Source organism: Rattus rattus, chromosome 6 (assembly GCF_011064425.1).
Source record: "Rattus rattus isolate New Zealand chromosome 6, Rrattus_CSIRO_v1, whole genome shotgun sequence".
NCBI lineage: Eukaryota > Metazoa > Chordata > Mammalia > Rodentia > Muridae > Rattus > Rattus rattus.
The window spans coordinates 102153451-102225539 of NC_046159.1; positions in this window are offsets into that span (position 1 = coordinate 102153451).

Genomic DNA, 72089 nt, shown 5'->3' on the forward strand with positions numbered 1-72089 from the left:
CACATAAAACCAGGTACACTGAAACTAATAAAAGAAAAAGTGGGGAAGAGCCTCGAATACATGTGCACGGGGAAAAATTTCCTGAACAGAACATCAATGGCTAATGCTCTAAGATCAAGAATTGACAAACAGGACTTCATAAAATTGCAAAGCTTCTGTAAGGCAAAGGACACTGTCATTAAGACAAAATGGCAACCAACAAAATGGGGAAAGATCCTTACCAATCTTAAATCAGGTAGAGGATTAATATCCAATATATAAAAAGAACTCGAGAAGTTAGACTCCATAGAATCAAATAACCCTATTAAAAAATGGGCTACAGAGCAAAACAAAGAATTCTCAACTGAGGAATATCGAATGGCTGAGAAACACTTAAAGAAATGTTCAACATCCTTAGTCATCAGGGAAATGCAAATCAAAACAACCTGAGATTCCACTTCACATAGTCAGAATGGCTAAGATCAAAAACTCAGGTGACAGCAAATACTGGTGAGGATATGGAGAAAGAGGAATGCTCTTCCATTATTGGTGTGATTATATGCTGGTACTACCACAGTGGAAATTTCTGAAGGTTCCTCATAAAATTCAACATAGTACTACTTAAGGACCACACCTTGGCCTACACCCAAAAGATGGTCCAACTTATAACAAAGACACATGCTCTACTATGTTCATCGCAGCCTTATTTATAATAGCCAGAAGCTGAAATTAACTCAGACGTCCTTCAACAGAGGAATGATTACAGAAAATTTGGTACATCTACACAATGCAATACTACTCAGCTATTAAAAACAATGACTTCATGAAATTCTTAGGCAAATGAATGGAACTAGAAAATATCATCCTGATTGAGGTAACCCAATCACAAAAGAAGACACATGGTATGCATTCACTGATAAGTCGGTATTAGCCCAAAAGCTGGGAATACCCAAGAAAAATTTCAGAGATCACATGAAGCCCAAGAAGCAGGAAGACCAAAGTGTGGATGCTTCAGTCCTTCTTAGAAGGGGGAACAAAAAAATATTCACAGGAGGAAATATGGAGACAATGTGTGGAGCAGGGACTGAATGAAAGGTCATCCAGAGACTGCCCCACCTGGGGATCCATTCCATATACAATCCCCAAAACCAGACCAGACAGTATTGCAGATGCCAAGAACTGCATGCTGACAGGAGCCTGATATAACTGTCTCCTGAGAGGCTCAGCCAGAGCCTGACACATACAGAGGTGGATGCTTGCAGCCAACCATTGAACTGAGAATGGGATCCCCAACGTAGGAGTTAGAGAAAGGACTGAAGGAGCTGAAAGAGTTTGCAACCCCATAAGAAGAACAACAATATCAATCAATTAGACCCTGAAGAGCTCCGAGGGATAAAACCACCATCCCAGTAGTACACAGGTATGGACTTATGGCTCCAGATGCATATGTAACATAGGATGGCCTTGTTGGGCATCAGTGGGAGGAAAGGCCCTTGATTCAGTCAAGGCTTGATGCCCCAGTGTAGGGGAATATCAGGGAAGGGAGGTAGGATGGAGGGAGTGGGTGGGTGGGTAGGCGGAGGAGCACCCTTATAGCACAGGCAGAGGGGAGATGGGGTACTGGGTTTCTGGAGGAGAAACTGGGAAAGGCAGGAACATTTGAAATGTAAATAAAAATCCAATTTAAAAAAAGTATTACAAAACAAAAAAAGTTACATTTACACCTGAGACATAGGGAAAAGTCTATTTACCAAAACCCAGATGTTCTGGTAATCATATGAGATACTAGAGGGCACCCCATCAAAGCCCATGAGAAAGTGATTCCTAGCCCTGAGTGTGGAAAGGTTTAAGAGTTTCGTGAAACTAATTTTAGACCAGGCTTATTGGACCCTTCAGTCAGTTAGTTTATGCCATAACTTTCCTGGTGTGGAAGGAAGTTAGACTAAAGAAATTACTGGGTGGTTTAAGTGCAACAAAATGCACTATATAGGTAAGTAGGAGTCCTACTTTCAAGAGAGTCTTAGCTTGAGAGAATGTGGATAGTAGTATATGGTCCATCCAAGCAAAAGTCAGTTAGTTCTTCTTTATGGAACTTCGTGATGTTCACTTTGTTCCTCAGTTGGAACAAATGATAGGGCACCAACGATGTAAGCACAGGAGCATCTAAAACCTTAGTATGGACTACAATCTGGACCTGCTGAAGAGATCGAAAAAGAAACCAACTAGTAATCTCAATAATGGGTCTCTTCAAAAGGGTAGCAAGGGGGGGGGATAGCCTATAAACATAAGTTTATAGGAGGTTAATTCTACTTTCTAAGGGTGCATCTTGCCCAAAGGAGAGCCATGGACAAATGGCCCATTTTTGCCACTTTCTAAAATTAAATTAGAGAGAAATGTATACTTCCTCTGGTTTATGCATTCAACCTCCCAGAACACTGAGATTAGTAAGGAGGATGGAGCTTCCAGGCCAGGTTTAATATCTAACTGACCATCTGAGCTATGGATGAGGTAAAGGCAAGTCCATTTTCTGACTAAATTGATAGAGCAGCCTGAACCTACGAATAATCTCATATAAAAGAGTCTTCACCATTGTCAGAGCTCTCTCTCTCCCTCTCTCTCTCTCTCTCTCTCTCTCTCTCTCTCTCTCCCCCCCCCCCCATGTAACAAATGCTCCCATCTGGGGAAGGTGTCCACCCATGAATACCAACAGATATTTATACCTGGTGTGAGAAAGCTTCATCATGGGGAAGTCAACTCCCCATCTCTCACCAGGGGTAGTCCCTTCAGGTGAATGGAGGAGACTCCTTTTGTTCTTTGTTTTGGGTTGACCCAGGTACAGGAAAAACATTGAGATGCAGCCAGGGCAGCCCATCTTTCAGAGCTGCAGAATCTGGTTACCTGGAACCTGGATTCAAACAGTCTGGTGGTGCTCAGTTAAGTGCTGTAATTCATGCAGAATGACAAGGTTCACTATATGTCTGGATCCTGTTTTGCGCCTTGGAAGCAGGCCTTTTTCTCTTCTTCTTAGAGATAGATTGGCTGAGGAGGGAGCTGTGGGTCAAGAAATGTGACGGGCAAGATGGAAGCTCTACAGGAATCTCAGCTGCTTGCCAGACGCATGATATCCCCTCCAAGACTTTGGCTTCAGGTGTGTTGGCCCTTTGATGCCCCTTACAATGGCTAAGAGCTATCTCTTCAGGGAGGTAGACAACTTCAAGGAGAGCTGAAATTTCTTCTTTGTTTTTAATAAGTCTTCCCTTCATCAGCTAAAAGGCCTTTCTCTTTGTAAATCATGGCAATGTGCAATAAAGGTGATCTTAAAAATATAGCAAAGGCACATTCCTTCACCAGTATTCTTTTCTAGTACTGGGTTCCACACCCTAATCCCCAAGATTGCCAATTTGGGTCAAGCATCCAGGACCCCATCTGTCTGTCTACAAAAACATCTTCACTTAACCTGTTTGGAGAATTCCTAGGGGATTGCCACCATTGTTCTTGAACCCAAGGAACCCATTGGTGACTTTCTGGGAAATATCTGTATATTATTCCATCCTCAGTTTTGTAATAAAAATGTCCTGTTTTTATCCAGAACTGAGGCTAAGACTGGGGAGAACAGCTGCAGATTTGCTCGTCTCTGCCCACGGCTCTAGGTTACTTTCATTTCCACCTCGAGTGAGGGACTGCAACGTATCAAATTTTCCCAAGACGTTGTAACTAACCCCATATCCAATTTTACATTGGGTGCAATTTCCACAAATTTGTAGAGCTTCCTCTCCAGTTACATTTCTCTGGGATTCACGAACAGCTTTTACTTTAATATTATCGGTAACATCTAGTTCCTGGGTATCAAACAGGCCCCTGCTAGGTTTTAAAGTCACCAAATACCAGTTTAATCAAAGAAGGAGGAAAGAGAAGGAAATAGTAAAAGAGTAAATCGATGAGGAGAATAGTTGCAGAAATGACATCACGTGCTTTTACCAAAGAAACAGGCTTTGGGGCCTCTCAGTACTCATACTGGAGCCTACAAGAGGCCATAGCCTCATGCTCTGAAACATGATACCTCTGGCAGGATTTTCTTCCATGTCATCAGGAGTCCTGGGCATCTCAAGCTCAATGTGGGGTATCTCCGACATCTGCTCCCAATAGACTTTTGATATGAGGGGCATTTTCTAGTCTTGTATTTTGGTTCATGGGATATTGCCAGACCTTCATAGGTATGGGTATAGCCAAGAGATTTATCATAATAACTGGGTGATGTGCCCCCAAACCTACAGCCCATACCTTAGGAAACTCATTATAGGTCTCAGAGCAAATTCCTGGGATCGGTATTTGCCTCTGCTGTGGAGTCTGTAAGGACTAGGAGATATTCATTAGACAGTAGAACTGTTAAGCTCGTACAGGCACAGAAGTAATTTTAGTCTCCTGAGGAGTAAAGGTGATGGTGGTACCTAAGTTTTAAAGGAGAACTCTGCCTAGAAGGGGAAAGAGCAATCTGGGACCACCACAGAGGGGTGAGTCAACTGATTATGGCTCATTTTTTTGTTCAGGTGTGACATTTCAGTTAGGGTTTCATTGCTGTGACCATGACCAAAGCAACTCTTATAAAGGACAACATTTAATTGGGGCTGGCTTACTGGTTCTGAGTTCCAGTCCGTTATCATCATGGCAGGAAGCATGGAAAGTGTCCAGGCAGGCATAATGCTGGAGAAGGAGCTAAGAGTTTTGCATCTTGATCAGAAAGCAGCCAGGAGAAGACTGTTCTCTGGCAGGTAGGAGGAGGGTCTCAAAGTCACCCCCCTCCCACAGTGACACACTTCCTCCAACGAGGCCACATACCTCCTAACAGTGCCACTCCCTGGGCCAACCACATTCAAACCAACACAGATGTGGAAGTCCTTAAGTTTGCCAGTGGCTCCCAGAACGTGGGTTTGGGGTGGCTTGGACATTCACTCCTCCAGTATTCTTCTTTCTTACAATAGGCACATTGAAACCTTTCCAGTGCAGGTTTCTACCTTTTGCTTCTGATAATCTCTTTTCTGGGCATAAGCACTTGGAGGCTCAGGATAAGTGAACTGAAATGCAGCCATCATGATTTTTGCCTGTTTGCGATTGGCCACGACAACTTGTTTCTGTTTCTCAGCATCTTGATTGTTGAAAACTCTAGGCTACCTTTATTAGCTGGGAGGTATTCATTCCACAAAATATCTTTTGCTTTAGGAGTTTTCTGCCGGCATTAGGAGCAGATTAAGAGAAAGAGGTAACGCTCAATGCCCTGTCAGTAAAAAAAGGAGTGTTTTGGGTTTTCCAATGATACATATCTGAGGCAGAGAAGAGAAAACAAACTAGGAATCATAGACTCCCCTCGAGTCCTTGACTCTCCTTCAGTAACTCTGTGCCCTGCCTAGAGCAGGGCTTATTGAAACAAAAAAACACAGGTGGGGTCTAGCTTGAGACTGAAGCATGGCAGGCCTTCAAGTGAGAGGCCAACAGAGATAAAGGACATTCAGGGAGTGAATGGTATTTTCCTTAGTCAGAAAGGGATTATGATGATTATTGGGGAAGTGATGAAAGAGAGAGGCAGTATAGTATCTAAGGAGAAGTGGGGAAAGAGATAGAAGGCATAGGGGCAGGGAGAGGAGGTGATGAGATGGAGGTGACAGAGATTGTGTGGGAGGGAATATAATACAGAAGACAGGAAGGATAAGGATGAAAAAGATAAGCCTAGAATCCAAAGAGGGGAGAAGTAAACCAGAGTCCTCGGCCTCATAGGGCGGAAGGGCAGGAGGTGAAGAAATGAAATTAAAAAAAAATTAAACCAGTGGGATAATTTTTAAAAGCACAGATCTTGAGCCAGCCAAAGTGGGAGGCATTGTTAAGACCAATTGTTAGTCAGTGACCAATTTAAGGAGATTGATCAGGGTGTTCTGAGGTCTCCATGACCTTAAGCTAGATTTATCAGGCAATAGCTGGATCTAGGGAACTGATCAATAGCCATTCCTCTTAATAGTCCTATGAAGTCAATTTACATTGCTTTGAGAGCAAAACACCATAGTCCTCCCCAACCCCTTAGAAGAAGTTTTCAGCAAACAGAAAGGGTGAACGCTTAGATTTGGGTGTCTCCATGTTAAGAGAAAGGGTACATGGTTCAGAGAATGAAGAGAAGATGTTCCCATGTAAGACCTGACACAGGTCCCACATAGGAAAGAAGAGTAGGGTTTCAACTCAGGCTGACTCTGTGAGCAATTCGGCCTGATGGAAAATTTTCTGCCCTCAGGAGGAAGGGGAATAACTGGGGAGATCAGAGGCTGTCAAGAAAGGCAGAGAGTGCTTAGTCATGGCACTGGGGGTGAGGGTATGGAATGCAACCAATGCCAGAGAAGCCTGTGGGACTCCAGGTAGAGTTGCTTTTGTCTCTCTGAAGGGAAAGGTGCCCTGGAGTTGTCAACACAATCCCAAATGGAACTGGAATTGCTTACATAGCATGAGCAATGAGGACGGTGGGTCTCTCCCTAGAGAGTGAGAGGCTTCAAGCCACCACTAAGTCAAAGTGAGCATAGAGAACAGTCTAGCTTTCCTCCTCTCTAGACCAATAACAGGGAGGGGATGCAACAAGAAGGAGACACCAATAACAAGGTCAACAAAGTAACTCTAGACAGAGTGTGCCCAGCATGCATCCAACCACTCCCATAAATGGTCAGCCATTCATCCAGTAAAACCCAAACCAAATATCTCATGAGAGACAGAGTCAGGAAACCAGGTTCTCCTTTATTGATGCCCTAACTCAATGTGAGCAAACAGGGGAAGACTCTGCTTCAGGTGTTTCCTTCCCAAGACTTAGAAAGGCTCGTCAGAGGGCACTGTGTTGCATAACTCTAACTTGGATTCCCAAGAGGTCTGTCTTTCTCAATCAGAACTAGATTCAGTATATAGACTTACCTCCTGGGAATATCAGACTCACTCTGTTTCAGTATCTCAGAACATGGAAGTCATTCCAGACCTCTCTGGAGAAATGTCTCCTGTGCAACCTGTCCTTGGCCAGGAAAGACCAAAGCAATGGTGAGTCCTGTGAGGTATAGGAGAATCTCCCTGGGGCCTCCAAAAATAAAATGATCCATATGAGAAAGATATAGACCACCACAATAATGAGCCAATCAAGAGCATAAGAGTCCTTTAATTTTTGGTGACCAAAAGTAGGCTAATGCCTCAGAAAGTTTCTTGGTGCCAAAACTAAGGGGTACAACAATTTTAAAAGCAAAACTACAATTATATCAATGTTACATAAGGGTCAGAGTAACCTTGCAACATCTGTTTTGGCAGAACCTAGTAGTTATTTCAAACAAAACAAGACAGTTTGATTTATACCTTTTTTCCCAGATATTTTAGTTTATGTTTAGTTTGTATAAACATTAATTTTTTGGTTAATACATTTAGCCTATGGTCAGGATCATCAAGGTAGATATAGCTGTTGAGGGGGCAGAGGGCTAAAAAAGTGTCTAAGCAGACACAAAATGGATTCAGGAAAAGACAGTATTACTTGAGTCACTTCAAGATCAGCATCACTGGGGAAAAAAAATCTCCTGGGATTGCTTCCTCTGGGTTAGTAAACAGAAGCTGTTGGGAGATGGGGGGATACCTTGTGCTGGTAGCCAAACTTGCTAATACATTTAGGTGGTGCTAGAGTTGAAGGCATGAAGGTGTCACAGAAAGCAGCTGTGGCTTGGTGCTATGAGAGGCCAGGGGAGAGGCCATTAGTGAAGGTACAGCCTTAACTGAAGTAGTAACTCCAGGATTAGGGGTTGATGGAAGATGACCATTGCAACTCTTATAAAGAAAACCATTTAATAGGAGCCGGTTTGCAGTTTTGGAGGTTTAGTTCATTTTCATCATAGTGGGAAACAAGGCGCTATGCAGGCAGACTTGCTGCTGGTGAAAGAACAGAGTTCTTCCTCTTGATCCTCAGGCAGCAGAAGGAGACTGTATGCCACACAGGGCATAGTTTGAGCATAAGAAACCTCAAAGCCTGCCCACACAGTACTCCACTTCCTCCAACAAAGTTACATCTCCTAATAGTGCCAGTCCCTATGATCTAAGTATTCAAACACATAAGTCTATGGAGGTCATTCCTATCCATATCAGCATACATACCTTTGTGGCAGATGAGGAAAATGGTGGTGTGGTGGTTTGTAGGAGAATGGTCTGCAAAGGCTCATAGATTTGAATCCTTGGTTACTAGGGAGTGACACTATTTGAAAGGATTAGGAAGTGTGGCTTTATTTGATTAGACAGATTAGAAGGATAAGGAAATGTGTCACTCTGGATGGGATTTGAGGTTTCAAAAAGCCTGTTCCAAGCCAAGTGTCCCTCTTCCTGCTGCCTCTTGATCTGGATGTAGAAATCTGAGACACTTTTCCAGCGCTACATGAGCCACCATGCTTCCCACAACAATGATGAGCTAAACCTCTGAAACTATAAGCTAGCCCTAGTTAAGTGATTTCTTTTATAAGAGTTGCCATGGTCATGGTGTCTCTTCCTAGTGATAGAACACCATCCAAGACTGGCTGTTGGGTCATTAAGAAGAAAAAACTTGTTCCAGTCTTTCATTTTGTTATCTTATCGAGGGCTTTTGCACGGCTGAGTGTTTTGTTTATTTTTGTGGTGCCAGGTAACATCAGGCAGTGTTTGCTGGTTGGAGACATGACATGCAGCTTGTGGCAGTGTGTGCAGTCCAGAGTCCATGTGTGTCCGAAGCAGTGCTATGGTGACAGGGAAGCTCTACCAGCTCCTTGGCTTCATCATGGGTTTAGTTTTGAGTTATATTCTGGTTATTGTTTATTAAGAGGCCTTTTACTCTTGCCAAGTTTTTCATGATCCTACATTCAGTTATATGTTCCTGACAGACAGTTTAAGAAGCTTGGGGTGGCAGGATGGTTCAGTGAGTAAAAACTTGCTCTAAAAGTCTGCTGATCTGAGTTCAAACCCCAGAACCTATGGTGAAAGGAGAGAACTGACATCTGACATTTGTCTGTCCTTTGACCTCCACCTGGTGCGCGTACATACACGCATGCGCGTGCGTGTGCGCACGCGCACACACACACACACACACTGGGCTGAGCTGAGCTGCACATAGTAATCATCCTAATAATCCCAATACTTAGGAGATTGAAGAAGAAGGTTCAGGTCATCCTCTGTCTGCTACACAGTGAGTTCAAAGTTATCTTAGGATACATGAGATCCCATCCCCCAATAATACTGAATATAAAACTGTAAATGTAATTTTTATGGCCTCAGTATCAGGAAAACACTTTTAAATAGGAAGCAGTGAGCATGAACCATTAAATTGACAATCTAAGTTGCATTACATAAAAATACTGCCAGGCATGGTAGTGGCAACACACACTTTTGATCCCAGCATTTGGGAGGCAGGGGCAGGTGAGTTTTTGAGGCCGACCTCATCTACATAGTGAATTCTAAGACAATCAGGGCTCTATTAAGAGACACTGTCTCAAAAAATAAATAAAGTAAAATAAATAAAAATTAAAAAGCTTCTATTAATTAAATATATAAAATAGTTGTTTTGTTTTGACTTTTTAAAATTACTTCTTAATAAGGAGCACCAAAGACTCAGAGTAGCTGAAGCAGAATTTATCCTACCATCCTGCAAGGTGACCAAACATTTGTTTTCACAGTCCTAATTGCAAATCCCTGCTCCCTCTTCCCATAGGCTGAGTAGGTTGGTCTTCCCTGGTATGCTGTCCACCCTAAGTACCTCAATCTTATTTCTTTAGTTTACATTTTGTTTCCTTCCACATTTCAAGGACACTGAGCTCTACATAATGTATATTATGGGGTATTTCATGATACTGACCCCAGTCTAGAACTGACTGTAATTTTCCACTCTAAGATAAACTAAAGGCTCTAGGGAAAGAGACAACAACAGGGCCAGGACCTAGTGCCTGGTAAACTTCTGCCTATTTGAGGCATGTTGGTATTGAAAACAAACCATTTTTTAGTTTATTTCCTATCTCTGTTATTTTTTTTAAAGCCACACAGAAGTCTCATTTTAAAGAAAGAATTTTCACAATGAATTAGTGCCTCGGGCCTATTGAGCCCTGACGTTGTCTCCTTTGTCACACTCATTCGCTGATGTCTGAATCTGTGTCCGCTAAACTATATAATCCCTAAGACATTCCAGTCTCAGAACTTGAATCAATTCACAGTTTACTAGCTGCTAGTTTAGCTAATGATTTATATCAGTAATCTGAATCCATTTAATCAGTCTTCTCTTTAGTATCCCTTCAGTTCCCACAGGAACCAAAACAAGAGATGATAGCCTAAATCTTAAAGGAGCTCTTGGGTCCTAAGGAGAGATGCTAATTGTAGACAAATGACCTCATGTTATAGAATGTGGTCCTTTGAGCCAAATAGCAGCCACTTAGACCCTTAACTGAATTTTCAGCCATTCCTCTTAGCCATTGGTATACAATTCTTGCCTAATTGCTCAGGGTTTTTGCTCTCTAGAAAGTGCTGGGGTTATACAGGCTGGATAAAGCTGAGTGAGATTCTATTTAGGTAGCCATTGGGAAGCCTCTTCATGCTGGGTATAGATTTTTCCATGTAGCTTCTTTGGGGTCACCCATGTTTTTTCAGTAACCCCTTACCCATGCTCTCTATATAAGTTTAATACACTCACTTGTTCCCCAGTGGGAGGTTTGATGGAATTATAATTTGGTTTGTCATCAGGTCCTTATGAAGAAAGGATAGACTTTAAGTCTACTCAGTGAAGGAATTCTTGAAATATCAGGTAAGGAATTCCCCTATGAGTAGAAGGCTAGGTATCCCAAGCCATCTGGAAGGTAACCCAAGACCTCCTTTAGAAGAGGACTTCTTAAATTTTTCCACTCAGGACTTCATTTTGCCTGAGAAATTTTTATGTGACCTCAGGTATGTAAATATCAGTGCATGTTGATTTACTGATAATAAATTATAAAGAAGTTTACTGTAAAATAATTGTTTGAGGGCTAGAGAGATGGCTCAGTGCTTAAGAGCACTGGCTGCTCTTCCAGAGAACCTGGGTTTAATTCCCAGCACCTACATGACAGTTCATACCTGTCTGTAATTCCAGTTCCTGGGACTCTGAAGCTCTCACACAGACATACATGCAGGCAAAGCACCAATGAACATAAAAGAACAATAAAAATTTTAAAAAGGATAATCCTTCAATACATATATAATTTGACCATTTATTAAGGAAAGGATAATTTGCATACTAATGAGCTGAATATGGTTTCAGGGATTTCACTTTATTTTATTCTTTATATTATTTTGAGACATGTTCATTGTGTAGCTCTGTCTGGAAAAGAATTCCCAATGTAGACCAGGCTGGTAATTGTAGGCCAGGGATAAGGAGATCTGCCAACCTCTACCTCTAAGTACTAGAATTAAAGGAGTATGCTACCATGCCTTGCTATTTTTACATAAAGTTTTAAATCTTGGCTGAATATTTGATACTGCAGGATAAAGGGTATCTTCAGTATATGTCAGAATTGATTAGTATTTTTTAGTTGTCAATACTGAGAATGCTATTTCTCATACACAGTGGAATACAAAGTGTCAGACATTTGTTTAGAGCCATTTTAGAGTTGTTGGAAATTCTATTCTAGTTCCAAGTCAAAATCCTTTCTTTTTTAATCTTACATTAGCAGCTCAAATATCAACCTTTTTTAAATAATCAAACAGTGAAAGACTCCCGGAGCAGGGAGATCCTCACTCAAGTCTCGGGATGATGGGACCCCCCAAGAACTCACGTAAGACCATCCTTGCTGTAATTTACACGATGTTTATTGGTAGGAACCAGTGCACTGGGGTTGAGACTCATATCCCATGCAGGGGCAGAGGAATTCGACCACCAGTAGAAGAGGAATTTAAAGGAAGAAACCACAACCCAAGGGGGTAGGGAGGGTGTCATCGGAAAATGTCAAGAATACTAGTGAAAAATCACAAGGAGAAGCTTCCTGTTTCTCAAGATTGTTTAACTTTATGGTCCGCCAGTTCCTGGGAGAAGCTTCCTGCTCCTGAAGATTGTTCTCTAAGATTTTAATCTAACTTTATGGTCAGCTAGTTCCTGGGAGAGAGTTGCGGAACCAGCCAATGTAATTACCCATTCTATTGTCCTAGGAGAAGCTTCCTGGAACATAAAATTCCAGGGCCTAACCGGTTTTTTTCCTTCTACTCTGTACCTTTGTCTAGGTGGGGAGGCAACCTTAAAACTTCTATCTTTCAACAGCTTAACCTAATCCAATCCAATGATATGCTAATTTAATATATGCTAAGGAACGGCAGTAGAAACTTGTTTAAATTTTTGGTTTTTCCTCTTAAAGAAACAATGTCAGGGGGGAAAAAATTAAGTCATTGTTTACTATAGTTAAGCCATCATGCTTCTGTTAGAGCTAAAACTCTGTTTTTACTGCTAAGACCCTGGAGTTCTTAATACAGAGTAGTGTCAATCATGAGCTGCGATATTCCAGGCAGTATCTGTAGGACTTTTGAAGTGTGACCATGGGGCTAGAGGGATGGCTCAGCAGTTAAGAGCACTGGCTGCTCTTCTAGAGATCCTGAATTCAATTCCAACAACTACATGGTGGCTCACAACCATCTGTAATGGATCCAATGCCCTCTTCTGGTGTGTCTGAAGACAACAGTATATCCTCATACATAAAATAAAATCTTAAAAAAAAAAAAAAAAAAAAGTGTGACCACATATACAGTGCAAAGCTAGTACTCTGTTCCAAACCAAGGCTACAGTGAGGTCATGTGATATAACCTGGCCAAAGTCTAGCAGAAACTCAAGTTGTCACACCTGTGATATTTCCCTTCCTTCCTTCCCTTTCTTTTCTTTTCTTTCCCTTTTTTCTTTTTATCTCCTTTTCTTCCTCTTCATCCTCCTCTTTCTTCACCTCCTTGTTACTTTTAATTAATTAAAACTCAGAGATCTACCTGCCTCTGCTTCCTGAGTGCTGGGATTAAAGGTATTCACCACCATCACCCAAGCTACCTTTGATGTTTCATTCACTTGGGTTTGTTGCACATTCAGAAACCTTCTTGTATTGCAAGATTTTCCTTAATGTCCACATCCAATGATCTAATGCCATGCAGGGTCATGACCCCCAGTTTAAGAAGTTGGGCTGTGGTACACAAATGCAATAAAAGAACATTGTACTTTATCCAAAAGGACTAAGTAGAAAGTATTTCAGGAAGAATAAGAACTCCAATGAGTCAGTTGTGGCAGGGACAGAGGCATGGCAACCCACTACCCCCCACAGCAGCATGAAGCACTTTCTTTTCCCTTTGGTGATCCCCAGTCAGGCAAACCCAGGATCCTTGGCTTCAAAATGAAATTTTAAAATGAGCCAATAGGAAGTTGAGCTGGTGTTTGCCAAAAGAAATTATAATATAAGTTTAAGCGAGAAGGTAAAGGGGAGAAGGTATCAGGGTTATGGGTTTCTCAAAGGAGAGTCCCATAGATCCCCTCCTCTTTTAAACAACAGTTTGAGGTATAATCCTGAGAATTTCTAAGTTCGTTGCTTAGCGCAGGGTTTAAAGGTTGAAGAGTTTCCTTTTGTAGATAAAGTTGAAATGTGTATTTATGAGGGGTATTGTGCGTATTTAGAAATGAAAGGGGAATGTTAAAAAGTCTAGGTCATAGGTCATTTTGTCCCTAAGTAAGTAGAGTTTGTTTATTGCCTTTGATATCTTTAGTTTAATATGTCTTCAGAAATACACTAACTCCAGAAGTTGACCTACACACATACAACATGGCAGGTCTCCAATGAGACAATTATCTTGGTAGGCAATCTTGACTTTAACAGTAATGTCTAAAGTTTCTTGACTGTTATAGGGAAAGTCAAGCCAGATTCCTAGGTGAAGGATTTCTTTTCTCCTTTTTATTCCTTTATAATTTGCCCTTCGTTCTCTCTGTAGGGGTCAGAGGGCAATTTTTGGGAATCAGTTTTCTCCTTCTACCTTTGAGTCCCAGACCAAACTCAGGTCATCAGGCTTGTATGTATCTTTATCTATCTTCCTGGCCCTGTTATGGGGATCAAAGTTGGCTTTACTTGGACTCAAGGCTTGTGGGCTGAACCAACCTGGAGTGGTTGAGAGTAGGCTGACATTGAACCACATGGCTACTGGGGATCACTGCTTTATTGTCGAGGCGGCAGGTTCTTCAGGGTCCTGGGTCCTTGTTTCTCTTGTTTTCCATGACTTAAGCCCTATAGCATCTTGCTTGGTAAGTTCATTGGCTCAAATGGTTTAAATGTCATCAGGCTGATGCTCAAATGGTTTTTAAACCACCCTGTAGACATGGGGCTGGAGATCAGGGTTAAGAGCTGATGCTCTTTCAAAAGGTCATGAGTTTTCCTTAAAACCACATGGTGGCTCCACAACCATATGCCCCTCTTCTGGTGTATCTGAAGACAGCTGGTACTTACATATAATAAATGAATAAATTTAAAAAAAAAAACAAAAAAAAACCTGTAGACATGGCTGTGAGCGTGTTTTCAGAGATTTAATTGAGGAGAAAAGACCTACTCTGAGTGTAAGTCTATGCACATGGACTAGAGACCTGACCTGAAAAAAATTAAAAAAAGGAGAAAGCAAGCGGAGTTTCAGCATCCTACCAGCCTGTCACTTGACTGTGACTAGCTGCCTCCTGCCACTATGTCTTCCCCACACTGATGCACTGTGCTCTTAAATGGTAAGATGTAATAAACCTGCCCTCCTCAAGTTGCTTTCTGTCAGCTATCGGAACAAGAGAAGTTACTACAACATCTGATAATTGCCAGATTAATAACTAGGGCCTAGATTTCTCTTCCCACCTCTAGTCTAGATCCAGGCCCTGTTTGATCCCTCGCTGGTTTGTAAGATATCTACTCAATATTTATAACCTTCACCCACCATCTCCCTGACAATTGCAAAACAAACCCCTACTTCATTTTAGAATCCCTTCTCTTTTCTATTTCCAAAGCTATTCTTTCAGATGCTCGAGCTAAACCTTGAGATATTTTTGTCATTTCAGTTTTCCTTCAATCCCCCAACCCCACCCCGGTCTCACTCTTAGCAAATCCTGCCTGGATTTCCAACACAGTTTCTTATGTCTCTGTCTTCTAGCCTATCCCACTAGCTAGAGTAATGTTTAGCCATTCAGTCAAAACTTACTATTCCTCTATTAAACCTTCTATCAAAGGGACCTGTGCAATGTAGAATTTTCTTACTCTTTGCTTTTCTTCTTCTTCTGAAACTTCTCTTCTAACTCTCGTCTTTCTATTTGTTGTGTGAAAGAGGTTCTCACTATGGAGCATTAACTGTCCAGGAGACTGATCTGCCTGCTTCTGCTTTCTGAGTGCCAGGCCATGTATCACCAGGCCCAGACCAGTACTTACCTTTATTTTAATTTTAAGATTTGTTCTACTTTATATGTGTTCTATTTTATTTGGGTATGTATGTGCACCACATGTGTGGCTGTGAAGGTCAGAAGAGAGTGTCCTATCCTCTGGAAGTGGTTGTGAACCATGTGGGTGCTGGGAACAGAATCTGGGCCCTCTGCAAGTGCTCCCAATGGCTAAGCCATCTCTCTTCACCCACTTTTAGACACTTGCAACTTTTTGGCAGGAATAAACTCTCAATGAACTTCTGTAGCATATAGCACCAAACTAAACCTAGAAGCCTGGAATCCCTTTGTGCTCTGCTTCTGGCTTATGTCTCTGATACTTTCTTCCCTTCCTCCCTGTATGTCACTTTTCTCTACCTACACAGAGAGAATTTATAGATCCCTTTTAGAACCCGCACGAGGAAGAGGCTATGCTTACATATTTTCATGCTTACACATGCCCCTCTTGAAGAAACCTGATCCTCAGTAGTGAAATCTGATACTTCCAATCGCACCAGCAGGCCATCTGTTCCCAAACCCAGGCAGAACCTATCAGAACACTAGGTACTTTCTGTCCTTGTGTCTATTCCCAGTAAGTGTCCTACAGAGCAGAGAACACAGGGCTGACAGAGATGTCTCCTGGGAGCAACAAATAATTTAACAGTGTCCTGGATTCTCCTAGCGACTGCTTATAAAGAGCCATAAAAGCGTTTATGCCCTTTGACCACTTTGGTAATTCTAAAGCTAGCAATTTATCTCAGAAAAGTTATTTAAAATAAGTGGGAGGAGCTGTGTGTATGAATGAAAATGTTTATAATATTTTGATATGAATTATAAGGCAATTAAAATTACAGGTGTCAAATGTTTATGGGCTAGAGAAAAAGTTATACATGATTAAGTATACAAGTTTTAGAATAGTCAAGTCACTGAAACACAAGGTATAATTACTGTGTCGCACACGGAAAAAATCTTTTGATAAAATCTTTGTAAGCAAGGGTGCAGTAAAACTACCTAGCTAGACCCCACTATGAGTAGAAAGAGAGATCACTGGGGATCAAACTGCCAAAGCTATCTCTTGGGGGACAGAGAAAAGCAAAATATAGAAAAAGCAAGCATATTTTGTAGGGCAGTCAGCAAGGTGATGATGGTCTTTCAGCTGATGCAGGCTGTTTGAATTGATGGAGAACTAGATTCTCTTACCCAGAGTACTTGACCTTTGGGGCAGATTAAGGAACCTCATCCTCAACAGAAACTGCCTTAAGAGATCTGATTTTCAGGTAAACAGAATCAATCCCACCTTTAGACTTCTGTTTACCCAATACCAATCTTTCTATTTTCAGGAGCACAGTCATTTTCAATCTTTAGAAGAATTCAAGGTGGACTTGACAGTGTGGGCCTGTAACTGGAGTACTTTAGAGGCTGAGTCTGAAAAACAAGCTAAGTCCAAAACAGGTTACACAGCAAGTTGAAAGGCAGTGTAAGGCCATGTACCAAAACCAAAAACAGCTGGTACAGAGACAGGTGGTGTAGGGCATGGTTCTGAGGTTTTGATCAGGAATCCGCATGTGAATGCAGAAGGTCCTGTTCCCCAATTGGTTCTTGATTGATCAATAAAGATACCCGCAGTCAATAGCTGGGTGGAAGAGGCGGTACTTCCAGGTTTCTGCAGGTAGACTAGGAGACCAGGAGGATGAAAGGGATTCGCCATGCTTTGGAGGAAGATAGAGCTACCAGCTATGTGAGATCTAGGGTAGAGTGGCCATTGGCTGCTTCCCTAATTAGGCCTGAGGTAGCAGGCAGGAGATTAGAAGTATAACTAAGCTAGAGCAGATTTAGAAATGTTGACCAAGGAGAAGGTAACCAGGCAACTAAGTTGAGGGCAGATTCAGAGATGTTTAGCAAGGAGTGAAGAGAAAGGCACACTAGCTTAGGGAGGCTCAGAAGAGCTCAGCTACTGAGTCATAAGGCAGGTTAAAAATGAACTTGTGTGTGCGTGAGTGTGTGTGTGTGTGTGTGTGTGTGTGTGTGTGTGTGTTTCATCCACTGGTCCAAGGGAACCTGGGTAGAGGCTGGTAGCACAGTGTGCCCAGAGCTTAAAGTGGTGTAGTAGAAACTACATACTACAAGGTGGCTCTCTAAGTTCAAGGCCAATCTGGTCTATATAGCCAGTTCCAGGCCAGGGATACAGAGTGTGAAGGTCTCAAAACCAACCAACCAAACGACAGTAGAAACCTAAAGAAACAGAGATTTTATGTGATCTGCCCATATTTATGCACGGAATAAGCCGCAGAGCATACACTGTGAGTGAGATTCACAACTGCCATCCAGGCCGGTCTCAGCTAGACAAGGTGAATGCTCAAACTGAGCGTCAAACAATGAACATGTGTGCTTGCCTTTGTTCTTTTCTTATAAACCATTTGTGAAGGCTACAGTTGTTTCGGTATTAATTACTGTGCTTAAGAGATCCAAAAAGAAAAAAAAAAGCCTCTAACCTGTAAGTAAGCCCCACTTGCCCAAAGACAGGTAACTCGCTGGAATGCTAGGCACTGCTCATGTGAGATAACGAGTCACATGTTTTCACTTCGGTAAACAAGGCTGTTTGTCCGAAGCTGTGCTTGATCACACATAGTTGGGAAGTATGTAGACAGGAAGTGTATCAGGATGTGTGCTTGTTCCTGATTGGATGAAGGTGGGAAGTAAGAAGCCTTGCAGTTTTGCTTTTATAAACCCCTGTACAGTGTAATTCGGGGCCATTCTGTGGGAATCCAGGGTACAGACCTGGCCAGTGTCCATTGTTCTGGTCTGCATTTAATAACGCTTGCTTCAAATTTGGCTCAAAAATTGTGGTAATGGTCTTACTCTTGCCCTGTGGCATTAACACATCGCCTTGGCAATCTCTGCAACTTTCCCCAGACTGAGCAGAACCTTCCCACAGCCCATTGATTTCCAGGGACATCAGTAACACCACTTGCACAGACTTTTCTATTGTGATAAGTAAGTCATGGATGGAATCTAGAAGGTACACAGTGAAAGTTTCAGATTCCTGTATCTTACTTAGAGCAAGGAATTGGACAGGGAGCCATGGACAGCCATAGAAAAAGAGGTCATTTATTAAGAAAGGAAAAAGCCCTCCTGAAAATGGAAAGGGCTAGAGAGCTTTGGACCACCAGACTCCTGAACCTTACGGAAGCACACTTTCTCTACAGAGATCATGTTGCTTTTCTCTCAGATGTTCTGCCTTGTGACAGTGGGAGGGGTTTCCAGTCTTTTTTTTCTTTTTTTTAGTTTTGTTTTTCTGAGAGGTTTCTCCCTGTAACAGCCCTGGCTGTCCTGGAACTCAAGTTTTAGACCAGACTGGTTTCATACTCATAGAGATCCACCTCCTCTGCCTTCTGAGTACAAGGATTAAAAGTTTGCATTTCTGCCAAGCAACCCAGAGCTTCCAGGGACTAAGCCACTACCTAAAGACTATCCATGGACTGACCCTGGACTCTGACCTCATAGGTAGCAATGAATATCCTAGTAAGAGCACCAGTGGAAGGGGAAGCCCTGGGTCCTGCTAAGACTGAACCCCCAGTGAACTAGACTGTTGGGGGGAGGGCGGCAAAGGGGGGAGGGTGGGGAGGGGAACACCCATAAGGAAGGGGGGGAGGGAAGGGATGTTTGCCCGGAAACAGGAAAGGGAATAACACTTTCGAAATGTACATAAAAATACTCAAGTTAATAAAAAAAAAAAAAAAAAAAAAAAAAAAAAAAAAAAGGCAGGAAAATAAAACCTACAAAAAAACAAAAAAAAAACCTTTCCTCTCTAAGCTTCAACTTAGACTATATGGGGATCCTTAAGTGTATCTTCTTAAAGATTGCAGAACTTTTTATTATAATGTTAATTTTACATAATGAAATATGATTGTAAATTATATAAGACAATATCATACTTACTATATAAAACTAACAAAAAAAAGTTTGCATTTCTACACTCAGTTTCATATGCTAATGGTTTTTAAAATTGAATTACTACTACTACTACTACTACTACTACTACTACTACTACTACTAATAATAATAATAATAATGGTGTGTATGTATGTGTGTGTGCAGGTACATGTATACCACAGCATGTGTGTGAAGGGCAGAGGACAACTCTCAGGAGTAGGTTTTTTCCTTCTGTGGTAGCTTCCTGGTATTGAACTCAGACCACCGAGCTTGACAGCAAGTACCTTTACCTGCCACCTCCTCCACGTCTCTGCTCCTCATGTGTTATTCTCTTTTTTCCTACACAAATCCTCCACAGTACCCTATGGATTGCTCAGTTTTCCCAAGTGCAGAAGACTATGAGTTTAATGTCTCCAAACACCAAACTAGCAAAATAACACATAAGGAGGGGACTAGTCACTCATAAAACACATTCAGGAGACATTTATCAAACCTACTATGATGGAAGGAAAGAGGTGAATGGAAATTGAGTTTGGTTCTAAAACTGAAAAAAAAAAGTGACAAACAGAAGAAAAGCGAGCCTTTCATGGATATGAGATGATATTGAGCTATGAAGGCAGAATATTATTACCTCTTTACACTTCAGGTTTCAAACTAGAACATTCTGAAACAGTGGACACAGAGTTCCATTTCTTTCAGATTCTCTCTACCAGGCAGGAAACTGGCTTAGGATTCCCAAATTGGACAGATGTTTGCAATATTTGTTGTTCTGTCTTTCTCTCCAGTGGATTCCTGTTAGGGAAGTTATAAGTAAAACATGAAAACAGTTGGCCATATAAAACCCTGTTTCAAGCCTAACTGAAGTTTGCACCTTTCTCTTTGTTTAGTTTTGATTTTAAACAGGGTTTCTGTGTAGCCCTTGGTATCCTTAAACACCTTATTTAGCCAACGATGACCTTGAAGTTCTGATCTCCTTGCCAGCACCTCTTGAAGTGCAGAGCTAACAGGTGCACACCAGCACGTGGGTTATGAAGTGCTGTGTGGCTGGGATCTGCCCTTTGTGTATGATCCATACATCGTCTCCCACCTGAGTACATCCCCAGCTCAATAGACAGTTTTCCAACTTCACTTTGATTTTATTTCATAAGCAGTATTGTTTTGGAGAGGGATGATCTGACAGTTGTTTGCAGATTACTCTACCAGCTGGGGAGCTGCTCTCAATGGTATCGAGTTTCAGGGACTTCTTTGTCATGCAAACCAAGGCAGTCAGACTGATAGAGCTGGGTCCTCCCAAGGGCCAACAGATGGTCATTACTCATACTGAATGGTAGGAAGATTGCTGGGCTCTGGCTCTCTCTACCAGGTAGTAAACTGGTTTAAGATTTGGAATTACACAAACATGTACAGTGGCTAATACTTTGCTTTCCACTCTCACTGGACTCCTGTTTTGAAAGCTTTGTGTCCCAATCACTGAAAGAATAAAAAATGTAACCAAGAAGTCAGAAGTTTAAAAATGCTATCTCACCCCTAAAGAGCCCTAAATACCTCAAATTCCAGACCCTGCTCTCTGCATGTAAGTAGGTAAAAGGTCACATTTCTTGAGCGTGCTCTCCCAAGAACTAGATAAAAGGGCTTAAGATGAGCCCTTAAATATGGGATCCCGACCTAGAAAAGATAACAGGAAGCTTCTCCCATGAACTAGCTGACCATAAATTTAGATTACAATCTTAAAAGCAATCTTGAGAAACAGGAAGCATCTCCTTGTGATTTTTCACTGGTATTCTCAACATTTTCCAATGACACCATCCCTACCTCCTTGGGTTGTGGCTTCTTCCTTTAAATAACCACTCTCTCAGCTACTCGGGGTCAAACCTCTCTACCCCTGCATGGGATATGAATCATCCTGAGACTTGAGTGAGGGTCTCCCTGCTCCGGGGGTCTTTCATCACAAGACTGGTCTAAAATATCAACTGGAAGTTGACAGAAATTCTTACATTATTTACATGGAACAGAAACAAGCAAGTGAAATGCTGAAGCCACAGGCTGAGTTGCGAATAACTCTTGTTTCTGCCTCTCTTCTTCTCACTTTATGAGTTGTTTTCTTCCTACACCTTACTCCATATCTAAGTGGCTAACAACAGAATTAGTTAAAATACATCGTCCCTCTCTCTGTGCTCTGACCATCTCTAAAGGAATATTGAAAAGGAAATCGTAAGGCTGAGGATGTAGCTCAGTTGGCAGAGTGCTTGCCTCTGGCATAATGAAGCCCTGAGCAGGAGCAGACACTGGACTTGGTGGCTCGTGCCTTTAATCCTAGCACCTGAGAGGTAGAGGCTTGGAAGGTCAGGAGGAGCTCAAATCCATCCCCATGCATGTAGTGAGTTCAAGGCTGGTTTGGGTAACCAGAGACCCTGTTTCAAAAACAAACAAGCAAATAAACAAACAAATGTTAAAAGCTAATTGTTAAGAAGTAAGATGCAGATGCTTCAATAAGAGGACCCTAAGCAGGGTCCTCAACCAGAGGACACTGGTTGTGATTTCCAGGTTCTTGTGTCCCTGGTACAAAAGATTCAGACAGTGACATATGGGTAATAACAGAAAAACAGAGTTTATTAAGAGAATAAGGCATATTTGAGGGGGGAAGTGGGCCAGAGATGGAGAAGGTTCAAGGACTCAATGGCATACACTGTAAAAAGGTCTTGGATTTTTATGTTCTTACCTCCTATCTGGGGCTTTTGGATCATCTGTGTAACATGCACTTGGACAGTGGATGGTATTCTCAGCCTTGGCATGGAGGAATTTCCAGTGTTTTCACCAACTGGCTTTTTAAAATATACTAATCACAATGCCCCACTCTCCTGCCACAGTAGAAACCAGATGAACAGACCTGCAGATCTCTAAATGATCATATTGTTCTTAGATTCACAAGTCGAAGATATTTGATGATCTCTAGACCAAGATAAGATGTGTACACTATCCATGTTCTCAGAGTAATGAGCTACCCTGGCTTCCAGTTGTCTGAGACTATCACAACACTGCTACAAGAAACTGTATAAAGCTCTCAAGGGCTTCAGGAGGAATGGTCACAGGTGTCGGTCTCCAATCTCCTGAATGTTGGCTTGTTGCTAAGGTAACAGGGCCCTCTCCTTCGGGAGTTGTTCTTGGCAGACTTAATCTTCCTTCCCTTTCTAATTCTAAAGGAAAGCTGTACCGAAATGACTAAGATGGCAGCTACTAAATAATCTTTATTTAGATTGTGAAATGGAACATTTGGTGAGTGCGAGATGTGTGACACCCTTGCTTAAGCCCTTTTGTATTTTCGAGAGCTTGTTCTATACAGATATACAGACTGTGAAGACGAGGCTGGCTCTGAACTCCTAATCCACTGGTCTCTACTGTGCACAGGCTGGCAATGCTAGCACACACCATCAGGTCCAGTCCTCTCCTTAGTCTTTAATCTCGTACACCTAACATAAAACAAGTAAACTGATGTGAGGCTAATTTGTCAAAAGGAGTTTGTCTAAAGAAGATGGAGGAATGAATCACAGGAGGTTACAGTGATACAGACATGCACTGTGGATGTTGCAAAGCCCTGCCTGTCCATTCTCTCCTTGCACCTCCTTCCACCCCTGAAAAAGCCCTTAACTGTAGCTCAGTTTCTTAAGACATTCTTTGGCGAGGGCGATAACTTTCCTCATCTCTCAGGGTGCTGGCCCTTAAATAAACCCAATCTCCACTATAGTTTTCTAAGCAGTGAGTAGATGGAGTGGGGTCTAATAGCTTTGAGTAAACCTTTTTTTGAGACAAGGTCTCACTGTCTAGACCTGGCTGACTTAGAACCTGCTCTGTAGACCAGGCTGGGCTTCAACTCACAGAGATTCGCCTGCCTCTGCCTCTATTCTCAGCTAAGAAAATCTTCTCTTAAGTCCCTCTGTCTCTGAGTTAGGCTCTCTGGTGGCTACAGAACCAGATCTTTCATTTACTTTATGTTTATGAAAAGTAATTTATGTTTATGTTAATGAAGAGTAAAAGAAAAATAGAAACGAAACAAAAAGCCCAGACAACTCGTTTTCTGGTTTTGTTTTTGCTTTAATTTTGAGACACGGTATTACTTACTCTGCAGTGGCTGGCCTTGAACTCACAGCCATCCTCTAGCCACAGTTTCCCAAGTACCAAGAATTTTGGGATAAGCCACCAGACACAAGAAACAGAACAAACATTTGTATAGTCTATCTTTGTTTTTAATACCCACCCCTGTGTTTTGATGTTGGGAGTGAACCCTGAGCCTTGTGATAGTTTATTGAGTGCTTTATTACCGAGCTCTACTCCTGACCCTCAAACAAAACGTTTTTAACTTAAAGATAACTTGTTTCCTGATTTTAATATGTCCTTTACAAAGTATAAATTTAGAAAATCTGGAAAATAGAAAGTACAGAGGCATATCTAGACTGGAGAATCATATAACAAAGAGATAAGAAAAATTACTTTCCATGGACTCTTCTTTCTGTTCTTAATACTTGCAGCTCTTATATAAGTGAGGATGCAATAAATGTTTAGTCTTATTTCATTGAGCTCTGTTGATGTATTTTTTTCATGTTACTGGCAAGCTCACCAAAGCATTTCTGAGTACTATAGTTTAATCATACGAATATGCCATTGAAAATAGTAAATTGCAAAGGAAATTTATGGGCTTTCAGGAGCCATGGCTTAGTGGATTAAGGGGCTTGCTGCCAAGCCTGAGAGCCTGAGTTTGATTCCCTGGACATACATGAGGGAAGGAGAGAACTGGTTTTTTAAAAGTTGTCCAAGCATGACCCTGACCTCCTGATTCTTCTGCTTCTACCTCCCAAGTTCTCCATGACAGGTATGTGCCATTGGGCCCTATTTGAAAGTTAAAATCTTGATATGATTCAGCTTATAAACTCTTTATAATTCCTGGTTTAAATTTTTATTGTTAAATTTATCATTATTCTAAAGTTAAGTTATCTTACTTTTTTGCAAGTTTTGAATAATTTTTTACAACTAAGTCCATATTTACTCTGAGGTTTGATTCTTATGTGAAATAGAATGGTATTGTCTTTCTGTTTTCCAATATGGTAGTTCAGTCGAACTGAACACTGTGTATTGATTTGCCCATTATTTTTTTAGTGGTTCATTGACTTGTCTGAAACATGAAGGCTTCAAATGCAATTGGATGTAACCCTAGGGTTTCTCATATACAAACTGAATCTTCTATAGATTTTGAATTTGAGTATCTACTCTTTTATTTTTCAGTAACATACTTCTTATGAATTCTCCAAATCATTATTGAGCTTAAAAAATTGAGAAATGATTCCAAAATTCACAAAATTCTTTAGCATGGGGAGACATAAGGCTTGAAATGTGGATTATCTAGGCTGTTTTCACTTACTAAAGCAAACTTCCATAGAGCCCCCTGCACCATAAGGGTAATTAATAACCCCAGTAAAAGCCTATTCTGACTTCTTATAAATCTTATCTGAAATGTGTAAGTGATTGATGCCTAATCAATGTCCCACACAATTTTTGTCCATCAGAGACATTTTGACAACTGCTTTGCTATAACTTCCTCCCACTTCCCTCCCCTCTCATTCCCCTTCCCTCCTCTTCTCTCTTTTCCTTCTCCCCTCCTCTTCCTTCCCTTCCTTTCTTCTCTCTTTTCCCTCTCCTCTCCCCTCCCTTCCTGTATTCTCTTTTTTTCCCTGCCCCTCTTCTTCTTCTTCTCCTCACAATCTTACTTATTATTTATTTGTTGATTTTTATGAGGTAGGGTCTCATGTAGTCCAGACTGGCCTGGAAATCACTCTGTAGCAGAAAATGACCTTTAGCCTCTATTTCTCCTTCTGCCTTTAACTTCTATATTTACCACCTTGAGCCACCATGACCAGTTATATGTAGCATCAAGGATGGAACAAGCTTCATTGCATAGTAGGCAAGCATTCTACCAACTGAGCTTGATCCTCTTACCATCCTTTTTGTTTTTAAAACAACAAACAGACAAACAAGTAACCATGACAATTAGACCCCTTGGATCATGCGGGCAGAAAGATCTTAACAAGGGTAGGCAATATAGAAGTAATAGAGTACATGAGATAAGAAAGAAGATGGGTGGATTTTTGGAGGAGGGAAGGGAATCAGCCAAGGTGTGGAAGAGAAAACAGGGAAGGGCAATATATAAAGACACACATGAACACAAACATCACTCTGAAACTCATTGCTTTGAATGCTAGCACTGAAATGTAATTAAAGAACCCAATCAAAACCCAGATCAGATCATTTTTTTTTTTTTTTTATTGAGACAGGGTTTCTCTGTGTAGCTTTAGTTGTTCTGGAATTTGCTCTGTACCAGGCTGTCCTTGAACCCACAGAGACATGCTTACCTTTGCCTTTCAAGTGCTGGAATTAAAAGTGTTTGCTACCACTGCCAGGCTGGGGAGCACTTTTCATGTACCATTAGTATTTATGTTTGGCTCTGGAGTTATATCCTAATTTTAGCTTGATGAAAACTTTCTTCCCATACAGTGTGCCTCGGGTGCTTTTAAAGTTAAGATGTTCACTTCTTTTTAACAATTAATTATTAATTTGTGGGGAGCAGGTGCTCATGTGCCATGATGTGTGTGCGGAAGTTGGAGGGCAATTTGTAGGACTCAGTTCTCTCCTTCCATCATGTGGGTCCCAGAGATTGAACTCCAGTGAGTAGGTCCCTGTACCTGCTGAGCTGTCTGAGCAGCCTGAGATGTTGGTTTCTCTTTCTGCACTGTACACAGTATGATTATCTTAATGAAGAGTGAGGTCTGTTCAGTGCTTGGGCCATGACATAGACAGATTATATTGATTTTCCTTTTCTTAAAATTTGTAAGTCTGATCAATTACATAGAAAAGTCCTGTTTGGACCACCCTTTCATTTATGAGACTTCACTTGATTTCAATATACTACTTTGTATGCATTGCCCCACATTTACACTGTGTGTATAATTTCTGTTATTTACAGTAGTCATATTCTGTACAAAGATGGTAAACATTGATTAGTGATTTCTAGACCATTGCTCCCAGAGAATATACACAGGCTCCTGGAACAGCCTTGTCCTAGCTTCCATTCTGTTGCTTTGTGGCTGTGGTAAAACACGAAGACCAAAGCAACTTAGAGAAGAAAAGATTTGTTTTGGCTTATGGTTTTGAGGGATAGAGTCCAACAAGTCAGGGACTGGATGACATGGCCTAGCAGCAGGATCAGGAAGCTGGCTGATAATGTTTTATCTACTCTCAGAAAGCATAGAGGTAGGAAGCATGGGCAGGAATCAGAGTGAGGCTATCGACTCTCAAAGCCCATCCTGATGATATACTTCCTTTAGCAAGACTCCACCTCCTAAAACTTCCATAACCTCCCTAAATAGCACCACTGACTAGGGATCAAGTGGTCAGATGCATGAACCCACGGGGCTCATTTTTCATTTAAACCATGACAATTATGGTTAGAATGACTAGTCAACCAATTACCATACCCAAACCTTGTTGAATGTGTATTTCCAGCTAAGTAAACCTTGTTTTTTTATTGTTCAGTCTGTGACAGGAAAAACAATGCAAAGCTTCCTCCATCTTGTATTTTTGCTGAGCCCATTTCAGGTTTAATCAGAATTTGATCTGCTTGATGGAGAATCCTAAGAAAAGTTACCAAGCTCTGTTCTAAGAATCCAAGGTCAATATGTCCTAGCTAACTTATCTTAGCCTGTTTGCGCAGAGCTCCTAGAGCTAACTGCCTATCTTGGTTTATATTAAACAGCCTGCTTCTGTGAATCACTACTGCAGCTGTAGAGTAAGATGCCAGGACATTGTTTTTGCCTTCAAAACCTTGTGCCCTAGAGTGAGTCACACCTAGGCTCAAACCTAGGTCCCTGAATACCTGGGTGTGGCCCCAGCCAACTGGAATAAAGTCTTTAAATTGGTTGGTTATAAACTGTATCTAAGTGGTCATCTCTGTTGGGCTACCTGTAACAACTCCTCATTAAAATGGAGCCCAAAGTCAAAACAGCTATGTAACTCCTGCCTGATCAAAGGTCATTTAATGCATATCTTTTGTTAGTTACACTATGGTCTTGAGCACTCTATACAACGCATGTGGGCCCTATTTTAAATAATGAGATTACCAATAATAAACATGAGTATTCAAGTATTCAATTTGTAATTTCGTTCCCATCCAGAGCATTCCTTACATTAGGCAAGCACTCTACCGCTGAACTATATACTCCATATGTTCTTACTTTCAATCATTCTAAGAGATAGATTATTCTGGAGCCATTGTGAATGACCATGGCCCAGGAACAAAGATTTAGGCTCCCCCAAGCCCCATGTTCTAACATGGAAGGAGTTTTATAGTTTTATAGAACAAAGAAAATCATAAATCCAGAAATGTTAAAATACATTGGTTGGAGCCAGGCGGTGTTGCTGCATGCCTTCAATTCCAGCTTGGGAGGCAGAGGCAAGGGGATCTATGTGAGTTCCAGGCCAGTCTGGGCTAAACAGAGAAGCCCTGTCTCAAAAAAACAAAAGCAACAACAAAATACATGGTTGGGTACATGAGACAGGTGGCCTACAGCATGTCTGTAGACCTCACTTGCTATCTGATGGCATTCTTAGCACTTGGGTTGGTGGAAGCTAAGTGGATCTAAATTAATAGATTCCAAATTTTTTTTAATCTATTAGTCACAAGATGTTGGTTTGGACACAGAGATGGGCAAGGAATGGCTGTTCCGGAGGGCTCTACCTAGTTCAGATAAGGTAATTAGCCTCTGGCCTGGAGCATTCCACTCTCCATATTGAAATTCTCATTGGTCAGCCAGTCTCTGCAGACACAGCTTCCTTCCAGAGTTTTTGTTCACAGTTCCCTGGTGGTCAAAAATCATGTTTTATGTATTCTTGTATACTTATGATCCATAATATTCGTTTATTATTATAAGGTCTCTTGCAGCTAGGATCATATCAAAACTATTAGCCACTCTGAGCCTGATGCAAACTTTTTCTTTGTCCTTACCTTTTCTGTATCTGGCATAACATTTACACGTCACATGTAATAGGATTAATATCTTAATTAATAAAATTAAGGAATCAAGAACACTATTTGACCTAATGGGTTGAAGGCAACAGATGAAGGAAACATATATGTAAAACAACCAAATTTATGTATTTTAAAACTAAATTGATTCTATATTTTCCCTGTATTTACAATTATTTGTACTTTATAGACTATCTCACTTACATTTAAGTGGTTAGAATGGGACTTCAGAAATGTTGTGATGCTCCCCCGTTTATTAGTTAAATACATATATTGTTTAATTACGATTATTAGTTAAATACAAATGTTAACTTTTAACCCTGGCTAATTGTATTGTTGTACAAATGAGGAAGACTGTATCTGTGTCTCTGCTGCTTCTCTAGAGTTAAAGCAGAAGCATTCAGCAAAGATCTGTCTTTGCTAAGCAGCCTGAAATATTAAGTTCCTAGCCTCAGCCTATCTCATGGTCATCATATAGGGTTTCTACTCTATGTATGTATGTGTGTGCCTGTGTGTGCTTGTGTACATATACATATGCAATATTGTATATTTATACATATAATTATATATAAGGTAAGAATGCTATGTGCCTTTAATCTCAGCACTCAGGAGACAGAGGCAGACAGATCTCTGAGAGTTCAAAGCCAACTTGATCTACATAGGGTAAGTTCCATGCTGTGGGGGTGAAACAGTGAGACTGTATTTAAAAAATATATCCTGGGGCTGGAGAGATGGCTCGGCCGTTAAAGGCTAGAGCTCACAACCAAAAATATAAAAATATATCCTGGGGGTTGGGGTTTAGCTCAGTGGTAGAGCGCTTGCCTAGCAAGTGCAAGGCCCCTGGATTGGTCCCCAGCTCAAAAAAAAAAAAAAAAAAAAGAAAAGAAAAATATATCCTGGTCAGGACTCCTCTCTGGTTTTCTGTTCTGTTTTGTTTTGTTTTTCCCTGAGACCACTTTTCTTTGTGTAGTCCTGTCTGTATTGGTACTCACAGAGATCTGCCTGCCTCTGCCTTCCAAGTGCTGGGATTAAGGGAATACACCACTATCATCTGGCCTGGGCAGGTCTTTTTAAAGATTGTTTTCCTTTGTAAATATTTATTTAATTATAGTGTTATACATGAGGGGAATGCCCACATGAGGATTAGATGTCTCTTGAAATACTGCTTGCATTATTGTTTTGAATGTTGCTTTGGTCCTATTCTGCACACAGGTGTATTGTAACTGATTAGAGGACATGGCTCTCAAAATGTGCTTCTAAAAAACCAAGGCTTGGTGTAGAGAGTTCAATAGCAGAGCAACAGAGGGTAGAGAGAAGAGCCAGCTTTGCTGGAGAGAGTTTGAATCTCCCGTTTAGTTCACCTAGAAATTGACGTAAATATTTATTCCTGAAAAATAACATTGAGAAGAACTTGAGATTTCTGGTGCTGCTTTGCTTGTGCTTTCTTCTGTAGAAGAATTTTTCCTTCTGGCTCCAAATGATAGAGAACCTAGAAAGCAACGGAAGGGGCGAGGGCTGTGTGCACATTTTCACTCCTGCGCAAATCGTCAATCTTTGACAAAGTTCTTTTCCTTAAAGAAAATCTAAATCGATGTGTGGTAATTGGAAAATAACAGTCTATTCTTTAATAACTGTGAACAGGAGACTCCAAAAGCAGTGCCCAGTGAAAACACTTGCAGAATGTTTGGGAAATGGCGTTTCTGTAGGCACACAAAGAGTCCTCTCCATGCATGGAGGAACCGGCTGCACACGGCTGCGGAAGGCCATCCATCACGTTTATTGCACTGCAGACAGCAGCGATTTTAAATGAGTCTGGGCTTCGCGAATGAATTCTAATAATTCATGTTATGATCCCTAAACTGTGTGTCAGACATTCGATATTACTTTTAGAAAGAGAGATAAAAAAAAAATAGCTGAGATTGTCAGTCCCCTACTATGGATAAAATAAGCTTGTTTTATTACTTTAATCATCAACCAAGGCATTAAAACACGCAAATACGACTCGCTGTACTATAGCTACAAGTTTGCAGAGTTTTTAATTTTTTAAATAGAAGAAATAGGTGAACTTTGATGTAAACGTTGGACTTTGGAGACCAGCTTTTTTTTCTTTGTTTGTAAAATCAAGGTGTATTTTATTGTTTTTTTTTTCCTAATTGTAAAAGTAATCACAGTCATGAAAAAGAAAAGCAGGGTTGGGGGATTTAGCTCTCAGTGGTAGAGCGCTTGCCTAGCAAGTGCAAGGCCTAGTTTGGTCCCAGCTCTGGAAAAAAAAAAAAAAAAAAAAAAAAAAAAAAAAAAAAAAAAAAAAAGAAAAAAAGCATGTAAAATTTCATAAGTTGTACAGAGAACTGTCCTCCCTTCCAGTAATTCCTCTGGGAACATGTAGGCATTTTTTTCAAAGAATACAACTGGGGGTGTTGTTTTTTGTTTTTTTTGTTTTGTTTTGTTTTGGGTTGCTTGGTTGTTGTTCTGCTGGGAATTGAATTAGGTATGCCAAGCATCCTTTATACCATGGAACTATGCTCACTGCTTTCAAAAAAAAGTTATCGATCCATCGTCCATCCTCCTTCCTTCCTTCTTCCTTCTTCCTTCCTTTTTTCCCTCCCTCCCTCCTTCCCTTCCTTCCTTCCTACTTTCCTTCCTTCCTTCCTTCCTCCCTTCCTTCTTTTCTTCCATCAATCCTTCCCTCCTTCCTTCCTTCCTCCATCCATCCATCCATCCATCCATCCATGCTATGTCTTCATATGAGAGAGTAAAGGGTTGGGGTGGGGGATGGGAAGTACTATGCTTCTGTTTTGAGAGAGGCAAAGACTCACACACAGTCCATTCTCACAGCATTTTCAGGCTGATGTGGATGCCAAGAACACAGGCTTCGTGGTGACACCCCTTCCACCCATATGTGCTGAGAGCGTGGCTCTTCTCTGCCTTATTTAGCTTCATTCGTTTCTGTGGTTCTGAGGCATCAAACCCAGGGCCTTAAGCATGCTAGGAAGGTTCTCTGCAGCTGAGCTCGCCCCAACGCTCTGTTCCACTTCTAACTCATGTGAGACCCTTGGGCAAGCTATGCGTCCTCATTCATCATGTGTGGGTTTTGATTTTAGTAAACCTTGTATTAGATTCTGCTTTATATCTGCCTCTTGAAAATGAGATAATTAATTTCTGATGGATAGTTATTTTTTATTTATAAGAACATTCAATAAGACTTTGGTAGACTTGTGCTCTAAGATATTCTAACCAACACTTGGAAGTGCATATTTTTATGATAAACCAATAAACAAGAAACATACAGGACTATAGAGCTAGCCTCCTTTAGGGTAAGCTCAAAATAATTTCTTTTAGGAGTAGAGGCAAAACAGATGTCTGTGTTGGCAGTGAGAAAATGCTTGGAAAATCGATCACGTCTTGTCATTGATAAAGTGATACCAGCATTGGCATCAGTAACACAGACGGGGCCTGGGAGCCGTTGGCTATGCATGCTGAATTTCAAAGATGTAGCTCTCAGGAATACAGGGGGGTTTGTATGAAGCTCAACCAACCTACTACAGCCCGAAAGCCCATCCTTGGAAAACAAATATCCAGTTGCCATGGAGACACTCAAGGTGGATGAAAGATGGATTAATCAAAATACAGTAAATCCCTTTTACGAGCTTCCTAAGGAATCCAGTGTGAAGTGAACCCTCTGGTCTGTCTTCTCTTATTCTCTCCCCATCACGGAGGAAATCCACCATGGATGCACAATGATGCACATTTATTATTCTGAGTCCTGTGTGTACACCAGTGAATGGCAATCTCTCTTTGCCTCAAAGGCATCATCATAGAAGCATGAGGGTTTCATGCCCATGTGAGAAAAATAGATTTTGAAGTTGAAGAGGAAAAAATTACCTTTCTTTCTTTCTTTCTTTTTTTTTTTGTAAATAAACCTTTCAGGTTAGCATATAAAGAAATAGGTTTCATCATGGTATCTTCATACATATGTATAAAAATTATATTCACTGTGAGAAAAAGAAAACTACTCAAAAATAGAATTTGAAATTGAAAGAAAGCTTTAATCTCGTGCTCTCTGCAGAAAAAAGGGAGCAGTTTCTAAAACATGTGGTTATTTATTAAATGAGCTACATCCTCAGGAGAATAAAGGAGAGGAAGTGATTTGTGCTGAAACGGGAGCTGCATTCAATCGGAGTCTTAACGTACAACTAATCTGATGGATTTCACTGTTGGATTTCACCTGAGAACGAGCCATCTTAGTCCCGGCATGAGTTAAATAAATAAATGAATGAATCTAAATAAATTATTCAGCCAAATAAATTAAGTGAATAAATAGATTAAGTGGCTATTTCTTTCTCCCCCAACACACTGACAGGCCAAATTAATCAAAATAGTTAATCCAGTTGTGGGAGACAATTCTAGAAGCCTCCAGTAAATCATTGTTGGGCAGACCAATTCAGTTTTCGCTCCCATTCTTGAATAGCTCCTGAGTCCAGCAGACCGGATGAACGAGCATACAGAATCAGCTGACGTGAGGGGCTTGGAGAGCTGCCAAGAACAGATAAAGGAAGGCTCACAGTGATGATGTCAGTTTCTATAGGAAAGGGGCTGGAAGAAATCCACGGGGACCAAATAGAGGCCACAGGCAGGTTCTTAGAGCTCTGTCTCCAGGAGCTTCTACAGACTGAAGGGGACACAGAGTGCACCTTTCAAAGGAATTCAGCCTAACATGGAGCCTGGTTTTGTTGTGCGGAGAAGGGAGTGTGTCAGGTTTTCCCTTAGCATCAGATGGGAAGAGGCAAAGGCTGCTGCTCTACCCCCTACAAGGCAGTGCACCTGCCACCTCTTGGAAGAAAAGGAGACTGACAGTCAGCAGCAGTGCAGCTCTGGCAATGGAAGCTCTAGCTCGGGGATTTTGCATGGTGTCTCAGACTGAAAGAGACTGGCTGTAAATTCTCGGAAGGATTAGGAGAAATCAGCTCCAGATTGGAATACGGGACACAAGTCTCGATCCAAGACTTGCTGATAATTAAAAATAACCATAAAAATGGTACAGCTTTGAGCCTCAGGTACTTGATCTGTTACATGGCAATAGCACACGGACCTAAGTACCTCACAATAAAGATGGAATGAAAGCCAGGTGTGGCATCAAGGCAGGATGGAGATAGAGAAGGCCTTGGGGACTTGAAAAGAAGAAAGGAGTCCCTCCACCAGGAATCTGGAAGAAACATTTGCTTGGGGTCTTTCTGCCTTGTTAGATTAAAAACCTGCTGTTTTCTAGTCTCACCAGAAACACACCATAGGGAGAGGCCTGTGCTAAACTCCTCATGCGATCTTCCTCATGCAACCCTAGTGGCTTCTGGCTTTATCAGACTACATCTCCTTCAGAGTCATCCCCAGGGCCACCCTTTAATCTTACAAATCAAAAGAGAGAACAAACTTGAAAATTTCTTTGCCATCTTTGTCATTTAAAAGTAACCTAAAGGGAATATATGGTTAATCCTTGGACCATTCATTGGGAAACTTCCTAAAGGAGCCCATATCTAGCATGTCTTATTCTCAGAGGGAGGACTACACCTATGTGTTCAGGTGTGCCTTACTTTCTTCTGATCTGTAGCCTCCTTATGTAACACTACCATTCCCCATGTAAAAAAAAATTAACTAAAATAAAAAGGAATCTATTCTGTGGGCAGAAATTCAGTAGGTGAATTCTCAGAGAAAGAGAGTAGGGATGAGTGCTGCATTTCTGAGAGGGAGTGAGGTCCTTTGGTGGCAGTTGAGGAAAGTCACCTGGCCTTGTCTCCTGCCATTAGCATAGATAAGAGGTAGAACTAACCTGTTACATACTAGATTTTATAGCAACCTTCCCGAGACCATCTGTGGTGGTTTGTATATGCTTGACCCATGGGAAGTGGCACTATTAGGAGGTGTGGCCTTACTGAAGTAGGTGTGGCCTTGTTGGAGGAAGTGTGTCACTTTGGGGGTGGGCTTTGAAGTCCTATGCTTAAACTTTGCCCAGTGCAGAAGAGACCCTCCTCCTGGTTGCCTATAGAAGAGAATCTCTTTCTGACTGCCTGTGGATCAAGATGTAGAAGTTTTAGCCCCTCCAGCACCATGCCTGCCTGGATGCTGCTATGCTCCTGCCATGATGATAATGGACTGAACCTCTGAAACTGTAAGCCAGCCCCAATTAAATATTGTCCTTTATAAGAGTTGCTTAGTCCTGGTGTCTCTTCAAAGTAATGGAAACCCAAACTAAGACACCATCCATTTGATGTGAGGTGCCAGAGGTCATTATAATTTTGGCACTAATTGCTGGTCTAAAGTCTCTCTGGTCTCTGAGTCAGCCTCCAAGTAGCCAGACTATAGGGAGATTTCTAACTTCACATTTGTGCATTTTTGTCTCCACACTTGCCTCAATATACAAGTTTTAGAAGCTAATATAATATTTATTGTTAATAAATATTATAGGGCTGAGGATATAGTTGAGTGGTACAACTAAATATGTATGTAAGTAAGTATGCTAAGCTACCATGCACAAGGCTCTAAGCTCCATCTTCAGTACACACACACACACACACACACACACACACACACACACACACACACACGCACGCACACATATGCACACGTGCACACATGCACACAAAATAAATAATATGTAGGTAAATGCACAAATAAATAAGTCCTTCACCTTGAGGTTTTGGTTGAAAATTTTCACCAGCCTTGAGTTTAGGATTTCAGCATGATTAGATATTTTTTTGTGAATATTGCCCACATCAGTGGTAGCAAGACTTTGGGCTTCTCTAGGCTACATTGGGTAAATAATTATTTTGATCCATACATTTCATACACAGATGCTAGCAAAAATTGTAAAAATTAAATTGTTTATTCCATTTTCAGTATGAGATGTACCTAAACTTTATTAGAATTACAGATTAGCAGGAAGTGGTGGGCCCAGTCTCCTAGTAGACAATTGGGGTTGGTTTATTCCAGAACTCAGAGTTGGTAAGTTCTAGGTATGACAGTAGGCCTGTAGATCAGAGGAGAGAGCAGTCTTTATCCCAAATTATTCATCAGATAAAGTTCTGTGTCCTAAGACAGTAGGGTGAGGAGTTTGGAATAGGATCGATTCTGGCCTCTGGGAAGATGGGACAGAAATTTCCTATGAGCAGAGGACTTTAAAAACCACTGTCTTGTTATAAACCGGCACACCAGGTATTTTGTCTTTTCTACATGTTACGTCACTTTCTACAGAATCATATATTAAAAACAGATTTATTTTTAGTCATCTTTTAAATTTGTTACTGTAGGATTAGTAGGGTCCCTGAATCCACTCCGCCACAGGGCACAGCTGCTTGGGGAAGCAGGATAAAGGAAGTCAACTGCACTTACCCCATACGGTGCCCGGTGGGTTGTTGGGCTGCAGGGAAGCCACTGGACACTGCTCTGGGGGGTGGGGAAGCACAATCTGAGACAATCTGAGACATGGGACAGCCGGAGCTTGCTTGGGGGTCCCTGGGCCTGCTAAAAGGCCAGGGGCTATCTGGTTCTCAGGCTTTCAGTCACCCAGGCGCAGCTGGATGCCTTGGAAGAGCCGAGAACAGAGTGGGGGTCTGGATCTAGTCTGGGGTCAGGGGGAGGGGTTGGGGTGAGGGGGAGCTCCTGGTGGTCCCTCGGGGAAAGTTCTTGAACTGACTGTGGTTGGGTTGAATTTGCCTTGGCTGAGAGTGCAGAGAGGTCTTCTGTGGAAGAGATTAAACAGTGACTCTGTAGGCAAAGGCCTTCTCCACAGCTCCCCATGAACCGATGAAGGAGACAGTCCATGGCTTTAAGGCATTTGTTGTTATGGTGGAAAGTAGATGTGTAAAACCATACCCTACTTCTCAGGGTGGGCAGGGAGGAATGTCTGGGAAGGAAATGTTACTGGCTAAGCCTCCAGGCCTTTAGATACCTCATTAAAATGGAGGTAAGCCATTGTGAACAAAGCCTATGTGAACAAAGGTCAGGTCCTCTATATGTGGAGGGGCTTGGGGTATTGCCCTTACATGACTGATGGTCACAAATCTGGGGGTGGGGGGGCTGCTGCTAGTGACTGGGGCCTGGTGCCCCACAATTAGGCTAAACTCCTACTGTCCCTTCAGGGTCACTGGAGTTTCAAGCCTTAGCTCAACTGGCAACCAGGCTACCTTTCATGGTCCCACCACGTATTACTATCTTATTTCTAACAAATCTGTCTAACACAAAGGTATGTGCATAATTTTTTGTGACAAACATAACCACAGAAGAGCAAAACCATTCTTAAATAATAATTCTTACTGTATGTTTTCCTGTTCAGAGAGACTTTTAAGATTGTCAAATATATCTCAAGTTTGTGATCAATAATAAAAATGGGGGCTGGTAGAATGGCTCAGTGGGTAGAAGAGTCTACCACCAAGTCTGATAACCTCAGCTCGATCCTTAGGTCCCAAGTGGTGGAAGAAATGAACCAACTTCTGCAAGTTACCCTCTGACCTCTTCAGGAGTGCCTCCCCCAACCCAATACATACATACATACATACATACATACATACATACATACATACATATATACATACAGACATACATAAATACAGATAGGCAGACAGACATACTAAGTAGTTGGTTTCGAAGACTCATGTTTAAGTCATTTACATGAGTGATTAAATCTACTAAAAATGCTGTCTGTGTGGTGGTTTGAGAAAGAATGGCTTCCATAAACTTGCTCATATATTTGGATGCTTAAGAACCACCAGGGAGTAGAACTATTTCAAAAGATTATAAACATTAGAAGGCGTGACCTTGTTGGAAGAAGTGTGTTACTGGGGTGAGAATTGAGGTTTCAAAAGTCAATTCCAGGCCTAGTCTCTCTCTCTCTCTCTCTCTCTCTTCCACCCCCTCTCTCCTCTCTCTGACTACAAATCAGGATGTATCTGTCAGTTACTCCTCCAGCACCTGCCTGCCTGCTGTCATGCTCCTTGTCAAGATAATAGTGGGATAATGGAATAAACCTCTGAAGCTGTAAGTAATCCCCCAATTAAATGCTTTCTCTTAGGAAAGATGCCTTGGTCATGGTGTCTCTTTACAGCAATAAAACTGTGACTAAGACAAGCTGCAAGGCAGTTTTCACGGTCAACTTCTGGCACAGATTTTCTTTTCAGTACCACAGACAAGTTGATAGCATGTTGCAGACCATAAAATTCTTTCAGCATTTGGCTAATTCAGCTGCCATACTTCCACCCAACAAATGATGGCACCACAGTCAGCATCAACTCTTTTAAAGAAGTGTTGGAATTTGGGATTATTTCATCCCCTGGCCCACATGAAATAGATAGCGCTCTCTCTCTCTCTCTCTCTCTCTCTCTCTCTCTCTCTCTCTCTGTGCACGCATGCACATGTGTGGACACATAGATGTGTATACACCATAACACATGTGTGGAGGTAAGAGAAGAGCTTTTAGGTATTGGGTACCAGAGATTGAACTCAGGTCTTCTGTCAGGTTTGTTCAGCAAATACTTTTACCCACTGAGCTGTCTTGTTGGCTCCAAACCTGTGTCTCCATGGTGATTGCAAAGCACTGTTCATTTTCTTTATGGTAACTTTTCTGGAAATAGTATGCCATGATACTTCATTAAATGTGACTAATGGAGAGGCCATTACATCATCTTATCGATATCAATAGTATGCTCCTCTTTTTTTTTTTTTATACCAACCGTTGCCAGGGCACCATTAGAAACTACACCAGATGCAGGGGGGATGGGGAAGGAAGAAGGAGGGTGCATCTCCCTGCCTGGAGTGGTTGAAACAAGACACAGAGTCCAACTCAGGTATAGCTTTAAAGACTGATGGTCTCTGGACATTCTAGCTCTCTAACTATACTGAATGCTTGTTGATAACTACTAAAAAGTCCTAAAAACTTTCTTGTTTATTCTGAGGATTAAAAGCTGCTGGCTTAGGTGATTAACACCTATACCTTAATGGTGGTGGAGAATTAAGTAAAGTAGCTGTTGTTCTATTTGTGCAGGAATTGCACAGCTTTAACTCTCAGCGTGCTAGTTAAAGTCACAGGAAGAAAAAGGGACATTTTGAAAAATGATTTTAGCCATTATTTCTAAGTTCTCCAGTTATCCAAAAAGTTTTTACAAAAATTCTTCTCTAAAAAGTTTTATATGAATGTTCTTTCTTGTTCTCTAAAAAGTTCTCTCTGCTCTCTTCTTCTGATCTTTCTCTTTCCTCTTGCTCTGATATAACAATCAATGCCCTTACACCCAATGTTATGCCTTCACTTCTAAGTTCTTCTTGAGTTCAGTTCTGTCTCCTTTCTTTGTCCTCAGCACTTACACATCTTTCAGAATACATGGTCACATGGTAAAAAGTTCACCACAAGTTTACACATAAATTCAAATCATAAACCAAGTAAGACGTTTGTGACAGAGAATATTTACATGCATATCTATTATGAGTAATTATCTGGCTAAACATTCATCATCTGTCCCTAGCTTTAAATGTTCAAAGAGAGTTAAAAACCATAATTTTTGTGACTAAGGCACTAGTGAAGTTTCCTATAAGTAAACCCAGTCAATATTTTATCTTCTGTCCTTGCACCTATATTAAATTCTTAGTTCCCTTTTTATGACCTTTTGTAATGGTTCTACAACCTCTTGGAATGTGCTCTAAGTTGTAGATGCCTGCTTGATATCTCAGAGGCAATTAACTCGTGACACTTGAAGACTGTCAGAGTTCTCATTGAAGTTTTAACATCAGAAAGGACTTAATAGCAGTCCTATTATAAAATAACTTAATAATTACTGATATAACTTTAAGAATTCTTATAGGATCATCATTAAAATTAAGAAATCATATATTTGTCTATAAAGCATTACTACAAGAGAATGTTCATTGTTCTGCAGAGATTGCTCAAAAGGGTGGACTAGTACCTAGTAATTATTATATATACTTAACAATAACAAGAAAAACATATTAATAGCATGACTCTTTCCTAAAATGAATTCTTCTCAGCATTGTCTAGAGAAACAAATCAGTCATTAACTTTGACAGTCCATCGTGGAACCATCTCAGGAAGATCACCTGCTAGTTTTTAGCATCTCTGGGATAGCTCCTGGCAACCAGATATATTGATAATGGATAAGACAATTACTAAAATGAATGTAAGACCTGGAGGAAAGGGTGTTATGGGATGACACAAACACTGTACTCTTGAGTTTTCAGCAACTCTGACTACCTGCTCAAGACGCTCAAAGGATTGAGCTTACATTACTACATCATAGAGGGGGTGGGGTTTATAAGGGCCTGTGCTTCATGAGGAATTTTAGATAGTTAACAGTTGTGGGTCGGCGGCTTACAAAGTCCTAACCCTCTCTGAGGATTTATGGTTGATGTGGGAGAGAGGGACATGTTTTTCAGTGGTGTTACTCCTGATACATTACCCTTGCTCCTTTAAGTACTTCTAATTAAACTCATAGATACACACATGAAAAGAGAGAGACATACAGAGAGAAAGAGATGAAGAAATAGACACGGGTAGAGGCAAGGTATTTCTATGTTGGGAGCTATGCCCTTAAAACCCTCCATTATTGATGTTAATATTATAGTTAGAGTTAAGTATGCCTGGGTTCATGGAAAATCCCCAGCCAGATGCAGAAGACTAATACAAATCTGGTGGTCAGGATGCCTAATGATATGACAAACTTGTGTCCTTTCTGAGAAGTACATCTGGTGGTCAGGATGCCTAATGATATGACAAACTTGTGACCTTTCTGAGAAACAAACATCCTGTTGACTAATGATATGACAAATTTGTGACCTTTCTGAGAAACCAACATCTTGTTGACTAATGATATGACAAACTTGTGATCTTTCTGAGAAACTGACATCCTGTTGACATCAGCCTGACCACAGGAGCCAGTGTCCTTGACTTACGTAGATGTTTCCCACTTCCCCCCTCCCTCTGTTATCCCTGCAATGGTATAAATTCAGCTGTGGGGAAAAAAATAAAATTTGTCGCCTTGATCAGACTCTTGTCTTGGCATTCTTCGTTTCTTTTGTCCCCATTCTCTCCTAGGAGGTCCCTAACCTCCGCTGACTGCCCTGTGGGCCATGGCATTCCTAGAAATGGGAGAGAACATAGGGGGACTATGATCAAAATGCATTACATACATATACACACATATCCCAGAGAAACCCATTTGTGATGGTTGAAATGAAAAGCATCTTTAGTATTTGAACACGTAGCCCCTTTGGTGATGTTGTTTAGGAGCTTTATGAAGTGGGACCTGTTACAAGAAGTACATTACTTGGGGTAGGATTTGCAAGCTTAAGATCCTCAAACCTGTCATGAAAGAAATATACTGCGTGATCAGGTAGGTACCTTTGGCAGGGTCCATGCCCAGGTTTGCCTCTGAGTAATTATGCCATGCAACAAACCTGGTGTGAAAGGGATTTATTGGGGGAAGGGTAGAGGATTGAGGGACTAGTAAAGGGGTAGAGGCAGACAAGAGCAGAGCCATAAGAGTAGAGAAAAAGGAGGCACAGAGATAAGGAGGGACCCTGGGAGCGCACACACACACACACACACACACACACACACACACACACACACACACACAGAGAGAGAGAGAGAGAGAGAGAGAGAGAGAGAGAGAGAGAGAGAGCACATCTGAATAATAGGGGGTCCTTTTAGACACACACACCTGTCACACCTGGCAGCAGGGCATGTCATGCAATAGCGATTGAAAGCTCATTGAGAGCAGGGCAGTGGAATCACCTGTACACTAACAAAGCCACTTTCAGTTGATTCTCTCTGCTTTCTCTGCTTCATGCTTGCAGTTGAGAATGTGAGGTCTCAGCATTCTGTTCCTGCCACTATGCCTGTCACTTGTCCCATGATAGAGTCTTTCTTTCTGGAACTAAGTCAAAATAAATTCATTTTTTAAAAATAAAATGCCTTGGCTACAGTGTTTCATCACACCAACAGAAAAGGAACTAACACATAATTATTATGTATATTACTATACTCTAGAAAACTTTTGAAAACCAAAATATTATTGCAGTAAATATATTGCAATAATTGCACAGGGAGAATGTAAATGTCCTTTCCATGCACTGAAGTCATGACCACCATTTTCCTTCAGAGGTCAATTTCAATAGTTGGCATTGGTCCTTGTAGATAGCCTGGGCTGCTTTCAAACTTGCTGTGGAAACGAAACTCCCACTCTCCCTGCCATCACTTCTGGGTGCTGAGTGCACAGCTGTGGACTGCTATCCCCTTCACTTCATTGAAATTCTTAAAATTAAAATTCTGAACACTGGAAGGCTATTCTATTACTCTCTTACTAATTTAAAATTTTCCTTTAAAGGTGATCATTTTTTAAAATCTCATATAGACAAAAGAAAGTTGAATTTGACATATAATTTTGGACACTAAATTGGAATCTGAGTTGAAATTTAATAAATGTCTTAGTTCTGGGGTTTGGCCATGGGAGAGCTGTCAATACCAAAACACTTTGAGAACCCTAAATATATATACTTTTCTAAGCACAACTACTTTCGTTTGTTTTCAAAAACTTATTAATTCCTTTGATGATTTTATTTCCAGTGAACATTTGTTCCCATATTACTTTATATATCACATCATTTTTACACAAACCATTCGGTAGCTTGTCCTAAGTAAAGTTAAAGTTGATTATTTGAGAGGCTGTTTAGACAGGATCTTATTCGGTACCCCAGACTAATCTAGAACTCATAGCCACTCTTGTGTTTCAACTTCCCAACTGCAGACTATAGGTGTGAGCCACCATGATTGACTGCTCCCACCCTCTCTCTCCCAAATATTTTAAAAATTATAACTTGTCCCATGTAATGAAGAACATAATTATCAAAGTCACAACAATTTTGAAACAAATTGTTATATTATGTTAAAGCTAGCCTAAGCTATATGGAAAGTTCAAGGCCAGGCTAGCAAGATGGCTCTGCAGGCAAGGCATCTGCCCCAAAGCATGATGACCTATTTGAGTCACTAGGACTCTCATGGTGGAAAGTGAGAAATGATTCCTGCTGGTTGTCCTCTGACTTTCACATGCATGTCATGACATCGATTCATTCACACATTCACAGCCTGACTTTTGAAGAACTTCCCAGAAGTATGATGAGCATGTGACCCAACCTGTGAAGGACTACCCTCTTAGTCTCTGTTCTATTGCTATGAAGAGGCACCATCCATGACCAAGTCAACTTTTATAAAGGAAAGCATTTAATTGAGAGCTTGCTTGCAGTTTCAGAGGGTTAGTCCATCATCATTATGGCACGAGCATGGCACCTGCAGAGTAGCAGAGAGTTTTATAATCTCACCCACAGGTAGCAAACAGAAACACTACATATAGCCAGGGCTTTTGAAATCTCAATGGACACTCCCAGTGACACACCTCCTAACCTTTCCCAAACCATCTACCAACTGGTGTCTAAGCCTCCATATATGATCCTACAGGGAACCATTCCCCTTCAAACTACCACAACTCTCCTTCGACAGGACTGGCATCTATACTGGTTGTAAAAGGAAGTGTGGGGGTACAGACACGTGCAAGCACCAGACACATCACCAAGAAAGCTGAGACACATTCATGACCCTGGACATCCTCTAGCTCCCCACTCACACTTATTTCTCTTTAATGCTATCCAGTGTCAATTTAGCAACAAGTTCTGACCTGTTCTGTTAACACTTTCTCTTCTCTCTCCCTTCCCCACCCTCCCCCATCTCTCTCTTTTTTTTTCTTTTTCCTCTATTCTCTTTCATTTTTCCTTTTGAAGGGATTTCCCAAAGAAGATCAGCTGACCTAGTTTGCAGGGCTCAGCTTCCTGTGAGCTAGGTTAGTGTTAGGTTCTCTCTCCCTCCCTCCTCCCCCCCTTCCTCTCTCTCTCTCTCTCTCTCTCTCTCTGTCTCTCTCTCTCTCTCTCTATCTCTCTCTCCAGGGTCTGAACCTCTTACTTCTGTTATCTGAATGCTTGGACTAAAAATGTATGCCACCACACCCAGAGAGTTTTAGATTTTCCAATTACATTTCTTTAACCTCCTTCTAGCTAAAACAGCCACAACTTGTCCATACTGTTCCCCACTTTCTGTGTGCTCTTCCCTTCTATGTTTTCTCTGTCAATCACCAGGCTCAGTGTTTCCTTTGTATTCACAACCACAGCATCACCTATTTAATGCACACAGTGATGTCAGTGTTTCTTTACTTCCTAGAAGAATTGGTGCTTGAGTGGTCATTGTTTTTTTTTTTTATGACAATCACTGCATTTTCATATTGTGTCTATACTTTTGCAGCGATAATTGCTGACAGTAGTTTGCTCTTAAGACAATGCTAGGGATTGAGCTTGGCACCATGGCTCTACATGACATCACAATGCTGCTAGGGCTAGTGGAAGCACTTGTACTGGAAAAAAATGAGAATGAGATGACCTTTTTAAAGTTTGAGCAACGGCTTAATATTAGACTTACAAATCCTAATACACACACACATACACACACACACACACACACACACACACACAAATTGAGGGTAGAGTGATGGCTTAGCAGTTGAGAAGACTTGCCTTGCAGTGTAACTCGGATTGATTCCTATCCCTCACATGGTGGCTTGTAACCTCCTTTAGAAGATATGATGTGGGCCTCCATAGGTACTCAAATACAGACATTACATATGTACATGCCAGTAAAACATAAACATAAAAACCAAGGCAGGTGACTCCTTGTGGTGGTTTGAACGAGAGTGTCATCCTCCACAGGCTTATCTATTTGAACACTTGGTTTCCTGCAATAGTAGGAGAGATGTGGGAAGTGTGGCCTTACTGGATGCAGTATGTAACTAAAGGTAAGCTTTGATTTCCTAGTGCTCTTTCTCTCCACTTCATGCTTGCAATTTAAGATGCAATTCTTAGCTTGCTTCTCCAGTCAGTATAACTACCTACTGCTATTCCTTACAACCATGAAGGTTATGGACTCTTATCCTTCTGGAACCATGAGCCCAAATAAACTATCCCTTCTCTAAGTTGCCTTATCCTGTGTTTTATCATTGCAAAAGAAAAGTAATCAATAGATTCTCCCCTCCCCCAATTCCTGAACGAACAGTAATACCCTTGAAAGTAAATTAGACAAAAATCCAAAGACCAACATAGAAACAAAATCGTTGTTAAGTGTGTTAAAAGAAACAAAACTGGATTTAAACAATCTCCTGAGGAATTAATTCCTAGAGATCACAAATAGATGAACAAATGAGGAAATCAATCATAGAGTATAAAAGGAGAAGTCAATAAGGAGACAGAAATACTAGGGAAAAAAAACAAACAAACCAAATTACTAGAAATGAAAAAAAAATCAATAAGTCAAATAAAAAGGCCAATTGAAATCATCACCAGTGGAATGGGTCAAGTAGAGGACAGATTATCGGGACTTGAAGACAAAGTAGAGGAATTGGAACATTCAAACAATGATGAAGATAGACTAATAAAGTATAAACAGAACCTTAGCGACAAATAGAAACAATGCAAAGAACAAATCTAACTCAGAGAAAAAGGAGAAGAAATTAATGCTATCATCATACAAAATATTTTGAATAAAACTATAATAGGAATTTCCCCAAGTTTAAGGAATGAGCTGCCCACACAGGAGACATTTATAACAGCAAACAGACATATCAGAAATTACCCTGTCCACATAACAGTATGGTTAAACTCCAAACATACAGAACAAAGGAAGTATTCAGACAGCTGAAAGAGAATAATGACAAATCTCATGTAAAGGCAGGCCCACCAGAACAACAGTAGATTTCTCAAAAAGAAGCTTTAAAAGCCAGCAGGGCTTGGGATGAAGTATTTCAAGAACTGAAGCGAACTGCCAAGCCAGACTGCTATACTCAGCAAAACTGTTATAACTGAGGGAAGGAAAACTTTTCATAGTCAAAACCAGGCTAAAGGAATCTATGACCACTAAGCTAGCCCTATAGAAGGTAGTCTAAGGAATCCTTAAGATTAAAAAGTGATATAAATACAACCATGAGACTATAGTTAAAAGCATGTTAAAATAGTAATTACTTAGGGTTAGGAAAACATATGAGTAACAAAATGACCCAGAGTTAACACACATGTTTCATAATTAATAGTCTCAGTTCCCTCTACCAAAGCACACAAGTTAGCATACTGGATTAAAACAAACCCAAAATCTACTTGGTAAAAATTCATGTGGAAGCACAGAAGGTTCTAGATAGACACAGAAATTCCAATCAAACAGAATAATGCTGCAGGTATCACCATATCTTATTTCAAATTGTACTAAAGAGCTGTGGTAACAAATAAAGCATGAGTCAGAGGTCTGTGTACAGAATGGAGGACTCTGATATAAACCCATGCAATTACAAAGATGCCAAAAATACATTAGAGAAAAAGCCTTATCCAGTACCATTTGTGGTACTGGGAAACTAATTGTTTGTTTGTTTTTGGTTTTTTTTTTGTTTTTTTTTTTTGGTTCTTTTTTTTTTGAGCTGGGGACTGAACCTTGGGCCTTGCCTTCCTAGGCAAGCGCTCTACCACTGAGCTAAATCCCCAACCCCTGAATTTGTCCATATATCCATGTATATGAAAAGAAATCCTTACCTCATACCCTGTACAAAAGAATTAACCCCAAATGAATCAAAGATCTTAATATAAGACTAGAAAGTCTGAAACTGTTGAAGGAAAAAGTAGAGCAAAGTCTTCAAGATCTAGGCATAGGCAAGGAGCTTTATAAATAGGGTGTCAGTTGCTCAGGTAATAGTATCAACAATTAGCGAACGGAACCTCAAGAAATAATAAAGTGTGTGCACAACAAAGAAAATGATTGATTAAAGAAAGAACCTACAGAATAGGAAAAGTTATTCACTAGCTATAAATCTTACTACATGTGGATATCAAGTCTGTAGGGTATGCATGTGCCTGAGCGAGGAACTGGACTTAGGATATATGGAGAATGATAGAAACAGAGGTAGCTTTTTAGGGAAAAAGTACTTTTGAAACTAGAAGTGGGGCGGAGTTGGAGAAGGATCAGAGGCTCAATGACACAAGGTGAAGAGAGTTGTAACCCCTCATGTGTCATTTAAGTTATATAGTGCAGCAACTGCTTTCTGCTTTTGCACATCCTGGGCTTTTATTAAAATGCCCTGTCCTTTATGAGGAGTCTTTGGTGGGGAGTTTTCTCTTTTCTCATTGGTTTTATTCATAGGTTAATATTAATGCCTTTCTTTTCACCTTACTCCACAGCCACAATCTGACAAAAGATTACTTTCTAACATGCAAAGAATTTAAATAATATATAAGTAGACAATAAATGAGAGATCAGACAAGCTGATTGATAAATGGGTTGATTAGCATGTAATTCTCAAAAGATGAAATACAAATGGCTACAAAAAAATGTTTGACCTCATTAACAAGCAGGGAAATGCAAACTAAAAGTACATTGTGATTCCATCATATCCAGTCAAGATTCCACCATTAGGAAGCCAAGAGGGGCTGGGAATGTAACTCAGTTGTTAGTATACTGGCCTAGCATTCATGTAGCCCAAGGATTGATTGCCAGCACTACACAAAACCATACACGATTGCATATGTCTGTAATCCCAAGCACTCAGGAGGTTTAGAAAGGAGGGTCAGAATGATCATCTTCGACAGGCTTCAGGCTAGCCTCAACTGCGTGAGATGCTGTCAAAAAAGAAGAAGATGAAGGAGAAGAGGAGGAGGAGGAAGAGGGAAAGGAAGAAAGAAAGAAGGAAAGAAGGAAGGAAGGAAGGAAGGAAGGAAGAAGAAAAAGAAATGTCAAGAATGTGGATGAAAAAAATCATCACCCATGGGAGTCTAAACTAGTCCAGCACCATGGAAATCAGTCTAGATATAGCTCAAAATACTAAAAACAGGAGTAGAGGGATGGCTCAATTGTTATGAGCACTGGTTGCTCTTTCAGAGGACCCAGGTTCAATTCCCAGCAACACCATGGCAGTTTAAAACAATCTAACTCAAGATCAAGGGGATCTAACACCTTCCTCTATATTTTGCAGGCACCAGGCACCAATATGATACATAGATATGCATACAGGTAAATACTTAGGTACATAAAGAAACAAACAACAACACAAACTAAAAACACAGCTAGGATGGTTGGAAATATTGTTTGCCATGCAAGTCTAAGAACCCAATTGTGACGCTCAGGAACTGATAAACACACTGCTTCCATCTCAGGCTTGAAAGGCATCATATAGTAAAGCAAACTAGATTCCTTCCTATTTGTGATTCGATCTTTTTCTTAGGGATTGAGTTATGTTTCCCACGTAGCCTTAACTACAAATAGTTCTGTAATCCTGTTCTAGGAACCAGCAACCATACCTTTGTTTCAAGAGGTTAATATGACCACCTTGTTATGACATTGTTATGACTAGCTTGTTATGACCACATTGTTATGACCGCAGTGTTGTGACTAGCTTGTTATGACTGCCTTGTTATGACCACTTTGAAACCATGTTTTTATTTCTGAAGGCTATTATCACCACCTTGTTCTGCTTGTCTTCTGATTTTGTAACACCTTTCCCTGTCAAATCCCCTATTTGAAAACCCCCTATTCCTGAACTATAAAAATTCTTATCTCACCCATGTCCAATGCTAATCTCTTAAACCCTGTCTTTAGGGAGAGACAGTCTATGTACACAAATTTAAAAAGCTTTCTCTAATTAATTGCTTGCTTTAATTAATTTGTCTATAATCTGGGTTAGTGTTTTTTCTCCTCCCATCTGTGGGATTAATAGAAGACATGCAAAGACAGGACAGTAGCCTGTGACCCCAGCCCTCCTAATGCAAGGTGGGGGATGAAACAGGAAACCTTCCAGAAACTTAAGGTCCAACTAACTTGGCTACAGGGCTATAAACAACAACAAAAAAACCCTGTCTCAAATATGATGGAAGGGCTGACACCCAAAATTGTCCTCTGACCTTTACACACAAATATCCTCACACACACACAAGTACATCACAACACACACACACACACACACACACACACACACACACACACAGAGAGAGAGAGAGAGAGAGAGAGAGAGAGAGAGAGAGAGAGAGAGAGAGAGAGAGAGAGAGAGAGAGAGCCCAACAACTAAAAAAAAAAAAAAAGGGATCTAATACATGACCCAGTTGTTCTAGTTAGGGTTTCTATTACTGCAGTGAAATGAAACACCATGACTACAAAGCAAGTTGGAGAGAAAAGGGTTCATTCAGCTCATACTTCCACATTGCTATTCATCACTGACAGAAGGCAGGACAGGAACTAAAACAGAGCAAAAACCTAGAGGCAAGAATTGATACAGAAGCCATGGAAGGTTGCTGCTTACTGGCTTCTTCATCATTGCTTGCTCAACCTTTTTTAAAGAACTCAGGACCACCAGCCTAGGGATGGTACAACCTACCACGGTCTGGACCCTCTCCCATTGAACACTAATTGAGCAAATGCCTGGCTGCTGAATCTCATGGAGGCATTTCCTCAACTGAGGCTCCCTTCTTACTGATGACTCTAGCTTGTGTCAAGTTGACACATTCAACTAGCCAGTATACCCGTATACCACTTGGGTATTTTCTCGAATACTCTTAGTCAACACATCTCACACATATCAATATATACTGCAATACTCTTTGTAGTAGCTTCTATTGAACCAGCCTATTATATCTAACAATAGAGGGATGGATAAAGAAAATGCAGCTGTCTTATTGCTGTGAACAGACACCATGACCAACATGAGTTTTATAAAGGACAACATTTAATTGAGGCTGGCTTACAGTTTGTCCTGAGACAACATCAAGGAGTCAGTTCTCTCCTACCATGTGGGTTCTGGGTATTGAATTCATATCACTAGGTTTGGTGGCTATTGTGTGTTAAAACTTTTCATGGGGAGACATAACACATATATCTACTCACCCTAGTAAGGAACACGCAACAATACAAACTCAACCAAAGTCCAACTTGGTGAACCAGCAGGTTACTTATTGGAATTATTTACAGGAATATGGGTGAGGGGTCACTTACAGAAACAGAAATGACTATGACCCAAAGACAGCTATACCACCAAGACCCACCCTAGAACAGTTCACAAAGCTGGGAACCTACAGCACACTGCAGGCAGCTCAAACGATTGCAGAATGTCCTTTCTAGGTACTTCAGTTGGACCAAACCTGTACCAGCAGTTGAGCTGCTTTCTGCTTCTTCCAGATAGCGAGTCTGGTTTCAAATCTTGTTTGCAACTTTTCTGAGAGTCTTCTTTGTAGATTAGCTCAGTTACTCTGAAAGGGACTCTCTGCTTTTATTGCCTACTCTGTCAGGGAGGTGCCTAGTGGATCTGATCAGTTTCAGGGACTTCTTGAAGATGTTTTGAGTCGATCTCCTTCCTGTTCAAAAAGCTTCCTATCAGGATGGACTGCTATAATCTTGAAGGAAGCTTATACAACATTGGTGTCTTAGTTAGGGATTTATTGCTGTCAATAGATGCCATGACCACAGTAACTCTTATAAAGGAAAGCATTTAATTTGGAATGACTTAAAGGTCAGAGGTTAGTTCATTATCAGCATGGCAGCACATGGACTGACATGGTATTTGAGAAAAGCTGAGAGTTCCACTTCTGGATCCATAGGTAGCAGGAAAAGTAAGAGACACCGAGCCTAGCTTGAGCATCTGAGACCTCAAAGTCCTCCCACAGTGTCACACTTCTTTCAACAAAGCCACAACTATTCCAACAAGGCCAAACCTCCTAAGAGTGTCACTTTCTCTGGGCCTTTGTGGGCCATTTTCATTCAAACCAATAACAAGCAACTTTACCTGCTAGGCCCATATTGTTGGTCCACAAGTGGAAATTTTCTTTTTCTTTTTCAACAATTAAGGATGAATCTATGGATCCAGAAAGATGGCTAAACAACTAAGAGCGCTGGTTGCTCTTCTAGAGAACCCAGGTTTGATTCCCAGCACTCACACGGCAGTTCACTCCCGTATGTATGTAACTCCAGTTCTAGGATATCTTATGCCTGACCTCTGCAGTCATCAGGCATGCAAGCAAAACATCCCTACACATAAAATTGAAAGCAAACCCCTTAAAAACTAAAAATCACTAGTGATGTTTATGTCATTTGCAGGACAATGCGTGCAGCAAGAGTTAATCACATTGAGTGATACTTAGCTAAGTATCATTTTTCTATCAATTGCTCATCTTAGATTTTATAAAGCTACATAAAATTGTGTATATATTATATAAAAGTAGAACTAAAACTCTCCAGGTGGACAAAGGATTCTAATTACAGAAAGAAGGGGCAAAATGAGGAGATAGAAGCTTAAGGGGAATGTGCTTAAGGTATAATATGTATACATGGAGGAAAGCTTAGAAAAAATGAGAACAAACAAACAAAACCCCAAATGGTCAGGGCATACTTAGCATGTGCAAGGACCTCCATTTTATTCAACTTTAACACCAAAATCAATCAACAAACTCTTCCCATGGCAAAAATGTTGAGTGTTTCCTATAAGCATGGAATAAAGGGGTGCCAGCCGCATCCTCTGCAGTATTTTGTGTTGAGCTCCTGCTGTCAGCTCTGGTGTCTTTGCGACATTTTCATATCACTGGCCATTTCAATCATCTTTTTCCTGATTCGTTTTTTACGGGCATTCTTCTTAGAATTAATATGGTGTCTATCAACTTTTCTTAACAGCCCCACTCCCACGCCCATTCTAATAAATTCGAGATAACACTGGGAACCAGTGGAGAATAACTTTATGTTTACTTTAGGGATTCCTGCACACAAGTTAATCAAAGCAAGCAGGTGCTTCCTGTTGATAAGCTAGCCTGATCCGGGAAGCCATATGATCACATGGACTAAGAGTGACCAATGTATCTGGGCAATGGCTGCTGTCTCCCTTCTTGTTTGGTTTTCAGGACTGTGAATTGAACTCAGGGTGACACATATGTCAGGCAGGTGTTGTACCTCTGAGCTATACCCCCAATTCCTCACCACGCCCATTTAAAAATTTGCTATGTCCACAAATGCTGACCTCTGTGTCAGCAGCTCTACTTCATTCCTGAAGCCCAGGGTATTCCTCTGCTGAGACGCTGAAGTCCTGGGCTCAATGATGCTCCCCTTGCTGTAAGGCTGGCTTGTGCACTCAGCCATGTTGTGTTAGATTTTGTGCAAGAGTCAATAGTCGACATTTATATCTCTATGAATATTGCTGGAGCTAAGTCCAATGAAATGTTTACCTATATACTTAATGATCTTAAAACAATATTTTTAAAGACTTATTTTAGGTCTGGAGAAATGACTCAGCAGTTAAGAGCGTTTACTTCTCTTAGAGAGGACCAAAGTTCTGTTCCAAGCAACCACATGGTAGTTCCCAATTGTCCCTAACTTCAGTCTTGGGAATCCAACAGCTCTCCTGCACGCACACACAAATACATACAAAATACATAAATGTTTTAAAGGATACATAGGCATGTATCTGTGTGTGGGTATGTGCATGTGAGTTGGGTGACCTCAGAGGTGGTTGCTAATCCCCTCAGCGTCAGACAGCTGTGAGCTAACTAACCTAGCTTCTGGAAACTGACCTCAGATTCTCTGTAAGAACAGCAAGTACTCTGAACTGTTAAACTACCTCTCCAGCCCCATACCTTCATTTTTGAAAGCCAAGAATCTAGTTTTTTCCCTACATAGCTTTTATAATGGGTTATATCTAAAATGGCTATCTAGTTTTTAACATAAAGTATTCAAGTAATAATATATCACTAGATATTGATGTTTGTACTCTGAGAAAACATTCCACGTATAATGTTAACATTTGAGGTTGTTTCTTCCAAATGGATAAAATTCTCATTATTATGCTCATAAAGTTCTTGGTTGGCTGACCAAAAATGAATCATTTATATGATGTGTTGGATAATATCACACTCATATTTTATTTCCAGATAGTATCAGTTTTATAGCATTAACAGTTATAGTTATGGCTTAAATCATATTTCTATCTTAATTGCCTAATGCCATTGCTGATGTATTCATATGTATTAAGGGCCTATGATAAGCTCTGCCATCTTTTACTATTTTCAATTTTTGGATTATTTTTTCTCCATTCCTAAAGTCTTTGGTATAAACACAAAATACAGACTACTTCAAAGCAGGAAAAAATGTTAATTTTTTTAATCATTTAGGAGACTTTGTATTTAATGTTCTAAGGACCTATTACAAATCAATTGCTCTAGGTGGTTATGAACAGAGTTTATTTTATTCAAATTAAATTAATAAATTAATATGTATAAATATCCGTGGGATGTATATTGATTTTAATGATTGATTTTAATAATTGATTTTAATAAATGATTTAACGATCTTATAATATTTTATAAATAATATATTTTTAATGATTTTATAATGAATGATTTTAATAATTGATTCTATTTTAAATGATTTTTAGGCTTTTTTTTAAAGAAGAGGTCCATTGCTTACGATTGAAATGGAAATGAATAGTAAGCTTGCATACTGTCTGTGATGGCTAATCTTGGTTAACTTTTGACATACTTGAGGAGAGAGAATCTCCAATGACAAACTGCCTCCATGAGATTGGCACGTCTGTGGGGCATGTTTTTGATGGTTAGTTGATGTAGGAGGACCCAGCCTACTGTTGGAGGCATCATCCCTAAGGGGCTTGGTCTGTATAAGAAAGATGGGTGAAAATGGGCTGCAGGAAAGCCAATAAGCAGTGCTCCTCCATGTTTTCTGCTTTAGTTCCTGTCCTGAATTTCATCAATGATGGACTATAAACTAGAAGTATAAACCAAGTGAACCCTTCGCTCCTGAAGTTGCTTTTAGACATAATGTTTATCACAGCAACAGGAGGCAAACTAGAATGCTATCTTGTTCTCTCCTCAAATCAGGAATGGGGACTTTTCCTTCTTACTGTCCACCATATTTATTGTATCCCGCCTCCCATTTTAGTTGATGAACTCAATAGTTATCTTTCATTTTCTATTATAATGGTGTGGTTTAAATGAGGATAGTTCCCACAGTATCATAGATCTGAATGTTTGGGTTTCAGTTGGTGAACTGTCTAAGGATTAAGAGGTGTGGCCTTGTTGGAGGAAGTGTCAGTGGGAGTGGTCTTTGAGGTTTTAAAAGCCCATGCCAGGTCCAGTCTCATGCTTTCTCTGACTCCTGCCTGTAGTTTAGGATGTGACTTCTCAGCTGCTGCTCCAGTGTCATGCTTGTCTACCTGTCACAATATTCCCTGACATGATGCTTGTGGGCTCACTCTCTGAAACTGTAAGCAAGGCCCCAAGTAAATGCTTTCTTTTATAAGCTTCCTTGATTATGGTGTCTTTTCATTGAAATAGAGCAGTAACTAAGACAAATGATCATTTTTCTTTTCCTTTTTTCCTCTTCCTTCCCTTTCTTTCTTTCTTTCCTTGGCTTTATGAGACATGGTCTCATGTGTTTCAGGCTGACCTTGAACTCTTGATCCTCCTGTTTGAACCTCCCAAGTATTAGGATTACAGGTATGTAAGCAGAAAAATACCTGTAGAAATTGAGAAGAACTCATATAACAGCTTAATACTTTATTTAGAACCTAAACATTTAAAAACAATAGATATGAGAAAGTCATAAATTTAAAGTAGATGAACCTGGTGATTGCCTTAACCAAATGATCCCAGGTAGCATCCAAGAGAAGAGATGTGCCAGTATCACGTGTGATACTTGAGGTGGTGTCCTGATGTGACATTTAGAGGCTTATAATTGCTTCTCCGGAATTCTTGCCAAAAATAACCAGAGGCCTCAGGTAATCCTTTGTGTAATTTTCCAAAACCTATTTCTCTAACACCTACTGGCTAGCTGCTCCACACGTTGTATTCAATTCTGCCACTAACTCTCTGGAATCAAAGAGAACTCAGATAACCTTTTGTATAATTTTCCAACACCTCATCTGACACCTGCTAGTTGTCCCAATTATACTCCATTCTGGTGCTCTCTGCAGTCACACAGACCTGAAAGTTAAAGGGCTCGGTTCCTCAAGATTGCTCATTCTTCAAAGAAAGCTCGAGTCAGGGGACTCACTCACTCCATCCATTTCATCCCATCGGACTCTATTTTTGCATCTTTGTTTTTCATTCTCTTCTGTGCTGACCATGGATCCCAGAAAAGACATGATCCCACAAGTTTCCATAAACTTCTTTACATCAAAGTGCCTGAAGTACCCAAAGCAGCAATGACCCTGGCAGGACAAGCTGCCCTGGAATGGGATGAGATCACACCCATCTGGGGGAATTAGCCTGGTGGTGAAGCTGCATGTGGAGTCAGATGGCTTTCCTCAAGTGAAGGCAGTATAATGACACCTACAGAATCCTGCAGAACCAGAACTGAAGTCCTAACCAATCAGCCCAATCCCTGGCCCAACCAGGGTCACCTGCTCTGTCATCTAGGCAAACTCCAGCTCCTATTCTTTTCCTTTTTTTAAAGAAATTGCAACAGTCCCATCAACCCCTTGAAGATGAGCTTGGGGACCACTGACCCCTTTATCTGTTCCTCCCACTTCAGCTCCCCTTCTCTCTACCTTTTAACACGGTTTATTTCCGGCCCATGAGGTGTTAGGACTCCAAAATTTTCTATCCTGTAATTCCAGCAACTTTTGATACCCCCTGCAATTCTTGTCATATTTCTGCCTCCTGATCACAAGCTTTGGGGCTACTCCAACCTACCCTTCCTTGGATTTAACAATTCTTTGCGGTGACTCATCAGACTCAGGAAAACGTTATACTTATCATTTCTGTCTTATTACACGTGGCCCGATGGGAGACATGCATGGAGCAAGAAGTAGAGACAGAATGCAGCCAGCTTTTCTAAGTCTCTGTGTGTGCCACCCTCGGGGGGGGGGGCACATATAACGCACTGATCCAAAGCCTCACTAGTCAACACTTTTACAGAGGTTGTAATGGGCACGGCTGATGCCCTTTGGCCATTGAGGATTGCCTTCAATCTCCATGTTCTGGAAGCTGGGACTCTAATCACATAGCTGGTTTTGTTTTCACCCAGTCCTGATCCTGGAAGTTGCTGAGTCTAACAGTAACCTCATTAGTGTCACAGAAACATTCCCAGCACTCAGGAAATTCCACATATTCCAAGAGCTCAACTCCAGGAACTCTGGGCAAAGATAAACATGTACTTTTTAATATATTGCCTTATCAAATTGTACAGCATTCATAAAATAATTCACCAATGTTCTTCAGAGTTGTTATAGGCATGAGGCAGAAAAAAAAGGAGAGACAACCCAAAACTCCATGCTGACCCAGACTGCAAAATAACTAGGAAGACAGGATTAAAGTAAACGTTAGGACCTTGGACTGGATTCTGGACCAAATGAAGGGTGTTCATGGGATGACTGATGTGATGAGTAGTTTGTATTATTAACTTGAGAAGCTTTAGAGTCACCTAGGAAGGGAGTCTCAGAGAGAAGTTGCCCAGAGCAAATTGGCCTACAGAATTGTCATCTTGATTGTGATAATTGATGTGGGTAGGCCTGTCCCACTCCCTAAGAGGGATTTTGGGGTAGTATTGAGGGTTCCTAAAGATGTTTCCAGTCCTACATCCTCCTTATAACTTCCTGAACAAGAGTAGGCCAAGTTCCATTTCTCACCCACAGGAACATTCTTGAGTAAAAAATTCTCAGAGTGTTCTGACTGACCCTCTGAAAAGTCCCAGGTAGAGTCCAAATGCACGTCATGCTTGCTAGCCAATAGATTCAAAGGTCAATATGCTTAGCCAATAAGTTTGAACTGTAATCTTGCTGATGTAACCTGTGCCCCTAAAAAGTATAAAAACTGCTTGTCATAGCCAATCACAGTCGCCCTCTAGTCACTCGCCATGAGGGGCTGATTGAGGGTTGAACCTGACCTGCCAGGACAAATAAACCTCTTGCATTTACATTGAACTCCATTCCTGTGCCTCACTTGGGGGCTCTCCCAGTAGTTAAGACTCACTTCGAGTCTTACAGTATACGTATAGAGAGCCACCCAAGCTCTGACAGGCATGTATTTATTTCTCTCTTCTCTTGACCGTGGATGTAATGTAAATAGTTGATGTCCCACACATGAAGTTGTTTTCTGACCTCCACTCGTGTGCCATGCTTGTACACTACCTCCATACATACACAGACACAAAGTGTCCTGCCTTGACTTCCCCTCAACAAAGGGCTATTTGGTGATCCACGTTCTAAGATTTCTTTCCCAACATTTTGAGCTTCTGCACTGTTTCTCTGAAGTTGCCCTACCTCTGCCACACCCTTTGCCATGCAGCTGACCATCCTGGTTTATGCCTTGTGGCTGCCGTCCACATCTTGCTCACTGTGTGTTGCTTTCTCTCTTGGATCTCCCTCATCTGGACAGCTGTCAACTTTGTTTGTCGGCCTTGCAATGTGTCTTTTAACCACCATTAAAATTGCCCTCCAGCCTCCTTTTTAGTCATTCTTAAATTCTTTCACTAACCAGACTAAGAGCCCCAACTCTCGATGGAAATGTCAAGTTTAGCCAGAGGGGATTTTGATTTAAATTTTATGATTCTCCCTAATCAGCACATTCGTGGGCAAAGCATCTGGTGTGACGTGACAGGCTTTGTTAGCTGACTTCAGACCACTGTGATCTTTCTATTATTGGACTTATTCTGCCTGTTCACACTGAAGTAAAAAGACACACATTGTCTAGTTAGACAATGACCATTCGTTCTCATTTCTCTAGAAACACGATAATAACTGATTTTTATCAACATAAGACATCTTACTACCATCTGCCAAAAATACTGTCATAAAATCCATTTTAGGGTCAATAAAATTATCAACAAAAACATGAACAAAATTAGACGTTTTGATAACGCCTGTGACAAGAATGGTATTTTCTCACATGTAAAACCCTTGTATGGCTTTCAACATAAACAGCTGTTCATGGAGCTATAAAGCAATAAAAAAAAAAAAAAAAAAAAGAGCAGTGCCCAGGGTAATCACTGGTGTAAGAATCTCTGCTTTAGATGTTCTGGGGTTCTTTCCTGACAGAAGACTTAGGTGAGATGTCATGGGTTTTTAATTGTGTTAGAATCTCTTCTTGGCTTGGGACTTTCCCACATAAGCTAGATTAGCTGGCCTGAAAACTTTTTAACTGACCTTATTCTGTTATTACCTAACTTGTTTGCTTGTTTCACTACTGGGGACTGACCTGAAGGCCACTGGGCTTTATCTACAGCTCTCTTTATTTTGGAGCAGAGTCTTGTTAAGTTGGCCAAGTTGACCTTGAACTCACTCTCTAGTGCGGGCAGTCCTTAAACTTAAGATCTTCCTGTAATGTATGATTCTTCTTACAGACCCCTGCTTCTCTCCGTGTCTCCAGACTCTATACTGAGAGGCCTAGAAGGGTCTGCAGAGGATGACTGCAGTGTCATCAGCTACCCCACAGATGGACCTGTAGGTCACACACCTCCCTCTCATCCATCCCTCCTATAAAGGTGGGCATGCTTAGGAATACAATAAGATACAGTTGCTGCCTTGGGAAGAAGCCAACATGGGATGAAATACACAAGAAACACAGGGAGAAAGCTGGAAAAGGTTGGGTCGGGGGTGGAGGGGTTAGGAGGATGGGGTATGCATCATTTCTCCAGCAAAGTTGCCCTGAGTGACAGAGAATGACATTTGAGTGGGTTCCTCCCAGAAGGCCTGTAGTCTAAGAAACACCCCTTGGAGCTGTCTGGAGACCCCCTGAGGCAAAGTCAGCAGGAGCAGAGGTCAGTCAGTGTCTTCCTTATTGCGCCTATCATACTCAGAGTTGGTAGATCATCGGAGGGAAATGCCAACATGTGTAGGTGCTGCAGAGAGGTTCGATCTACAGCTGGGCCCTGGGTCAATCAATCCAACTCCCTGCAGTGACATGTTGAGGGGTACATTCTTAGGGCACCACAGAGAATGTGCTGGACACTAAACAGATGATGGACACTTGGTCAGCATAGAGACTTTAGAACCTTTCAGCATCCTAAACCAGCACTTCACCTTCATGCTGCCTGTCCTCTTTCTTTTGTCTGCATACTCTTTTCTATCCCAGCAATTCCTTGTTTCCCCAAATGACAGTTTAGGTTTGCTCACTGTACGATTCATATAGATGGACTTAGCATCCTCTTGCTTCTCAGGTGTGGTAGTGATTTAAGATCCATCTTTGCTACTGTGCATATCTCTGCCCCCCACCTCTTGCCCTGTGAGGATTTCACTGTATGACTGTACCACAATTCACCTATTATATCTCTGTCTAGTGAGGGAGGTCACGAAGACAATGAAAACACATAGTGTACCCAGGACCCCCATGCAATGCTTAGAGGTAGCCTCATAGCCATTATGTTTCTAGGGAGAACTGGTCCAAGGCAGAAAATGCTGACAAGCTTAGCAAGTATATGTACACAGCTTATGCACTTGTATCTGTTCCTGTCCCTGGCCTCTCCATCCACCACCCTGACTTGGGTATAGCTTAGCTACATCTATGTCAGTTGCCAGCAGGCAAGCCCTTGGCTTTCATATTTCAGACCCCATAGAACAAGCAACTAATCATTTTACCCCCATAGGAAGTGACTGTTTGCAGATCCACTACCCATATGAGGTGTGGGGTAAGGGTACCTCACACTGCAAGATACTGGATGCCATGTTCTCACTTGTCTTGCTGTGGGTCGACACTTGACCCTGTATGTTTTCGATTTTCCACCAGCTTGAGTATTCCACTGGCCCCTCCCCTGCATGTTTCTTGCCTGGCTTCTTACAGTGGTTCATGACATGTAAATACTTTATCTTGGGTAGGGTCCAAACAATGAAGTAAAAGGTTCCAAAATAAACATCCTGGTGCAGAAGCACACAATGTCCTCTGGAGAGGGTTGTTCAGACAGCAATCTAGGGCATTGAACAGATCTTGGATGTTTAATCTATTCACTTATTTTCTCTAGGCATTAACTATAAAGAGCTAATCATGATTTAGATGGGTTATCCACATTTGAATAATAGAAAGATAACTGGACGTAGTGGTACATACCTATAATCCTAATACCTGGAAAGCTGAGGCTATTCAAGGCCAACCTAGGCTACAGAGTATAGCAAGTTTTACCTAGGCAGGGCTACATAGCAAAACCTCACCTCAGAAGGCAAAAGAAAACAAACAAAAGTAGAAAAACAATTTAATTTCCTTTCTTTAAAAATTATAAAGACAAAAGAGAAAATTGCAGAATCTAACACTTTCCTGGCATGATGTCACATGCTATAGTCCCAGCTACTCAGGAAGCTGGGAGGGCAGGAGGGTGGTTTGACCCTGAGTTTGAGACCACATAGGGCAGCTAATGAGATGTTATGTTTAACTCAATGGTTCTCGACCTTTCTAACACTGAGACCCTTCAAAAGAGTCTCTTTAAAAGAGTTCCTCATTTGTGGTGACCCAGACCATAAAATTATTTCCATTGTTACTTCATAACCATAATTTTGCAACTGTTAAGAATTGTCATGTAACATTCTGATATGTTATCCACGAGTCTTGCCTCTACCCACAGGTTGAGAACCATTGATCTAAATGCATACTGTCGGAATCTATTTCTTCATCTCTAAGCTCTCTTCCAGTTTAAGCATTGTGATTGCATTCTTGGTTGTCAACTTGATAAGGATGTAGAATCACCATGGGAACAAATGTATGGCATGTCTGTGAGGCATTGTATAGACTAGGTTAATTAAGGCAGAAAGGCTACCTGAAGTGTGGACTAGCTCCCTGGTGACAAAAAGGGAGAAAAGGAGATGAGCTGCAGCATTCATTCCCCTCTACTTCCTGACTGTGGCTGCAACATGACCAGTTGCCTCTTGCCAACACGTCTCCCAATGCCTTGAAGGATTGTGTCCTATTGAACTGAGAGCCAGATAAACCTCCCCCTCTCCCCTCTTAAGTTGCTGCTTGCCAGTTGTTACAACACAAGTAACTAAGTAATATAGATGGAGGTAACTAATATGACCCCTCCTTCCTCTGCCTCATTTAATGTACTTTAACAATTTATTTTCTTCTACTTAGTTTTAAAATTCATAGCATATGTGCTCCTTGGGTGTGGACTGCATTCTTTATTCATAAGTGGGCAGCTGAGTAAACATAGCTACAGTCCAAGAATCCCAGGAATTGGACAGAGGTCACACCAGTTTGCAGGCAACAGGCCTGGACAGTTTTGTGGTGTGGTAGAAGATTTGGAGGCACACAGCAGGAATTGGCTATGACTGTGGGGGTGATGCAGCTTGTCATGAAGTGATGGAACACAATAGATATGATTGATAAGTAGGACAAAGTTGGGGCAGGGAGATGGAGAGACACATGTCCCAGGAGCAGGTAGGGAGAGGCTTGAGGCCACTTCAGTGTGGCAGCGCAACTCAATGGGGACTCCCTGCTCTCCCCGTTCCTCACTTGTACTTCTGGATGATTTCCTTTAGTCTTCGGTTACCCAGATCCCTGCTACTCTGCTGTAAATAAGGAAATGTGTGGTTAAGCTGGCAGAGTGTCTCCTCCCTACTGCTCCTTCCTTTTCAATCCAGTGTCCAAAGCTGAGATTTAATCAAATGCAGATGTGTAGAGGGAAACACTAACAAAGAAAAGAAAACAAACTTTCAGTTCCTGTGTTTTAGTCAGACTTAGCATTTTGGTGACAAAGTCCTTTAGAAAATAGGTCAATTCTGACTGGTGTGAGTTGGTACCTCAGGGTTGGTTTGATTTGCATTTCCCTGATGACTAAAAATGTTGAACGTTTCTTCAGGTTCTCCTCAGCCATTTGGTATTCCTCAGTTGATAATTCTTTGTTTAGCCCTGTATCCCATTTTTTAATGGCATTATTTGATTCTCTGAAGTCTAACTTCTTGAGTTCTTTGTATATATTGAATATTAGCCCTCTATCAGATTTGGATTGGTAAAGATCTTTTCCTAATCTGTTGGTTGCCATTTTGTCCTAATAACAGTATCCTTTTCCTTACAGAAGCTTTGTAATTTTATGAGGTCCCATTTGTTGGTTCTTGATCTTAGAGCATAAGCCATTGGTGTTCTATTCAGGAAATTTTCCCCTGTGCCTATGTGTTCGAGGCTCTTCCCCACTTTCTCTTCTATTAGTTTCAATGTGTCTGGTTTTATGGTTAAGTGGCGGTCTTTGATCCACTTGGACTTGAGCTTTGTACAAGGAGGTAAGAACGGGTCAATTTGCATTCTTCTACATGCTGACCTCCAGTTGAACCAGCACCATTTGTTGAAAATGCTATCTTTTTTTCATTGGATGGTTTTAGCTCCTTTGTCAAAGATCAAGTGACCATAGGTGTGTGGGGGTTCATTTCTGGTCTTTGATCTACCTGTCCGTCTCTGTACCAATACTATGCAGGGGTTTTTTTTTGTTTTTTTGTTTTCTGTTTTTGTTTTTGTTTGTTTGTTTGGGTTTTCTTGTTTTTTGTTTGTTTGTTTGTTTTTAAATCATGATTGCTCTGTAATACAACTTGAGGTCAGAGATGGTGACTTCCCTAGAAGTTCTTTTATTGTTGAAAATAGTTTTCACTATCCTGGGTTATTTGCTTTTCCAAATGAAGTTGCAAATTGCCCTTTCTAACTCTGTGAAAAATTGAGTTGGAATTTTGATGGGGGATTGCATTGAATCTGTAGATAGCCTTCTGTTGCAGTAAATAAATAATAATAATAATAAAAAAAGCAGAACAGTCTCCTTGTATACCCGGGCAGTCCGTGAGCCTTTCCAGCATGGCACCTTATCATGCTACTTTGCTTTCACTCACAGTTAGTTCCCTTGCTGGGTTGTTACCTTGCCAGGTATACACATCCCAATTCCGTGGTGGCTTGGTGCATCCTGCCGCACCCTCTCTTAAACTCGATTAAGTTGCCACATGAAAAAACACACATCACAATAACCTTTAATCCAATTAATAAGATATAATTTGCCCATCTAGACAGCACAAAATTCTGTACATACCCACCCCTTAGAAATATTCATTACTATCTGTATCTATACACAAAGAATCTTAACATCTGCTGCCATGTTCTCCAGCTCCATCCCTCCGCTCCTCCCTCTCCTTCTAAAACTTCTGTTCCCACCTCCCTTCCTTCTCATCTAATGACAAACCTCATTTTGTTTTGTCTGCCTTCACCTGCAAAATGGCATCAATCTACAACTTTCGACAAGATAACCATTTTTACTATATTAATGCTGTTAATCCACGAGCATGGGAGATCTCTCCATCTTCTGAGATCTTCTTCAAAGACTTGAAGTTCTTGTCATACAGATCTTTCCCTTGCTTGGTTAGAGTCACACCAAGGTATTTTATATTATTTGTGGCTATTGTGAAGGGTGTTGTTTCCCTAATTTCTTTCTCAGTCTGTTTATCCTTTGAGTAGAGGAAGGCTACTGATTTGTTTGAATTAATTTTATATCCAGCCACTTTGCTGAAGTTGTTTATGAGCTGTAGGAGTTCTCTTGTAGAATTTTTGGGGTCACTTAAGTATACTGTTATATCACCTGCAAATTGTGATATTTTGACTTCTTCCTTTCCAATGTGTATCCCTTTGACCTCCTTTTGTTGTTTGATTGCTCAGACTAGGATTTTGAGTAGTTATATTGAATAGGTAGGGAGAGAGTAGACAGCCTTGTCTAGTCCCTGATTTTAGTGGAATTGTTTCAAGTTTCTCTCCATTTAGTTTGATGTTGGCTACTGGTTTGCTGTATATTGCTTTTACTATGTTTAGGTATGGGTCTTAAGTTTTTCATCTTTCCATGACTTTTTTCATGAAGGGTGTTGAGTTTTGTCAAATGCTTTCTCCACATCTAATGAAATGATCATGTGGTCTTTTTCTTTGAGTTTGTTTATATAGTAGATTATGTTCATGGATTTCCATATATTTAACCACCTCATGCCAGTCAGAATCGCTAAGATCAAAAACTCAGGTGATAGTAGATGCTGGAGAGGATGTGGAGAAATAGGAACACTCCTTCATTGTTGGTGGGATTGCAAGCTGGTACAACCACTCTGGAAATCAGAAAATTGGACATAGTACTACCTAAGAACCCAGCTACACCACTCCTGGGCATATACCCAAAAGATGCTCCAACATATAACAAGGACTCATGCTCCACTATGTTCACAGCAGCCTTATTTTTAATAGCCAGAAGCTGGAAAGAATCCAGATGTCCTTCAACAGAGGAATGGATACAGAAAATCTGGTACATTTACACAATGGAGTACTACTCAGCTATTAAAAACAATGGCTTCATGAAATTAATAGACAAATGGATGGAACTAGAAAATATCATCCTAAGTGATGTGACCCAGTCACAAAAGAACACACATGGTATGCACTCACTGATAAGTGGATATTAGCCCAAAAGCTTGGAATACCTAAGAAAAAAATCACAGACATTATGAAGCTCAAGAAGAAGGAAGACCAAAATGTGGATGCTTCATTCCTTCTTAGAAGGAAGAACAAAATACTCACGGGAGGAAATACAGGGACAAAATGTGAACAGGGACTGAAAAAAAGGTCATCCAGAGACTGTACTACCTGGGGTCCATCCCATATGCAGCCACCAAACCCAGTCACTATTGCTGATGCCAAGAAGTGCTTGCATTTCAAATAATTCATATTCTTGCTGACAGGAGTCAGATATGGGTGTTCCCTGAAAGGCTCTGCCAGAGCCCTACTGATACAGATGAGGATGGTTGCAGCCAACCATTGGACTGAACAAGGGGACTCCAACAGAGGAGTTAGAGAAAAGACTGAAGGAGCTGAGGGGGTTTGCAACCCCATACATAGGAAGAACAACAATATCAACCAACCAGACCCCACCAGAGCTCCCAGGGACTAAACCAACAACCAATGAGTACACACGGAGGGACCCATGGCTCCAAATGCATATGTAGCAGAGGATGTGAAGACTCATTTCTCCAATGTAGGGGAATTCCAGGGCATTGAGGTGGGAGTGGGTAGGTGGGAGTGGGAGCATCCTCATAGTAATAGGGGAGGGGGAGGGGGATGGGAGAGGGGATAACATTTGAAATGTAAATACATAAAAATATCCAAGAAAAATAAAATTAAACAAAAAAGAAAATAGCTCTGTAGAGGAAGCTTTATTTTGACTCTTTTGACTCTTGGTTTCAGAGACTTGAGAGACAAGGCAAAGAAGCATGAGTGCAGAAGGGGTGTGGGTGTGTGGGGATTTTGGCAGAGGAGGCTTCTTACCTTATGAGAAAGAGGAAGTGGCCTGGGAAGAGATTCTGCTTTCAGAAACAAGTCCCGGTAATCCTCACAAACGGCTGAGTTCTCTGAAAGTTTACAGTGATTGTCGTTGATGCCGTCAAATCGTGAATCCACTAATCCATTGATTAGCTCGGAGCTGCCATGACTCGATCACTCCTCCAGAAACTTGAAACAGAATTCTTTGGTTCCTCCTTCCCTCTCTCCCTCCCTTCTCTCCTTTCTTCCTTCTTTCCTTTCTTTCTTCCTGTTTTCCTTCCCTCCCTCCCCCTTCCTTCCTTCCTTCCTTCCTTCCTTCCTTCCTTCCTTCCTTTCTTCCTTCCTTTCTTCCTTTTTCTTTTTCTTGTGTACTCAGACTAACTACATCCTGAGGCAAAATTTCTCTCCAGGTTTCATTGTTTGATGACCTCTCTTAACTAAAACCTTTCTTACAAACAAATTGATAATGTTTACCTTATTTTCCCCTCAAAGCTAAGTTTTGTTTCAAGAAAGACCTCACTTGATTTCCACAATTAAGTACCTGAATGTACACGATGCCCCTTCACTTTTGTTCAGCTATCAACCCCCCTGGGAAAGTCTCCCATTTCTCACATTCAAATATAGGAGTTGCCTCACAAACCACTCGAACACTGATCTCAGTTAGACAGAGATAGTTTAATGAGCATATGCCCCAGGACTGATCAATCAGGGACATGGGTCAGTCAAGATCCTATAGGGCTTTTTAAGTCTGAGATCTACAAACATCTGTACCAAGTTATTCTACCAATTGGGATTTAGAGATAGGAGATTTCCTTTGGAACAAGTCTTTGTTGGGCATTTATCTTGTTCCCATTGATTGGGGTATTCAACTGTTGAAGGGGACTTGCCTTGTCCAATATTTGCGTTCTAACTTCTCTACCAGAATGGGACTTGTCTAACATGTTTTAACTTGCCAACCAGGATGTCAGTTACCCATGTTATGTTTCTCTCTGCAAAGTAGGATGTCTATTCCCACAGAGGTCTTAGGAATTTAAACTTTACTCAACCCCTACTCAAAATGGAATCTTATTCCAAATAGTTTCTTGTGGTTCTACATTTTGTCCTGCCTCGGGGGTGTGGGAATGCTGTTGGGCAGAAAAAAACTGCAGAGATGCTAGACAGCATTTACCCTATGGCCACAGTTGGGTTCTAGGCTCCAGGAAAGCACCGATAGCCACTCAGGGAGGTGAGAAAACATAGCCTAAGATGTGAGAGGCCAAATCTAGGGTTCCTTCAGTCCCAGGCATCCAGTTGCTGTTGGGAACCACAGAATAGTCAAGAATGGAAGGTTGGGAGTTCACAGGCCTGTGATGAGGAGCCTATACCCGAGGCTTCAAACTCCTGAACATCCAGACGCCACTGAGGGGAATTGGGAATGGAAGAAGCCAGTGAGCTGAGAAGCCTGGAGCCTGGGGAAAGGGAACTCCAGCTTAGCTCACTGGTGATTGTCCTAAGCTTAGGGGCAGTTGTCTGGGAGCACAGAGGGCCTTCTGAGAGAGGCTTAGGCTGTGTGGCTCTGTGTATGAACGCTTCATCCATGCTCCCATGACAGTTCTTGATGAAAGAGGTAGTCCTTGGTACCAAACTGTTTATTGACTATTCATCGTGGAAAGGGGGTATATACCATCTCCTCAGGGTAGACCAGAGATTAAATACCGTTTGTAGAAAGGAATGTCCTGGAAGGGGAGCTTATTGGCTGAACTTGCAGGGCCCATCTAGATACCTCATTAGCATTGAGAACTCTGTTCTAATCTGTGTGACCATAAGACATGTTCCTATGTAGGGAGTGTGGTGTGACAGTCCCTGTCAGAAACAAGTGAAGGTCCTACCATCCTCTCAGAGGTTCCAGACTTCCAACTTTCTCAACTGTTCCAAGTTTCCTGGCATGGTCCACTTATATTGGTGCAGGTGTCTCTCGAAAAGCAAATAACATAAAATTTATATATGGGTGCAGGAAGTGTTGCTGGGTGGTTGGCTTGGATTCAAGCTTATTGTAAAACAAAACAGTTCTACCGACTTCATCATGATTGGTTTCCAAGGACACAGAATTTAACAGAGTATATAATCAACTTGAGGATGAGAAAGTTTCCTAGTAACAGCAGAAATAACATATGAGAAAATTTCCTTATAATATTAGTAACCACACAAAATAGTAGACTAGTCAGTTACCTAGACCTTAACATTCCATCTAGGCCTTAACATTTTACCTAGACCTTAATACAAGGTTTCTTGCCTGAAGTTCATTAGTCCTGTGAATTTGAGGAAGGCTTGTTGGCTATTGAGTGTGAGTCACACTTTATTATTACAAGCCTCACTGTGACAGCAGAAGCAAGGAATGGAATCTGTGTTCTATTCTTCTTTTTAGAATGGATTTGCTGACATTCAGATGCTGGGTCCCATGAGTGTTTTGGCATAAAAATCAGTTACTCCCACAACGTTTGGTCAGAAGTTAATCTGTTTGCACAAATGATTATGATAGGCTGGGAAAATCGCTTTTGTTTTCCTTGTATTGACACAGGGTCTCCTGCATCCTGGTTTAGCCCAGGCTGACATTAAACTTGCTATATTGCCCAAAGGTGACAATCTTGGACTTACAATCATGTCACCTTCTTCCTCCTAGTGCTGAGATCGTGGGCATGAGCCACCATACCCATCCATTTGCTAGCTTTCAATACCGAGTAGTATAGGATTGATGTCCAGTGAGGCATCTGTCTCTGCTTCCCTCCTCAGTGCTCAGACTACAAGCACATGCCACCATCTCTCTTTTATTTTAAACAGCTTCTGAGGCAGGGCTTCACACATAGCCCAGGCTGGCCTGGAACTCAAGCTAGTTTCCTAAGCACTAGGTTTATAGAAAAATGGCATTCTATTACTAAGGATTAAGGTTAAATCAAGCCTACAATTTTTGGTTCAGAGGCACAATCACATTATCCTGAAGCAAGATGGTATTTTTTTTAAAGTAGGATTTTCTTTCGCTGTGATTAAGTTCTATTAATTGCTCTCTTAGTCTATGTTTAGAGTGCAAAGGTGGGCGTCATTACCCAAGTGCAGTTGAAGTAACAATAACAGCCTGCCTACAAAAGATGGGGAGTCGTCATCTTAAGCTGCTGGCTGGATCACCAGAGACCCTGTAAATGTGCAGATTAGACCTTCTTGAACCCTAGAGATGTCTCTGAGAATGAAATGTTCTGTCATTCTGAAAGAATTCCCGAGGTGGGTCAAGCATGAGCTAATCATAACACAAAGTGGGTTTTCTTCATGACCAACCCAATGCACTGAAATGAAAGCTATGTACTGTCTATTCCCATTTAAATGTGAAAGCCTGGGAAATTCACTGTGGGCCTTATGACTTACCCAGTAACAGCCATAATAGCTTAAAACCAGTCTATAACCAATGCCTGCCTTCCCGTAGCTTATCTCAGGGACCCAACCCCTGATTCCTATGTATGTTTAGTGATGGTAAAGAGGGATTCTTTTCTATTCTCCCTCCCCTCCCATTTCCTATTTTCTTGCCTTCTCCTCTTTTTTTCCTTTTATTGCCAAGAATTTCTATTTAATCAAAGACATAGCCTTGCGTGCATTCTAGGACTGCTAGAATGCTTGGGTTGTTGTTGGAACCTTAAGCTGGGGATTATGGAGAGGATATACACTAGAACTGATACAGCTATGTTGGTCCTGATCTTTCTCTGAGTAGTTGTGCTAGAACTGTGTTTTCTGGTCTCAAGCTCTATGTTTCCTTCAGTCACACAATTTCATCCATTTGATGTTCAAGTACTGGGCTCATTAGACCATTCAGACATCAGATCTGGTAGGCAGCTATCAAAACTTCCTGCTTAGAGGAACTAGGTTAATACCATTATTAGATGTGTGGTTTTCCTGGGACCTTATGAGTCTAGGTTGTATGTTAAAAGGAGTGTTTCTGAGTATAGTTTTACTGAGGATAACATAGTTTAACTTCAGGGATGCAGACTTATTTGAAGGTTAGAAGGATAAAGAAGGGAAAAGCTTGCTAGAACAGAGTGATTAAATAGCTGGGGAACTGTGGGTTGATTGGTATCTCCTAAAACCATATGTTGACATCCTTATCCCTGGTGTGAATATGGTCATGGAAGAAATATCTTTTGGGAATGTAGGATAGAAGAGGTCATATTGTACATAGCACCCTAATCTAAAACTGGTGTTCTTATAAAAGGAGTAAAATTTAGTCACAGAGGAACACACACAACAGTAATGTCAGCCATAGAATGATGGTCTACAAGTCAATGGACTCTGAAAGTATTAGAGAGTTAGGTAAGCCTGGGGTTAGTCCTCTGAGCTTGTGAGTAATTCCTGGTAAAAGCAGAGATTAGGAAGATCAATTTAGGCAAACACAGGATGGTAAGTCCACCCTGGGAACAAACTGTCAGGAATGCCCCACCCCCATTTACTCATGTATATGAATGACATAGCAAACATACGCTGACAATTATGAGATATGGACTGGGTAAGCAGCTTAGAATAAAGTACTTGCTATACAAGTATGAGGACCTGGGTTCAGATTTTTCAGTACCTATTTAGAGCTGGATGCAGTAATGTGCTTCTGAGGGGTAAAGATAGGAGAATCCCTAGAGGCTGTGAGACCAGAGAGCCTGGGGCATGATGCAATGAACAGGAATGAGACCCTATCTCAAACAAGATTGGCTGTGAAAGTTGACACCTCAACCTGACCTCCACATGTGTGCTGTGGCATGAATGTGCCTCAAATCACACACTTACACACACACACACACACACACACACACACACACACACACACACAAAGAGGGAGGAGGGAAGAGAGAGAATAAAATGCATTACCTGCACACATCTATATTCTTCAAAGATATATCATAACCCATCTGTCAATCAGAGTAACACACACCCCCTTCTTTTTGTCTGTGGGATTGGCTTCTTTCTCCTCCTCCCTCATGAAAAGAACCCTGAAAAAGAATTGGTATTTTCCCCAAAAGACTTATTTATTATTATGTGTTTGTGTGTACCTGAATAAGTTTATTGTGCCATGTGTGTAGGAGCCCTCAGAGACCAGAAAACAGTCTCAGATCCCTTGGGACTGCAGTTAAATGTGGATGCTGGGAACTAAACCCAGGCCTCCTGGAACTAATCCAGTGCTCTTAACCACAGAGCCATCTCTTGAAGTTCTTGCACCACGTGTTTGTTTGTTCCAGTCCACTCCATTTTGTAAAAAGTATGCTATGCTTTTAATCAGCCTATGATTTCACCACTAACATGTCATGTCTTGTCCAATTGTGGGAGACACCAGGAACCTAGGCATCACATCATAGGTCACCTTAAGACTCTTCTGGATACTAGAAACTTAAAAGAGGTGAGAAAGGATCCTCTACTAGAGCTTCAGGGAGGAGCTAGCCTGGTTGACCAGGGAGCTTCTGCTTTCCAGACCTGTGAGACACAGGTGTTTTGTTGTTTTTAGCTACCTGGCTGGTAATTTCTTTGTTACAGCAGCAGCTAGAAACTCATACTAAGAGTTAGAAGTATGTTGAAATAAAGTTCAGTGGATGGGTTGAATAAAGTGGATCAGAACTGAGAAAGAATAAGTCTTCATATTGTTCATATTTATAGTATATATATATATATATATATATATATATATATAGAGAGAGAGAGAGAGAGACAGACAGACAGACAGACAGACAGACAGAGACAGAGAATGAACAAAAGAAAAGGAAAGAGGAAAACAAGAATGGAAGGAAGGAAGAAAATTCTTTCTCTATTCCATTCTTCAATAACTGAGATTGTAAGGGAGCTCCAGCAGCAACCTGGGTGGGATTACAAACTGATCAGATACCACCATCAGATACCAGATACTAGCTTCACAACGGAGGTCAGGACATGTCCACTTATTTTCAATGAGGTTTCCAACAAGAGCCCGAGAACATTGAAGGTTTAAAGATGGGAAGGGAGCAAGGCCTTAGACAAATGTTAACTCTGTTGGAATTTGGGGGGAGTTCGTGTACCCCTGTATGAAAAAGCATTCAGGGCTTGAGCATAGCCGTGTCAAGGATGGCAGAGTCTCAGATTAGGAACAGCAAGGCTCCCCTTGATGCAAATATTGACATTGACAAACAGATGATCCTTTTCTAAAAACATTCTGTTTAGAGGACTTGCACCGAAGCTTCTTGGTGACTGCAAGAATCATTTCCCCCACAGAATATCCTTCTCATGAGGTTAGCCAACCTACTACCTTCTTCGTGCCATTTTACATAATAAATGCTGGGTTTAGTTAACATCTGTCCAGGCTGCTGCTAGTGTGTCTCCACCCGAGTGCATAGCCCACCTGATATCAGATTTATGTTATTTCTCTGCCTTTCTGAAACTTCTGTCCTTCCCAGGCAGGTTTCCAGGAGGCAATCCCACAGACTGCAGCAGGAACTCTTTATTCTCATCTGGGAAAAGGATTCAACCAGACTCTGGAGCAGGAAGCTTCTTTTCCCACATCCAGCCAAGTTTCCCTCTCTATCCCACCTCAGCCACAGGTCCCATCACCACACTGAGGACCAAACTTCCAAACATATGAATTGGGGAATAGGATGGAAAGCCACACCAAAACCAAAGAAACTTCTTTGGTATATTTTGATTTTTTTTTATTCTTTTTATTTGTTTTTAGAGCACTTGCAGTCAGTTGCAGAGCCAGGACTCAGATTTGGAAAACTGTTTTTCTTTTTTTATTTTTTATTGGATTTTATTTATTTACATTTCAAATGTTATCCCCTTTCCTGATCTCCCACCCATAAACCCCCTATCCCATCCCCCTGCCCCTACTCCTATGAGGGTGTTTTCCCATCTATCCACCCACCCCTTCCCACCTCCATGCCCTGACATTCCCTACACTGGGCTTTCAGGCCTTGGCAAAACCAAGGATTTCTCCTCCCATTGGTGCTCAACAAGGCCATCCTCTGCTACATATGCAGCTGGAGCCATGGGACTGTCCATGTGTACTCTTTGGATGGTGGTTTAGTCCTTCAGAGTTCTGGTTGGTTGGTATTGTTGTTCTTATGGGGTTGTAAATCCCTTAAACTCCTTCAATCCTTTCTCTAACTTCTCCAATGAGGACCCCCCCCCCTTTTCAGTTCAATGGTTGGCTGCAAATATTCGCCTCTGTATTTGTCAAGCACTGACAGAGCCTCTCAGGAGATAGCTATCAGAACCTCCTGTCAGCATGCATATCTTTGCATGAGTAATATTGTCTGGGTTTGGTGGCTGCATGTATATGGGCTGGATCCCCAGGTGGGGAAGGCTCTGAAA